Source organism: Grampus griseus (assembly GCF_964374135.1).
Source record: "Grampus griseus genome assembly, chromosome: 17".
Taxonomy (NCBI): Eukaryota; Metazoa; Chordata; class Mammalia; order Artiodactyla; family Delphinidae; genus Grampus; species Grampus griseus.
This window is the reverse complement of record NC_139011.1, coordinates 47666120-47738208: the sequence shown is the minus strand read 5'-3', so window position 1 is coordinate 47738208 and position 72089 is coordinate 47666120. Positions and strand designations below refer to the sequence as shown.

General features: G+C 40.5%; 1 protein-coding gene and 1 long non-coding RNA gene across 11 annotated transcripts; one reads left to right on the top strand and one right to left on the bottom strand.

Moving 5' to 3' along the window:
- Window positions 1-3404: 3404 nt before the first annotated feature.
- LOC309835305 lies at window positions 3405-6149 on the bottom strand. Its single transcript, XR_014297981.1, has 3 exons — window positions 6042-6149; window positions 4948-5043; window positions 3405-3768 (listed from the first exon to the last, which is right to left on the bottom strand). It is a non-coding gene; the product is annotated as an uncharacterized lncRNA (long non-coding RNA).
- Window positions 6150-23557: 17408 nt separating this feature from the next.
- On the top strand, window positions 23558-66924 carry LOC309835520 (uncharacterized protein). 10 transcript variants are annotated; one of them, XR_014298015.1, is made up of 7 exons: window positions 23558-23687; window positions 28189-28270; window positions 30238-30328; window positions 32755-32816; window positions 37376-37418; window positions 52381-52667; window positions 66682-66924. XR_014298015.1 is itself a non-coding variant. In XM_082675063.1 (7 exons), the coding sequence occupies exons 4-6, from the start codon at window positions 30247-30249 to the stop codon at window positions 52640-52642; spliced, it is 387 nt and encodes a 128-aa protein (XP_082531189.1). In that variant the 5' UTR covers window positions 23558-23687; window positions 24764-24872; window positions 28189-28270; window positions 30238-30246; the 3' UTR covers window positions 52643-52667; window positions 66682-66924. The 10 variants fall into 10 exon arrangements, 5 of the variants coding, with proteins under 5 accessions (XP_082531189.1, XP_082531190.1, XP_082531188.1 ...); XR_014298016.1 differs by having other exon boundaries at window positions 52334-52667; XM_082675063.1 differs by lacking the exon at window positions 32755-32816 and adding an exon at window positions 24764-24872.
- The last annotated feature ends 5165 nt before the right edge of the window (window positions 66925-72089 follow it).

Below are 72089 nucleotides of genomic sequence, written 5' to 3'. Positions count from 1 at the left end.
TCACTGATGATCATAGATGCACAAATCCTCAACAAAATACTAGCAAACACAATCCAACAGCACATTCAAAGGATCATACACCATGATCAAGTGGGGTTTATTCCAGGAATGCAAGGATTCTTCAATATACACAAATCTGTCAATGTGATAAACCATAATAACAAATTGAAGGAGATAAACCATATGATCATTTCAATACATGCAGAGAAAGCTTTTGACAAAATTCAACACCCATTTATGATAAAAACCCTGCATAAAGTAGGCATACAGGGAACTTTCCTCAACATAATAAAGGCCATATATGACAAACCCACAGCCAACATCATCCTCAATGGTGAAAAATTGAAACCGTTTCCACTAAGATCAGGAACAAGACAAGGTTGTGCACTGTCACCACTCTTCCTCAATATAGTTTTGGAAGTTTTAACCACAGCAATCAGAGAAGAAAAGGAAATAAAAGGAATCCAAATCGGAAAAGAAGAAGTAAAGCTGTCACTGTTTGCAGAGGACATGATCCTATACATAGAGAATCCTAAAGATGGTACCAGAAAACTACTAGAGCTAATCAATGAATCTGGTAAAGTGGCAGGATACAAAATTAATGCACAGAAATCTCTGGCATTCCTATATACTAATGATGAAAAATCTGAAAGTGAAATCAAGAAAACACTCCCATTTACCATTGCAACAAAAAGAATAAAATACCTAGGAATAAACCTACCTAAGGAGACAAAAGACCTGTATGCAGAAAATTATAAGACACTGATGAAAGAAATTAGAGATGATACAAATAGATGGAGAGACATACCATGTTCTTGGATTGGAAGAATCAACATTGTGAAAATGATTCTACTACCCAAAGCAATCTACTGATTCACTGCAATCCCTATCAAACTACCACTGGCATTTTTCACAGAACTAGAACAAAAAATTTCACAATTTGTATGGAAACACAAGAGACCCCGAATACCCAAAGCAATCTTGAGAACGAAAAACGAAGCTAGAGGAATCAGGTTCCCTGACTTCAGACTATACTACAAAGCTACAGTAATCAAGACAGTATAGTGCTGGCACAAAAACAGAAAGAGAGATCAATGGAACAGGATAGAAAGCCCAGAGATAAACCCACGCACATATGGTCACCTTATCTTTGATAAAGGAGGCAGGAATGTACAGTGGAGAAAGGACAGCCTCTTCAGTAAGTGGTGCTGGGAAAACTGGACAGGTGCATGTAGAAGTATGAGATTAGATCACTCCCTAACACCATATACAAAAATAAGCTCAAAATGGATTAAAGACCTACGTGTAAGCCCAGAAACTATGAAACTCTTAGAGGAAAACATAGGCAGAACACTCTATGACATAAATCACAGCAAGATCCTTTTTGACCCACCTCCTAGAGAAATGGAAATAAAAACAAAAATAAACAAATGGGACCTAATGAAACTTCAAAGCTTTTGCACAGCAAAGGAAACCATAAACAAGACCAAAAGACAACCCTCAGAATGGGAGAAAATACTTGCAAATGAAACAACTGACAAGGGATTAATTTCCAAAATTTACAAGCAGCTCATGCAGCTCAATAACAAAAAAAGAAAACAAGCCAATCCAAAAATGGGCAGAAGACCTAAATAGACATTTCTCCAAAGAAAATATACAGACTGCCAACAAACACATGAAAGAATGCTCAACATCATTAATCATTAGAGAAATGCAAATCAAAACTACAATGAGATATCATCTCACACCAGTCAGAATGGCCATCACCAAAAATCTAGAAACAATAAATGCTGGAGAGGGTGTGGAGAAAAGGGAACACTCTTGCACTGCTGGTGGGAATGTGAATTGGTTCAGCCACTATGGAGAACAGTATGGAGGTTCCTTAAAAAACTACAAATAGAACTACCATATGACCCAGCAATCCCACTACTGGGCATATACCCTGAGAAAACCAAAATTCAAAAAGAGTCATGTACCAAAATGTTCATTGCAGCTCTATTTACAATAGCCTGGAGATGGAAACAACCTAAGTGCCCATCATCGAAAGAATGGATAAAGAAGATGTGGCACATATATACAATGGAATATTACTCAGCCATAAAAAGAAATGAAATTGAGCTATTTGTAATGAGGTGGATAGACCTAGCGCCTGTCATACAGACTGAAGTAAGTCAGAAGAGAAAGACAAATACCGTATGCTAACACATATATATGGAATTTAAGAAAAAGAAATGTCATGAAGAACCTAGGGGTAAGACAGGAATAAAGACACAGACCTACTGGAGAACGGACTTGAGAATATGGGGAGGGGGAAGGGTGATTTGTGACAAAGCGGGAGAGAGGCATAGACATATATACACTAACAAACGTAAGGTAGATAGCTAGTGGGAAGCAGCCGCATAGCACAGGGATATCAGCTCGGTGCTTTGTGACTGCCTGGAGGGGTGGGATAGGGAGGGTGGGAGGGAGGGAGACGCAAGCGGGAAGAGATATGGGAACATATGTATGTGTGTAACTGATTCACTTTGTTATAAAACAGAAACTAACACACCTTTGTAAAGCAATTATACCCCAATAAAGATGTTACCAAAAAAAAAAAAAAAAAGAAAATATATAGGTGAAATGTAAAAGGGTTGGAATAGATATACCATAACAGTAAAAACAAAACAAAACAACAAGTGGCTAAGAAAATATCAGAAAAAAATTACATTTTAAGACGAAAATTTTTACTAGCGACAAAGACATTTTAAAATGATAAAATGATTATTCCATCTAGAATGCATAATAATTATAAACTTATATGCACCTAACAACAGGACTTCAAAATACAGTGAGGCAAAATCGGCACAACAGAAAAGAGAAACAGACAGTTCTACAATAATAGTTGGATACTTTAATACCCTTCTTTCAATAGCAGAACAGACAGAAAATCAACAAGAAAATAAAAACCTTGAACAGCATTATCAATCAAGTAGACCTAACAGCCATCTATAAAACATTCCACCCAACAGCATCAGAATATACATTCTTTTCAAATGCACATGGATATACTATATGCTAGGCCATAAAACAAATTTCAGTACATTTTAAAGGACATAAACAATACAGAGAGTGCTCTCAGATGACAACAGAATGCAATAAGAAATCGTTAACAGAAAGAAATTTGTTGATAATCACAAATGGAAATTAAAGAATATATTCCTAAATAATTCATGGGTCAAGTAAGAACTCATAAGGGGAATTAGAAATAATTTGAGATGAATTAAAGTGAAAGTATAACATATGAATACTTGATTGGTCCCACATACTCTTCTGAAAAGCAGAGGGGTTAGACAAAGAGATCTAAATTAATTAAAAAATCATTTATTATTCTGGGAATAAAAAGAACTGGGCTTAGTCTCAGTTTTGCCTTTATCTTTGTGTCTGTTGATTATCTTGGAATAGTCATTACATAGTCGAAATACAGTTGCCAGCTCAGGAATCAAATACTGTCATCTCTAGGGCTACCATAACAAGATACCACAAACTTGTTAGCTTAAAAGAACAGAAATTTATTTTATCACAGCTCTAGAGGCCAGAAGTTCAAACTCAAAGTGTTGAGAGGGCCATGTTCTTTCTGACACCTCAAGGGGAGGATCCTTCTTTGTCTTAACCAGATTCTGGTGGTGGCCATCAATCACTGGTGTTGGCAGTTGTTTGATTTGCAGCTGCATCACTCTGGTCTCTTTCACTGTTGTCACATGGAATTGTCTCTGTGTGTTTCTGTCTCTGGAAACAATTTGAATAGAAATTTCTATTTTTAAAAAACAAACTGTTGATTCTTATGCTCTATTTAGATACTTCCTATAACCCACACCCACCTCCATTTCCCCATATGTATTTGAGAAGGAAAGAGGAACTCCTCTGAGCTATCATATTGGAAAGAATCAATAATACAATGTTTTACTAGAGATGCCTCTTATCTAAAATATTTGAATTAAATATAAAATCTGGGGAAATTATCACCCAGTTTCCCTCCTCTAGAGGCATGTTCTAAATGATAGACAGCAGAATATTTTATACCCATGAGGTTTGCTGACATTATTGATTTGGTCCAGGATCTGTATTTTCTCTCTAAAGAAAACAGTATTCTCTCTTTACTTTCTTTAATATATAATGTTGGTGTCTTAAGTTTATTGTCAGAGAGGATGCTTATAGTTCAAACGGTTTGGTTGTATTTCACCAGTATTATTACAAGATAGTCAAACAATGGCTGGGCTCCAGGATAGACCTCGGTCCCTTTGTTCCACTGGGATACTGATCTGAAAGCCACTGTTTTCTTATATTCCAAAGACCAAATAAATAAAACAAATAAATAAACAAACAAACAAAAAACAAGTCAATGAAACTATTTTAAAACCAACTCTCTTTTCTTCCTCATCCATGTTAATTCTCTTCTACCTAAAATTGCTTCCTGGAAGTGATTTTTATGTTTCTTAGAGCTTCTTTATGTATATATATCCACACTAATGCATATAAAACTGTGCCTTGTAGATCTTATACTTTTTCCATTTGAATAACTATTTTCTCATGTCATATAGAGTTTATCCATTGTCCTAGATATGCATTTTTCCTGTGTATTTGAGCATCATAGGCAGATAAATTCTACTCTTGAAAATGTTAACTGGTGACTGAGACACAGAAAGCTATTATTCTTACCAGTTTTCAATAGTGAGTAGATTCTGTAGGGGTGGAATTTTAAGATGTAAGTATACTGTTTTTCTACACTCAAATTCCGTTCCCCTTATCATAGAAATTGACCAGTGAAGTGTGCTGCTGACTTTTCAGAATCCGTGTACATATAATCCATTAGGGTATTAGATATAACATTGGTCAGAAAAGCATACTGTGAAACGTTTCTTTTATTTAAACTCCCACTATTTTCACTACATGGTTTCAAGATTTTACTTCATTATTGTCCTCTGGTGGTGGGCTCTGTGAACTGCATATTTACGGGTCTGGAGCACATATCTTCCCGGAGGTATACAACTCCTCAGGTACCAGCTAAAGAGTAGATGATAAGAAGCATTCAGATTTATTAAAACTCATTAAGAATATCAGTAACCTGACTGTTGTTTCTAAAAATATAAAATATTTATCCTTCTGTTGTCAAACAACCGTATTTCATGAAAAGAAGTATAAATCCTTTTTTGCTTGCAATAGAAGAACTATAATTGAAGATATTCTTCATTTGGACCAAATACCTTCTCTGAAAATATAAGTTAAAATAGGAGTTGAAATTTCCAAAATATTCTTTAGGAAATAAAACTCCACATATAATTTCAAATTATAATTTAATTTTACCTTAAATTTAAATATCTATATTGAATTTAATTTAAGGAAGGAAGGAAGAAAGAAGAAAAGAAGGAAAGAAAGAAAGAAAGGACGGAGGGAGGGAGGGACGGTGGGAGGAAGGAAGGAAGGAAGGGAGGAGGGAAGGAAGAAAAAGGAAAGAAAGAAAGACGATAAAGTAAAATAAAGTTATTAAATTAAAAAATACTTATTATAAAAAAAATTAAGAAAAAAACGAAAGGATAGAACCTTTGGATAAATCGTGGAAGCAAAGCTATACAGACAAAATCTCATACAGAAGCATACACTTAGAAACTCACAAAAAGAGGAATAGGGGAAAAAATGATAAATCTTGCTCTCAAAGTCCACTTCCTCAATTTGGGATGATTCTATGTCTAAATGAGGGAAGGAAAGAAGGAAGGAAGGAAGGAAGGAAGGAAGGAAAGAAAGAAAGAAAGAAAGAAAGAAAGAAAGAAAGAAAGAAAGAAAGAAAGAAAGAAAGAAAGAAGGTAAAGTAATATAAAATAAAGTTATTAAAATAAAAATAATTATTAAGAAAAAATTTTTTTAAAAAAACAGACAGATAGAACTCTAGGACAAATGGTGGAAGCAAAGCTATACAGGCAAAATCTCACAGAGAAGCATATACATACACGCTCAGAAAAAGAGGTAAAGGGGAAAAAATGATAAATCTTGCTCTCAAAGTCCACCTCCTCAATTTGGGATGATTCGTTGTCTATTCATGTATTCCACAGATGCAGGGTACATCAAGTTGATTGTGGAGCTTTAATCCGCTGCTTCTGAGGCTGCTGGGAGAGATTTCCCTTTCTCTTCTTTGTTCTCACACCTCCCAGGGGCCCAGGTTTGGATTTGGCCCCGCCTCTGCGTGTAGGTCGCTGGAGGGCGTCTGTTTTTCACTCAGACAAGACGGGGTTAAAGAAGCCGCTGATTCGGGGGCTCTGGCTCACTCAGGCCGGGGGGAGGGAGGGGCACGGAGTGCGGGGCGAGCCTGCGGCGCCAGAGGCCGGCGTGACTTTGCACCAGCCTGACGCTCACCATGCGTTCTCCCGGGGAAGTTGTCCCTGGATCCCGGGAACCTGGCTGTGGCGGGCTGCACAGGCTCCCCGGAGGCGGGGTGTGGATAGTGACCTGTGCTCGCACACAGGCTTCTTGGTGGCGGCAGCAGCAGCTTTAGCGTCTCATGCCCGTCTCTGGGGTCCGCGCTTTTAGCCACGACTCGCGCCCGTCTCTGGAGCTCCTTTAAGCAGCGCTCTTAATCCCCTCTCCTCGCGCAGCAGGAAACAAAGAGGGAAGAAAAAGTCTCTTGCCTCTTCGGCAGCTCCAGATCTTTTCCCGGACTACACCCACCCCCCCCACCCCCCACCCCCGCTAGCCGTGGTGCACTAACCCCTTCAGGCTGTGTTCACGCCACCAACCCTAGTCCTCTCCCTGCGCTCCGACTAAAGCCCGATCCTCAGCTTGCAGCCCCGCCTGCCCCCGCGGCTGAGCAGACAAACCTCTCGGGCTGGTGAGTGCCTGTTGGCACCTGTCCTCAGGGGCTTAATTGCTCCACGGCATGTGGGATCTTCCCGGACCAGGGCTCGAACCCGTGTTCCCTGCACTGGCAGGAAGATTCTTAACCACTGCACCACCAGGGAAGTCCCTAAAGCAATTATTTTTTTAACTCTATGGCTTTAAATAATCCTTGGCTCTGAAATTCCCTGTACCCCTCCGCTACGTAACCACAGGCCCCTCTGCCCTAAATCCTTTTCTTACACTTTGTAGCTTTTTAAGCAACGCCCCTCTTTAGGAAGACATAATCTCTTCTCTGTAGAAAACATGAAAGACCTGAACAAATCAAGATTTCCCCATGGAGAATTCAGCTAGTCCTGTGCTTAGCTCCGAACAAGGAAATCCATGTCTACACCAAGCAGGCCATTACTCGGACTAATGCCTGACTTGAATAACAAGCAAATTATTGTGCTTTTAGTTGTACCCTGCTGGGTCACAAAGCACGTGTGAGAGAGGAATGTGCCCAGCTTCTCCAGGAGAAACAGGTCAGGCCTCTAATCCTCCTTTTCTGTCACCTTCCCCTCCCCCTTTCCAATCCTTTCTCTTCTCAGCAGAGCAGAGGGAAAAAAAAGAGACAGCTAAATTATGTTTAAAATGGAAGAGTCTAAAAGAAGAAAAACGGCGGTCAGTACTGACTTGGGAGAGGATGCATTATCTATCCACAGCCTCTGCAGTGTGGCCCATTTGAGGACAATCAGTGTTCCAACCGGCTTGCTGGAGGGCGATATCTGTGAGCCTAAACCAGGCTTTCTCAGCCTCAGCACGACTGCTGGGTGGGGTTGGATGCTTCTTTGTTGTGGGCCTGTCCTGTGATGGAAGGACTTTTAGCCTCGCGTAAGCTGTGACCATCCAAAGTGTCCCAAGACACTTTCAAATGTCTCCTGGGTGCAAAATTGCCCCTGGTTGAGAACCACGGCCCCAAGCCCTTCCATATCGGGATGTACTTGCTCTCTCTCCCATTCTCTCCCACCCCCATACACAAAACCCAAGAAAATCATGGTTCCTGTGTTAAAACTGGGGAGATCAACGTGCTCTTCATGTAGGTAGAATGAGCGGAAAGGAAAAAGACACTGACTTGTGTGTAGTCAGGGGACAGAGTGGGAACCCCCTCAACGCCAAGACTGAAAAGAGTCTTAGGATGTGGGTGTGTTTCTGGCTCCCTCTGGGAAGTGGCAATGCCCCTGGTTGAACAAGCCAACTTTGGAACGCCTCTACCCTGTGCACTTTGGAATCGGGCTTGCTGTGGGCGAGATGAGGAGTGATGGCGAGGCTGCAGAGATGAAGGCGTCTGTGAAGGTGCTGACTGTCTCCTCCCACACTACTTGGGACAGGGGAGAACTACCCAGCTTCGGAGAGATACCCATTGCTCAGACAATGACGATCCTGTCTTGGACCTAAACATCGGGATGAAAGAGGGCTACTGACAAGGCAGACGTTGTGCAAGCATGGGGTTGCACTTTCATTACAGACATTGAGGCAAACATTTCACTCCTGGTGATATAAGGCCTCCCCTATTTTTAGGAACTTACAAGAAGCGTTATTGCTTGTTCTTACCGGCCAGAAGGAAAGGCGGGAGAACGAGCACACTGCAGTGAGCCCCCATATCGACTAGATGGCGGTGTACATCTTCCTCAGAAGCCAGGCGGGCAGCGCTCCGGGCAGCTCGTTGGCCTAAGCAAGACAAGGGCCACTTTTCTTTCCGGAGACAGGCGTCCCCTCTCATTGTCGGCACAAACAGCCCCAAACAATTGCACTGACCACACAGCTCTAAGCCACGTTCCAGGGCACTGCCATCTGTTCAGGAGTGAATGCTGGGAAAATGAACCACGCTGCTAATTTGCTTGATTGGGGGGAAAATAAGATCTCAAGTGACAGTGGGTGTAATTTATTTTTCCAACAAGAATAGGGGCAAAGCCATTTCATCCACCCCCCCACAACTGCTACCATAAATGAAAGCAATCACCTAATTAGTCCTGAATTACTAACTGGCAGGGTAAAGATCTGCTGGAAGTCAAGCTGAAGTGGGGAGTCTGGAGAAAGGGATGTGATTTCTGCAGGGGAGGAGGGGAGGGGTAGGGCGGGGTGGGAGGGGCGGGGGGGGAGGGGAAGGCCTGAAGCCCATTGTGAGGTCCTGCGCCCCTGTGGTCTGGGGGCCGTGCTGGCCCTGACCCTGGGAGAAAAAGAGGCTCAGTGATGTCTTCAGGCCGTTCATTTTGTGCAGGAGAATGACTTTATAAAGTGAAGGAAAAAGAACCTGTTGGAGAAAACCTATCCGAGAGTTTCTCTGAAAATGCTACAGATGGAGATGAACTGGCTTGGGAAGGAGAGCACAGCCCTGTGGCGCCTGGCCACCCCGCTGCTGGTGGACCCCCCCCCCCAGGAAGGTTCTGTCACGGAAACGACAGGCAGATCTGAAACCAAGTTGGGCTTTACGTCATTAAGAAATCCCCCAAAGGAATGGAATAAAGGCCTCCTTTCACACTTTGGGTTTTGCATGTGTCCTGAGCAAGCGCCTCTTCCCCAGCTGAGACAGCGCGCTGTCCCCGCGACCCAGTGAGCGGCCCTCGTCCTGCGGGGAAAGCAAAACAGCAGCGGGGTGGGTGCGCACCCAGAGCTGCCCCTCTCGCAATTGATTTGTTCAGGGATGACTTCTTGCGTTCTAGTTAGATGTGACTTTAATCGAAGTGCTTTCCTAAGGCGATTTATCACAACTGTGAACAGTCAGTCTGCACAGCTGCTGCTCTTTTAGGGAAACGCACAGGCTCGGGAGGCGGAGGGGCCGGCGCGGGCTCCCCTCTTTCCCACGGACCGGCCCGCGTGCCCCTCGCCCACCAGAAATATGTGCGCCGCGTCCTCAGAGGCCGCCGCTTCTGTGCTCTGGCTCCTCTGCTGTTTCTGGCTGCTGAACAGCCATCTCCTCTCTCCTGGGAGGGGCAGCTGGTTTCCTTTTGGGGCGCTCCCCTTCTCCCCGTCTCAGCTCCTGCAGCGGAGACGAGGCTGCCCCTCTCTCCCTGCACGCTGTGGGCTGGGTGTGCAACCCGGCTCGGGCCACAGTCCCCCACCGTCCCCGCCGACCCCACTCGGTGTCCACCACAGCCGGCAAAGCCCACACGGGGCGCCCAGTTAAAGCTGAACCGCAGATGAAAACCACGACTTTTTAGGGTGTCTTCAACATTGCATGCAACATACTTCTACTAAAAAAATTACTGTTTATCTGAAGTTCAGCTTTAACGAGGCGGGGATCCTGTATTGTGTCTGGCAGCCTTCTTGGTTCTAAAGAAAATGTTTGTCCAGAGCAGGTCAAATTGGAATCAGCCTAGGACTTTTAACTGGAGCTTTGGGGAACAAATACTTAAAAGGTATCTGTTGGGACTGCTAGGCTGGTAGGATTCATGCTTGCAACTGCTGGGAGCCAGCTTTGCTATCATGTGGGGAGAGCTGCTTGAACTAGAAGCCAACACCACAGAGAGCAGACCTGTTTCATTTGAACAGGTGGATCCAGCTGTTCTTGAAGCTGGCCCGGTGGGTGGTAGAGGTCAGGGTGCTGATGGCCAGGAGGGATAATAATTTCCTACCCCTCAAATCTGGGAAGTGAAAACAGCAGGGCTGAATGTGCCCACGGGGCATGGCTTCTGTTCAACTGGAAGAGTGGTGAATGGCTATTGGGTGACCAAAACAGTCGGTCTACTATATTCTTACTTTGTTTGCTAATTGTTTTGCTGCATATAAACTCTTTGTTGCATTAGCTCTTGTTCATGACATCATGTCTGGAGACAGGGTCTGATAGACTTACATGTGGAATTGGAGACTTCAATTTCAAATCTGCCTCTGCCTGGTTGAGTGGCTTTAGGGTTCTCGTAACCTCTACAAAGTTGAGTTTCTGGGTCTGAAACCTAAGGACAGAGGTGATCGTAATCCATTTGGACTGCTATAGCAAAATACCAGAGCCTGGGTAGCTTATGAACAACAGAAATTTATTTATAGTTCTGGAGGTTGGAAGTCTAAGATCAGGGTGCGAGCAGATTCACAGTCCGGTGAGTATCCTCTTCCTGGGTCACAGTTGGCGTGTTTTGTCTGTAACCTCCCATGGCAGAAAGGTCGAGGGACCTCTGCGGGGTCTCTTTTATGAGGGCACTAATTTTGTTCATGAGGGCTCTACCCTCATGACCTTATCACCTCCCAAATGCCACACCTCCTGATACCATCACTTTGGGGGTTAGGATTTCAACATATGAATTTTGGGGGAGGCAAATGTTAAATCTATAGTAGAGGTACTTTCCCCATAGGATGGGGGAGAGGGAAAGTATGTAAGCACCTGTCATAGGGCCTGGTGTGGAGCAGGTGCCCCATACAGATGTTATTACAAAATATTGAGTATAGTTCCCTGTGCCATAGAGGAGATCCTTCTATCTATTCTATGCCTTCTTTGAATGACCGTAGCACTTGTTGTCTGTATCATTTTTATGTCTGTTGTTGCTTTGTGACTGAAAATGAAAAATTTCTATTCGTCCATGTCCTGGCCCTTACATAAAAATGTGTTCATTTATCTATTTCATATTTATTGACTACATCTTAGACACCGTGTTAACTGCTGGTTCTAGACGTTAGTAAAATATAGACCTTACTGCTCAAAGGGTCACAGTATTTGTGGGAAAGCAAAAAATGAACAACCTATGTCTCTAAGAGCTTTGTACTTCCCAAAGAGAACACACCTCGTAGGTACAATAAATCCATGTATCATACGTAAATGTATAAATAGTTAATGGGATTATACACCTGAGATAACTGCTTTTCGATTCTGAGGAAATGATGATTATATTTCACCAGGAGCTCAATACTACTCTGAGAATGAGGGCTTAACCCCCGACTTGACTCACTGCCTCGCTTTCCTATATAAAAAATACACAAGTCTGTACATACACTCTAGAAAAAGGCTTATCTGGCATGAATTTCAGATAGCAAGAAGAAAACTTCAAGAGGTTCAGAGAAGCATCCAGAAGCTCAGATGACTCTCTGGCACTAATACAACTTGCTTGACAGGAAAATAGAACTGTAAGTCTCACAAAATTAGATGATCTTTTAAGAATTTCAAAACCTCCTGCTATTAATTGGAAATCCTAGAAGAATAGCTTCTTTTAAAATGTACTGATAATATGCTTTACAGCTTAATATTCAGAAGCCTATGTTTTGGCTAAGTGAGCTTCAGGAAGGAAGGAAATTTGCGGTTTACCTCCACTTACTTTGGAACCGCTGGTTCCAAACATCTACTTCTATGCATAGTCATCTTATCATCTGTAAAATGGAGGCAACTCTAAGACAACAGAGTTACAGAGATGTCGCACAGCTCCATGTGTCATTGTCTTCATTTGTTTCAGAATACCAATAACATCTAAGCGCCTACTGAAAGAGTGCTATATTATTTGGGGTCATCTAGTGCAGCTCTGTCAAAGTAAAGAAAAGGGACCTAGAATGACTATAATTTTCCCAAGAGGACACAATTATTTTATGGTAAATCTGGGAGAAGAACCCTGATCTCTTGGATCCCATTCCATTGTTCTTTCATTGGGTTCTGAACAACCCAGAGAAATAAAACTCCTGTGTGCTGTGTCACTGGTACAGGACACGGCAAGATTGGAATTGGAGCACTACATATTAAGAGGTATCTGAGAAATTCTTCAAACTAATTGAGATATATACCAGGTACATAGAAAACACTATGTTTTATGAAGATGATTCTGTGCAATGAACAGAACTGGTAACACACACTGGAAGGTGAATTCTCATTTTCTGGCACCTTGAAAACGCCACCTCAACATACACGTTAAAATAAACATTTGAACTGGGTCATATTTAATTCTGCATGCTCTTGTAAGTCAGCAAAATATTCCATATATCATTTAAGTTGTCACTCACTTTTTAACTTGACTTTCAATTTCTAAAAGTCTTTCCAAACATAAAACAGAGGTGGGAAAATGGTATATGGGAAGCTGCAGAGATGAAATAAGCTTATTTCATTAGGCATAAAGATGAATATCCAAACAACTTCTTCATGGCTGAAAGTGTCCAAATCTACTGTCTTCATTTTGTAGTCAAGGCTTCCGGAAAAATATGCTAATGGATTCCTTATTACCCGAATGCCCCATATCAGTTTCAGTAGGTATCATTATATCTTATGGAAATTTTTCTCAGTGACAGTGAAAGACATCCTGGCTGAACATCCCCCTGCCCATGACACAGAGATGATGGTCTCAAGCTATCTTGAAGGCATTGGAGCCCACACTATCCGTTACTAATGTTAATGGAGGATAAAACTTCATATTCTGTTTGCTCTATATTTGTTCAATCACTTCTTCCCTTCATTAAACTGGATGGCCCATAATTGAGTCTGTAGTGTGTCTATCATTGGAAACTGAACAAAGTTTTGTTGGTTTTATTAATGTCATACGTTTCTAGGGAGGGTCTATTCAATAACTAAGTCTAGTTTCACAGTTACAAATAAATTATGATGTAACTTTGAATAAATTAAGCTCATCATAAAGGAAGGATACTGAGAGTTGCTACTACCCCTTCCTTGAGGGGCTCTCGTAAAGCGCTAAGTAAAGTAACAGAGGTGTATATGTATGCATATATTTTCAATGATATTTGTACAGACTTAAAAAGAACTCTACAGAATGCATTATAAAAACCTTAATGCTGTGTGTCCCTAGTTCCCAGCTCTCTCATTAGAACTACTTAAATGAACACAATCTTATCTGTTAGGATAGCTATCAGAGTACTCCAAATACTACTTCTTGCAGTACCCTGTCCCAACTATTTGCCATCCTCTTCCCATTAGTCCTCAAGTCAGAAGCCCCGAAGATCTGTTCATTAATTTATGAACACATTTCTTCATCCAGCCAAGAAAATTGATTGATCGCTTACCAAATTTCAGGCACCATTCTTCAGTATGATTTATAGGCATGTTCAGGAGACACAGCAGTGATTAACACAGATGAATATAGTCTCTCTTGAGCTGAGGGGGGAGACAAAAGTAAATAAGTAAATATAAAATCATAAGTATAGGGCTCCCCTGGTGGCGCAGTGGTTGAAAGTCCCCCTGCCGATGCAGGGGACACGGGTTCGTGCCCCAGTCCGGGAAGATGCCACATGCCGCAGAGCGGCTGGGCCTGTGAGCCATGGCCGCTGAGCCTGCGCGTCCGGAGCCTGTGCTCCGCATTGGGAGGGGCCACAACAGTGAGAGGCCCGCGTACCGCCAAAACAAAAAAAGCTATGAAAACAAAACCTATGGATGGAGACCTCCATGAAAGATGGAAGAGTATAATAATGGCCAGAGTACATTACTGTGGCAGAAGCAGCAGCCCTTAAGGAGGACAACTTTATAAATTACAAATTGGATTTAAATAGACAGGGAATTGAAAGTGGAGACATTATTTTCTGCAGAAGATGATGGACAGGGGAGAACAAAGAAAATAAAACTGAGATTGTTAGCAAAATACAATGCTAAACATATAAATTAGGACTGAGTCCTTAACTTTCATTTTTATTAATGAGTGGGTGAGTATAGATTACTGACTACACAGAACCAAGCCTGGAAACACATTTTATATTTATGATCTTTGTGCCTAAAACTAGATTCTCCTGCAATTTAATATGACACTAGGACAATGACTGGCCAAGTTTTAGATTAATCACTCTTACACAAAGATTTTTCATTCATATAATCTCAAACAAATACTGCGTCACCAATTAAGTTCCAGATCCTATGCACTCTGGCTGAAGATATAAATATCTTGCAAGCCCAGCATCACTTTCCTCTTTCTCTGGTAACAAATCACACTTTCTATTATGACAATGGCCCCAGTTATCGGCCCAGGAATAAACACTTGACTCAGGAAGAGCCAATTAAAGCCCTCCCTTAGAGTTGATCGAGAGCTTTAAGGTTAGAGTATTTCAATCTTATGAAATTTTTGTAAAACAAAATTATTTCAAAATCTACTAATTATTCTTTAAGTTCTAGAAACTGCATTCTGCGACTAAGAGGACAATTTATTTGCCGTCGTTTCTGCTCTGCCCACTTTATGTTTCTGTTATTGTGAGATAAAGGCAGTGGGGAATGGCAAACCAATTCTGATTCATTCAACACATGAGTGCTTCCTAGGTACAAAACACCATTCTGAACATTGTCCGAGGTAAAAAGATAAATAATACCTAGCCCCTTATAATACCTAGCCCCTTACCCTCAAGGATCTTCCAGCTTAGCAAGGGAAATAAAACATGCACACAGATGACTGCAACAAAAAGAAGATAATGATTGCTGCCAGATGTTTGGGGAGAATGAGTAGAGCAAAGAGAGAACACAGAATAAGGCAACATTCATCAGTCAGCCAAGAACTATTTGTTGAGCAATTGCAAGCTGTGACCTGGAAATGGAAGAGAAGAACATAGATCTTCACATGGGCAGGTGAAAAATCAAGTGTTATTACTTGTAACACAGCTCTTCAAATATATTTTTTGGCACCAAATGCCTACTAAATAGCCTTAAATTAAAAACTAAATAAGGATACAGTCTCTATCAAATATAGCCTCAGGTACTGATGCCTAAATACTAGGATCACAGTATTTGTGTTCCCAAGGATGCCTTTCTATTGCTTTGCTTCTTTCCCCCTTTCCAAATTAGCTAATGCTGCCTTAACAGGATATCTATTTCACTTGTTCCAGCCGTTTTGATCCAATGTATTGAATAGCAGAATAGGTGAGTTACAAGAGGATATTTTGACTTCAAACAACAGAAATAAAATACTATATAATTGAAAAAAAAGAGGCAATCTTTCAGGCACATGTGGATCCAGGAGTTCACATGTTCTAACCAGGTCCCTTTCTCTCTTCCCCACCCCTTCTTCTCTCTGCCTTTTCTCCTCTCTGGTATTTCTCATTATGGGATCCAAATATTTCCCTGTTTATGTGGGAGCTTCTGGCACAGCTGCGGGCTTATACGCTCGCAGCTCCAGGGCTGGCTGGAAGGGGCGGGCGCATCACAGCATAAGGTTGCACAAGGTGTGCACTTATATAGCAGGGCATCACATCTATGAGTGATGGATGATCACATTGTACACAGGGGTACCTTCTCATAGTTTTTACATCACTTTTCTTGAAGATGGCAGTAAAATGGTATGTTTTTACAAAATCAAATAGTGTAACATTGTCCAAAAGATATACATAAAGCATTTAGAGGAAGGAGGCTCCTTTTTCTTTTAACTCCGGCACGGATTGTCTATTGGACAGTGGTAACCCTATGTCATCAACCTCGTTACTCCAGCAGAAGTCCAGGGATTAGCCCTGCATAACACTTGTTAGCCTCTATTCCCTTCCTTGAACACTGTAGCCAGAAGGTTTTTTTCCTCCTCAAACCTTAAGTATTGAAACCTGGAGGAGGGGCATGTCTGAAAAGAAAATGATGGACTGGACTCTCCCTAGAAGGAAGGTAAATGGGTGGTAAACAAGAAAAAAAATAAAATCCTCTGTACCAGGAAATGTTTGAAGTGTTGTTTGGGTATCAAAAAACGGGTGCCCTACACATAAAGCAACAAAGGATATTGGTCTAAAAAGAACACCATGGCCAAAGGTGCATGACCTATTTCAACAGAGGATTTGAAAGCTAAAAGTTAACGTGTAAAACATTCAATTCAATGTCATCATTTTACAGATGGGCAAAGTAAAACTCAGGCACAGGAACAGAAGTGCCAAGGTCAGACAGGTGGTTGGTGGAAGAGACAACCAACTTCCCAACTTCTGACTTTTTAGGGGGGTGTGTGTGTGTTGTTTTGTTTATGTGCAAGGACATTTTTCTTTAGTACACTAACATTACAACAGAAAGTATAGTCTTGTTTTGGTTTTCTCTGCGCCCTCAATTCTGTATAAGACAGTTTCGCTGCACTCCAACAGAAAGGCTCAGCAAGAGTAGAGACCACCATAAGCAGTACACGTGGGCACCAAGGGCAGATACATTGCCCTTCCTTGTGTAGGAACTAGGGCCACTTGTTGCTTTAATGGGCCAAGTTTGGGCTGGACCTGCAGGAGGGGACACCTTTGAAAAACAGCTTCCTAACTGCACTACAACCTGCTCTGGCATCCTGATTCCACTCCCCAAACCCCCCAAATCTTCAGCCAGAAAAAAAAAAGAAGAATGGATCACTGGATCATTGGATCGATGGGGAGATTTCTGTCTGCTCCTCCTACTGCCACCTCTTTCTTGCTATTTCCTGCCCGCGGAAACCTGACATCAGCCCAAAAGCATCTCTGGAAATGGGCAGGAGGGAGCCTTACACCTGTCAGCGCCAGAGAAGAAAGTGCGCTCTGCAGAGTTCTCAGTTGTTCCATCTCTTGCGATGAAAGGAAGAAAAGGAGCGAATCCGCCACAGATTTACTGGAGACCAGGGTTACTTCATCCGGCTCCGGCCACAGTAACCCCTGAAGACCAAAGATGCATTTCCATTCCCAGCATTTCTTGTTGGCGTCTTTCCCTACAGGCTAGCCCAGTGCCTGGCCCCGGAGAAGTCTCTGCCTAAAGGTTCTTTAGGTCATCAATCAGCCTCCTGTGTGTATGTGTGTTTTTCTTAGGAAAAACTGGCACAGACGAATTAGCAGTACAGACTGGGGTCTCCCTACTACCCTTCATGCTTGGCGGCATCACCTTCGACTACCTCGCATTCTCCCGGCGCTGACAGTCCCGGCTCCGGACCTCAGGCTTGGAAGCAGTCAGCCCCAGCTAGAACCGCCCTGTCCGGGGCTGATGCCACCCTGTGCCTAGAATGTGCGTGTGGGTGCAGGCGGGCGAGCGAGCGGCTTCTACAGTGAGACCGAAGCAGGAGCTCAGCCTTCGCCTGCGACCTGCAATCCCCAGATTCCCTGGCGACCTCGAAACTCCGAAGGTACTCGGAGGTACTCCCCCCCCCCCACAGCCGCCCACCCATTCCTTCCCCCCTTACCTCAGCACGCAGCCCCTCCCTGCGTGATGATGCAAAACCGTGGGGAGGGTGGGCGCTGGGAAGGGTGGGGAGAGCCTGAGAGCGAGCGAGGGTGGGAGGGAGTGGGCGGAGGAGGAGAGGGAGCCGAACGCGCATTTAAAGCGATAGCCATCCTCGCTCTCTCCCCAGTGCTGGGCTGTTGGAGAGCTCGAGCTGCAAGCCACCGAGCGCGAGCTCGAGCGCGGCGCACTGGCCGGGGAACCCAAGAGCGCACGGCGCCCCAAGCTGGCAGGCGCCGCGGGACCCCCCACCCTCGCCGGCTGCCCTTCCCCGGGCGCCCCTACCCTCCTCGCCCGCAGGAGACCCTGGGCTTCCCCGGAGGAGCTCACCCCAAGGGGCCAGGACTCCGGCGAGCCCGCCACCGTCCCCTCGAGTGCCGCCGCCACCACCGCAGCCGCGGGAGCAGTATGGTCCAGTTGGGGAAGCTGCTCCGCGCCCTGACTTTGATGAAGTTTCCCTGCTGCGTGCTGGAGGTGCTTCTGTGCGCGCTGGCGGCGGCGGCGCGCGGCCAGGAGATGTACGCCCCGCACTCCATTCGGATCGAGGGGGACGTCACCCTCGGGGGGCTGTTCCCGGTGCACGCGAAGGGTCCCAGCGGAGTGCCCTGCGGCGACATCAAGAGGGAGAACGGGATCCACAGGCTGGAAGCGATGCTCTACGCCCTGGACCAGATCAACAGCGATCCCAACCTGCTGCCCAAAGTGACGCTGGGAGCGCGGATCCTGGACACTTGTTCGAGGGACACTTATGCGCTCGAACAGTCGCTCACTTTCGTCCAGGCGCTCATCCAGAAGGACACCTCCGAAGTGCGCTGCACCAACGGCGAGCCTCCGGTTTTCGTCAAGCCCGAGAAAGTAGTTGGAGTGATTGGGGCTTCGGGGAGTTCGGTCTCCATCATGGTAGCCAACATCCTGAGGCTTTTCCAGGTAGGGGGGGCGCTCCCTCCGGGGCAGAGCGCGCCGTAGCTCCCCGCGCTCTTTATCCTGAAGGCTGGCTTGGACTCCAGGGGTGCGGGGTCTGGTCAGCCTTCGCTCATTTCCACCCTGGAGATCCTGCCGAATCCCTCCCACCTCACCCGAGGAGGTACTTGCCCTGCTTGATTCATTTCCCTTCCATCTCTCCCCTGTCCGCGCTCCACTCCATCCGGCTTGACATTCTGGATTTATGGCCCCATTGACAAGAAACAGTCTCCGAAAAACAAGGCGATGATTTAAATGGGTTTGCATTCGAGTGAAATACGGTTCCAAAACAGGCTTGTAAAAGTGCCGGGCTCCTGTGAGAGCCACTTTGGCGCAAAGAATATGAAAGATGAGAAGACGCCTAGAAACGAGGCATTTCTCAACTCCCCAGCTTCCCTGCCCCAAGCCGCCCGACAAGCTGCAGCTGCCTTGGAAAATTTCGAGAAGAGCTTAGGGAGGCAGTTCTTAAACCGAAGGCTAGGTCTTCACCTACATTTGGACGTGAATTGCCCATTTCGCTCGGGTTGGATTTCCCGACCTGTCACCTATCTCTGCGAGGGCATGGGGCGGAAGGCGTGGGGACTGTCCTCAAGCGGGGAGAAGCCACCCGCAGACGTGCCCCCAGGTGATTTGCTCTGGGCAGTTGTTTGCACCGTCTAAACTGCCTTTGCGATCCGGCCACTGGCAGGAGCCGGGCGATCAGCTTTCTACTCCTGCCAGCTCAGAGCCCGGAGGTGAGCTCATGCTAACTGCGAGACACAGTCGCTTTTTCTGCACCCACCCTGTGCCCATCCTTTCCCACGACCTCCCTAACGCAGCCCCCAACCCCAGTCCTGGGTTTTGAGGACGATTCTCAGAGCCAGACAAGAAAGCGCCTGGAGGGAGGCAGTAGGGTGCGCTGAGCAAGGCCGGGCGGTCCTCTAGCTCCGGGTGCAGGCGGGCAACGGCGGAAGATGCGAGGACGGCGGATCGGGCCCGCTGAGCGGTGGGCGGTGCTGCAGTGCTCTCTCACGGCCTGCTCCCGCAGCCTCGGCCCCACGGCTCCTGTGCCGCCCTGGGTATAGATGGATGGCTTCTGGATGAAGAAATTGAGTTTCAGGGTCTGCGTGACTATGGGTTCTCTTGTTTCTCTGTCTTTCTTCCTGTGTGTCTCTCTCCTTGTGTCTCTTTCTCCCTGCTTTTTTTTTTTCTCTCTCTCTGTTTTTATGTTCTCCCTTTCAATTTCTGCCTCTCTTTTCCTTCTCTACCCCTATCTCCAGGTTTTTTGTTCATCTCTGTCTTGAAGTGATCCTTTCCTAATGCACAGCTCTCTCCCTGCCTGGTAGGACCCAAGCTCAGTTAGTCCCTTCTCCAGATGTTCTGGCTGACCCTTATGCTCCCCGTAGCTAAAAAGTCGGCTCCCTCTCAAGTGCCTTTCCTGAAGCATGTTGGGTTTCTGGAGGGGACTCCTTGTGAGATTCAAGCTGTCACTACATCAGCACCCAGGGGTATGAAGTTTGTGTTTGTGCCAGAAGGAGGGGTGCCTGTCTAAAGCTGCAGCCTGGTATGGCCCCTCTGAGCCTCTGAGCATCCCTAGCACCTGTTGAGTATGCCACCTCTAGATGTTTGCAAGGCCAAAAGTGCTTCTGGGCAGCCTTCACTTTGAGGTAATGCTTTCAGGAAGAGCCTGGGTTGTCGGAAGCAAAACCCAGAAGCACTTCCTTTACCTCTGAGCTTAAACTAGAGAACCTGAGGAGGCAGCGCTGCAGGGAGGATGAGGCCAGAGGTCACCTGAGAACCACAGGGGCAACTCACAGTATTTTTACTGGAGCTCTGGGGGTTGAAGGCACATTTGCTATTTGACATTTTTAAAATTATTTTGGCGCCTTCACTTGGAGCTTGGGAGCTTGCAGATGGGCCTGCCTGTCGAAAAAAGAGTGAAATCTTAAAGTCAAGAGAGAGCTTGCAGACTAGGTGAAGGATTGTGTTTGCTGAAAAAGATTCCAGGGGGAGCTGATTCCTTCTCTGGTGTGTGGATCTGAGGCACTTGCAAGAAAAGAGAACGCTTGCTTTATGCTTGGTTCCCCGTTCCCTGGGCTGGGAAGGAAAGGAACTGAATGCCAGCATTAGCAGTGTGCGTTGGGACCAAAACCATTCAGAGAAAACACTGTCATTTTCCTCTAATTTGCAAATTGCAACTATTCATGTTGGATTGAACAGCTGAGGGAAAAGAGCCCCCAGTTTTCACCTGCATTTATTGAGAAGAGGCTGGTAGTAGGAGGGATGCACCAACTTGTAGCTTGTGCTGCAAGCTGGATATAAGCTTGGTGTGAGCATCCTGGTTAACCACTGCCCATGTTCAAATATACATGTCCATGTACAAATATACATGTCCATGTACAAATATACATACAAACAATCTCTTCCAGTAGCCTTATTTTTGCGTGTGATCTTAGAAGCTCCTGGCATGTAAGTCCAGCCCCCAGTTTCCCAGCCTCTGTAAACCTGCAAAATGAATAGAGAGAATAATGGAACACAGACCCCTTGTTCAAAGACACAGTCACTTTAGGGAAAGAGGAAAAGAACGGGTAGGTGAATCCTCTCTGGGATTGCAGGGTTCAGCTCAATGAAGACTGTCCTGTATAAAAGAAACTCCTCTAAATGGTTGAATTCTTAGCTCTCCAGAGATTTGAGTTTTCTTTTCCCCAGTCCCTGTGGGTTGCTGTGGGGAATGTGCCAAACCTATCATTTGAGATAAAAATTTATGGTGAGGTAAGCTTCTAGGCTGGAGGAAGGAAGACTTAGTGACTGAAATGGGGGATGCTAAGCACTGGGGGGCAGGAAGGAACAAGGAGCTAGTAATGGATGTAACAAATGCTGCAGCTGCCAGCAAAGCCTGGATTGAAGTTCCTTCCTGAAAATGAGGACCCGGGCAAGAATGACCACTCAGATGTAAACAGTGTCTCTGACTGGGAATTCTCATCTGCCTGCCGGTGGGCCAGAGCTGAGCAAGTCCTTTCTCTCCTCTGTATGCACACTGAATTGGTTAGTAAGTGACATGTCAGAGGACAGGAATCATATTCAGTGGATCTTTCAAATCCAGGAGTTTGAGGCTAATGAAATTAGTGTGTGGCCAGGGCTCTGCCAACTAGAATTAAGTCACTGCAGCCACCCTGCAATGCATTTTCAGCCTGAAGGGAGCATCAGGGAGGAATTTCGGGAGATTTGTTTCTGAGCCTGTACAAAATAATACTCTCCTAATGCTAAGAAAGATTAAATGTAAATTAATATTGACTACGAGTAACATATTTAAAAAATAATCGCCGAGTGGGGGATGGCTTAAAGTGGAGAGATTATATAATATGGTGTGCAAAGAATAAATCTCCTCTGACCACTGTTTCATGGGCTATAAGTAAGATCTATTACAATGGAAAGTAATGGGAACGTTTTTATTCAAGACTTCTCTGCTATTGACTTGAGAGCAAGCACTCTGAGAGTATAAATTACTCTTGCTATGTGCTGACTCTGAATGAACAATATTTCATGTGCAGTGACATGGTCTAAGCTATAGACTTGGAATTGAATGGCATCTGTTTCAATTGTTTTGTTCTCTCAAGAGCAACTAGATAGAAAAAAGTGGTCAATTTGACCCTTGTGGGAGCGTGTTGCAAATCTAAACCTGTGTCCCTCATACCATAAATGAAATACATTTGTAAGTGTTTTCCTTCTGTTCATTGATGCTTGAGTATAATCTCAAACTGGCAGCAACATTTTATACATAAGTACTTGGTTTTCTTCCTTTCTTCTTTCTCTTTCTCCTCTCTCTCTCTCTCTCTCTCTCTCTCTCTCTCTCTCTCTCTCTCTTTCTCCATCTTATGTAATTGGATAGAACTGGGCACCTAGGATGATGTGGTGTTACTATAGTGGGATTTTTTTTTAAAAAAAAACAACTCTAAGTTACCCTTTTAAAAATTTCATAAATACAGGTGTCAGTGCCATTTGGAATAGTCTCTATAACAATTTCTGTCTCCACATTAACTGTGTTTCAGCAAATTTACCTAACAGATGGTGAGTGGGCAATTTTTAAAGGGGCATTTTTTAAAAGAGCGGAGAGGGAAGGAATAGAGACAGGCACATACTATATTTGAAGTTACCTCCACGTGTATTTTATGTATGTATACCCATACAATTAAGAAGTCTTTGGATGTTTTATCTTCAAGAATAATTCAGATAATGGATTACTTGAATATCATAAACATTTAGGGTTTAACAGATTTGTTACATATACACGTTGTATCATGGATTTAAAAGACCATAGCAAGCGGGCAGCGGCGGGCGGAGCGACCGAGGGGCGGCGCGGGCTGGGCGGTGGGTGCGGGGGTCCGTGCTTCCTCGCGGTAGAGGGCTGGGGTTCGCCGGGGACGCCGGGTTGTTCCGCGTTGCCAGGTTACCGAGCGCATTCCCCGCGCCCGCTCTTCCGCCCGGGCCGCCCTCGGCGCCGCCTGAGCCGCGGTGCGGGCTGCGCGGGGCGCCGGTTCCGCGGAAGCCTGGGTCGGGCGCTGCGTGCGGGACTCTCGTCGCTCGTGGACGGGGCGCGAGCGCGCGGGGGACGTAGGGCGCCGACCTGGGCCTCCCCGGCGCTCCGGCTCCGCTCAGGGCGCCCGCTCAGGGGCCTCCGGCGCGAGGCCCCCTTCGTGGTCAAGATGGCGGCGCCCAGGCGGGCCGCGCCGAGGTGAGCTGGAGCCGGGCCCGGAGAGGGGCGAGTCGGCCACTCCCAGGACTTGGACCCCGGGCTGGTCTCCCGTCTCCCGGGGAGCGGTGGGTGAGTGGGCGCGGCCGCGCGTTGGTCCCTCTCGTAGGGTGGTCAGCTCTTCGTGCGTCCGCAGACTTCTGTCGTCTGATAGTCAGATCTGGGGTGGCCCAGGTTGGAGGCGAGGGTGCTTGATTGGGGAAACCTGAGGGGTTTAAGGACTCTATTGCGATCGTTTCAGACCCCAGCAAGAAGCTGAGCAAGTTTCCTCCTGACTCTCTTCCCGGCTAAGTTTTCTCCTTTCTCTGAAGGCGCCAGCTTTCCTGAATCACCTTGTTCCCCGGGGGGATACAGTTGGTGGTTCTGACCGTGGAACGTAGGACCCGGCGCGGGGAAGCCTGAGCTGGTTCTAGTTACTTTGTTTGCAAAGCACTTGTCTTGTCTTTGGAATCTTTGTGTATGTAACCAACGTTGGGAAGAGCCAGCGTTTTCTCCTCCAAAACACTGCGAGGGGTAACTTTATACGTAAGAAACAAGTGGGCGTTCACATCCATCTCTTTTCCAACCACTGAGTTTTGGTTGTGTTTCTTTTCTTTAAGTTTGTCTCGTTCTGAAGTGATAACAAAAAAACACACAAAACAAAAAAAAGACCATAGCCAATTACACAAAGTATACTCTAGTCTCAGTCCTGCCATTAATTAGCTTAAGTCATTTAATTTTTCTAGGCCTCATTTTTCTCATGTGATGTTTTTTCTTTGAAAAAGTATAGTTTCTGGAAGTCTCTAATCTCTGTGTCATAGTTCAGCTTGGAGAAAACCTGTTCTTATCCAAACTCCATGACATTGTATTTCCAGCTCCAACTTTGGACTTTGAGTGAGTTGGGGGCAACTTTTTAAGGATATTTTCACACGGCTTTTTTAGTTAATATCAGTCTAGCTGACTTGTCATACTTAGACTTTCTCCCATATTCTTTTACCAGTGTGTTCCTTAGTCATATATATAAAGACTGTTGTGGGAAAAATGACCTCCTGGGTCAGCTTACTGCATGGTCATCGACACAGGGCAGGGAGTAAGATTCTGTGGATTTTACAGAAGCAGATACAGGTTTCATTATCCATGTCCTCTCCCCTTTCATCTTACAAAAACAGCAGGCTTTTCTTGGAGAACTGCCAGATAATGCCATCCTGCCTCCTCACGAGCCCCGGGGATGAGTCGCCCAGGGACTGAACTCCAGTAAAGCAGGTGATTGGCTCACGGGTAGGCATCTGACCTCGGCTAAGTCTATCAGACTCCTCCCCAGGACTTTTGTCTCAGAGCAAAATGGAAGAATTGTCTTTTCTCTCTGGAATTTCTAAGCTGGGGAGATATGACTCTGGGACTCCCAGTGACCATCCAGCACAAGAAGAGACTTTCTGTAAAATAAAGTCTTGCAGAGGTAAGCAGGGCTGAGCGATGGAGAGAGAGCTGGAACCCTGCTGATACTCTGGAACTTCCAGATCCAACTGTATGTGAATATGGCTGCATCCCTGAATTTCTAGTACTTGTTTGTTGAGGTTGTTGTTGTTGTTTGGTTTTTGTTTTTAAATTTCCTTTGACTATTTTGAATTTGTTTTCAGCCATGTGCATTTGAAAGCATCATAGCTAAAAGAGCTAATTTCCTACATTAATGTCAGGTTTGCTTCCTTAAGTGAAAAATAATATCCGCTATTTTCTTTAAATAAAATCCTTCTAGCTCAGGTTTGAGATATTCAAAACTCTGCCTCCTACCCCCCTCTTTTCCAACATTTACTATATCACCTTGAAGAACTTGTGACCACATCTTTCCCATCTAGACGCAGTTGAGAGAGAGAGCAAAGACTTCCGATATAAACTGCAACCTATACGCCTCCTACCTGGAAGCTTTAGAACATACTTGATTCTTGTCATTAAAGCAAATCTTTTGTTGTTGTCTCCAGGGCACAGAAGCATTTTCATGGCATAATGGAGTACAAAGTACATTAAGCCTACCTCTATTTCTCATCCTCTTACTTTAAATAGGCAGAAAAGAACAATCTCAAACACATTTTCCCAACAGATAAAATACATATACGATTATGTTTAGAAGACGTTTATGCAACATATAGTTAGACTGATGAATTAATGGACCTTTCGCCAATTGGCACAGTAAATATATATGTTCAATGTGCTCAATTAAAAAGAAGACAATAACATATTTTTACAGGTTAATTATCTGAGAAGAGTATTGTGCCAGCACACTTGATACTACAGTATTTCATGTTTGACAGGTAATCTTCTTTCAATTATATTTACTGCTAAATGTTTCTTGGATCAAGCTATTAAATTATAAGGTCAAAAGTAAAATGATATGAAATTACAATGATAAAGGGACACATATCCCACTTTATGAGAATAGAAGTTCTAATTTCTTTTCAGTACTACTAGTAGTGACCACAGTACTAATTTGAGCCCTTACTATGAGCCACTGTGCCCATATACATTTAGTTCTTACAGTAGTTCTGCAAAGGGCATATAATAATCCACAGTGTAAAGCTGAAGAAAGTGATTCTCATAGCTGAAAGTCACATAGCTGGTGAGTGGCAAAGTCTAGATTCAAACTTAGAGTCGTCTGACAATGCCCAGGTTGTTGACCACTATGTACACTGCTCAATTGTTGCACCAATAAAGAAGTGCTTGAAATAATTATAGATTTGCCTACCCTGAAACTGCAGTGATTTAAAGACATCAAAGTTGCCAGTTGCTTAACCACATCTACTTACAGAAAGAAATTACATTTTATTTCATTTCTAAAACAAGATTAATTCTGCAGGCCCATCGAAACTTGAGCACACAAATCCTACCTCCAGATGAAAGATGCTTGTTTTCCATTATTCAACAGATGGCCCTGTACAGAGGCAATAAATATATAGTAGAATTTTCATTCAAATAAATGAGAAGAGAGGTTTCTTCTTGTCCTGATTCAGTGCCCATCATTATGGATTATGATGGCTCTTCCCAAACTTTACTTCATTCACTCCACTCTTTCTACAAAACTCCAGTAATGGAATCCATCATTCAGATATATGTGCAAAGCGAAAGGACTGTATTAATACAGTTGCTGAAAGTCAAGTTGATAGAGCACAGGAAATACATCCTAATAAATGCAACATTAACGTTTGTGTGGGCCTTGGAGTGAGGGGTAGAAGAATTTTCAGTTTAATGGAATATTTTGCCTCTTGCTGTGAAAGTGTGGCTTAATAGTCTTGTAATTGGTCATTTACAGAATCCTCCATCTCTGGGTTTCATGCTTTCTTTACTCTGCAGCTGTTGATTCCTTCTCTTGTTCTGGATGGCAGATAGCAACGAAGCCACTTCAAAGGGCTCAGCCTGCCTTTCTGTGTTATTGTTTAGATGAAGATATTTCCATTTATTAAAGCACACTATTTAAACATTTTTATCATGTTTCAAACTTGACTGTGTCCTGAAGGTATGAGCACAGGCAGACATAATGGGGGATGTTTTCCAGGAGAGAACATACCCTTATCAAAGGAATTATCAGAATTTTCATGTATGGATTGAGAATCAAATTCTGGAGTTAGACCTGAATTTAAATTCATACTCGCAACTTATTACCAGTCTCATCTTGATCAAACGGTTACCACACTTCTCATCAATTTCCTTATCTTTGAAAGCGGAATAAGAGAAGTATGCCTGGTGGAGTTACACATAAAGCTCATCTGATAGAATATTCATAAGGATTTTGCACAAAATATACATGGAAATATTTTAGCACCGAGTTTAGCATGCGATTCGTCTTCAATACATTTAAGAGCTATTATTTTATTATTATTATGCTATCATTAAATATCACTATTACTTAAATGTCATTATTGCTAAAATTGCTGTAAAACTACCACAATAACCCATGATGAATTCCCCTCTTCTGTTTCCTTTGTTTAAATGGAAAATATATATATAAATCTAGACAGAGAACACTTTAGTGATCCTATTCAGTGGAGTGAGAATTTCCATGGCACTGATTAAAACAAATCCTGAATTGCATGGACTTAAGATAGCAGAGAGGGGCTTCCCTGGTGGCGCAGTGGTTGAGAGTTCGTGACCCGATCCGGGAAGATCCCACATGCTGCGGAGCGGCTGGGCCTGTGAGCCATGGCTGCTGAGCCTGCGTGTCCGGAGCCTGTGCTCCGCAACGGGAGAGGCTGCAACAGTGAGAAGCCCGCGTACCGCAAAGAAGAAAAAAAAAAAAAAAAAGATAGCAGAGAGGCTAAGAGATTTGAAGTTAGACATCCCCAAGTGTGAATTCTACTGTGACCCTCTTCTAGCTCTAGAACCTTGAGGAAGTTACTTAAACTTTCTGAGCTTTACTACTAGTTTCCTCATCTGTATCTTTTTCACGACTATTTATCAAGCATCTTCCTGTTCTCTATGCTTGGACGTATCAATGAATAAATTAGACAAGAGCCTTTGCCTGCGTGCTCCTTCTTGCATGCTTTCTCCCTCCTTACACTCTCGTGTGGAAACGGATGTTATAAATAAACTCTATGCTTTGTCACAGGTTGATGGGCGCTACGGGATAAGGAAAAGGATGTGACGCTCACTGAAGAGGCTTGGGTTGGGAGTGCTGGAGGAGTGTACAGGTAGGTTCTGATTTTAAATAGGGTAGTCAGGGTGGATTTTATAAGTTGACATTTGAGCAAAGACTTGAAGTGAGGGAGTTGTCAGAATGTATGATGGGGAGACCACTCCCTGGGAGCAAGAATAACCAGTCCCAAAACTGTAAGGCAGAAATATGCCGGGCAGCTTGGAGGAATATCAAGGAGGCCACCCTGGCTGACTTAGTCAGTGGGGAGGAAGAGACAGCAGGAGGGCTGGAGGTCGGATATGTGATGGGATGGATTGGGTAAGTCCTGGGAGGCCATCACATGCATTGTGTCTTTTACTCTAAATGTAGGCAGCTAGGGGCAGGATTTTAGCCGAGGTATGGCATGAACTGTCTCTTGTTTGAAAAGCATAACTCTATCTGTGGTCTTGAGGATGTGGGGAGAGAGTGGAGTCAGGGAGAATCTCGGGAGGCGACTACAGGATCCTCGAGGTCTATGTTGGTGGCCTGCACCAGGCTGCTAGCGGCTGGTAATTCTCAGAAGTGGCACATTGGGAAGGAAGGTTGTGACAGCATTTCGTGGTAGATTGAATGCAAGAATGGAAAGGAAGAGGGGGTCAAGGGTGAATTCGAGATTTAGGGCCTGGGGAACTGGAAGGGTGTGGTTACTGTCACCTAAGATGGAAAAAGTTTGGGGTAGAGCATGTTTGGGGGATTAAAGACCAGTTTTGGAGGTATAAGATTTGAGATGTTTTCGTGACATCCAAGTAGAGATGCTGAGTACACAGTTGGATACACAAGTCTGCAGTTCTGAAGAAAGGTCTAAACTAGAGATACACTTTAATACAATGGAGATATTAAGAATAATTACATGGAAGTGCTATTTTAAAGGTGAAATGAAGTAATGCAATTAGCACTCTGTCTTCTCAAAACATTTAATAACTGTTAGCTAAAATAATTACCTGAAATGAAAAAATACCTATAGTTTGTTTTGCTGTTTGCAGTAAAAGTGAATAAAATGTCACAATTATTTTAATAGTATTTGTGACACAGTAGTTTTAGTTAAGACACCATGACTATAAACATTTACACTAAACCTTTCAGTCTCCTGCTTTTCACTCTGATAGGGTACTTGGAACCATATTTTGTAAGGTTTAAGTTAGTTGTCATAGGGTACCTCTTTAATTAGAAGTAATTCTGAACTGCCTAGTTCCATGCAGTTTTATATACATATATGTATAATTATTATTTTATGATTTATCAAACTCTGTTGAAAATTTGCATCACTGATATACATTAGAATTTAAGCATTTACCCAGGTACTCAAGGAAAAAAATGTACTTGTCTTGTAATTTCCATAGGGGTACTTGCTTTCACATCTTCCCTTCACTTTGCAATTGAAAACATGGCAGGGGAAATATTATCTTACTGGTCTTTGAGTTCCCCTTAGCTATCTGCAAGTCCTTAAACAGCCTTTGTGGCTTAACCAAAATTCTCTTCCATCTACATTCCACTAACAGATATTGGTCTAAGCATGTACTTATACTAAAAAAAGCATGACCACGTTGTCTCTACACATCTATAATTTTATGTTAACACTATCATTATGTAAGCTATACTTGAATTGTAATTATAACAGATTTTATGTCAACACACATCCATTTCTAGTGTTCATCTGGTGTTCAAGGAGAGAGCAGCATGTCGTAAATTTTATCAAAATAGAACATCTGAAGAATAGAACAGAGGGTAATTGTGTAATTCTGTATTCACTCTAATTAAGTTCAGTGGAGTTGGCATAATAGAATTAAGATGAAAAAAAAAAAGACATCGAGGTACCATGGCTCCCTCTCCTAACACACCCTTTTCGTATCCGAGAGCAGAGACTCAGCACCTTTCTGTACAGAAATGGAGACAGGAAGAGGCCAGAGGATGAATGACAGGCACGAATGAGGTGGAACTTTGAAGAGCAACATGGAAATGAAATACTTCTTTTGTATTTGTTAGGTGGGGAAAATGTACCAGCGTGTATGCCTACTGGGACCACGTTTTCCAGAACAGTTAAGCCCAGTGTCAACTGTGCTGTCCCACCTTCCTCGTAAGTAGGAACATACTGTTACTTGAATCTTTGCTTCCTGTTTCTTGATAGCTGGTTGAGAAGATTATCACAGGAAGTGCATCTTGTTAGCAAATACACTGTTTTGAAATGATTGACACTCACTGAAGAGTGGCAACTCCAAGCTTGCTCTCTCTTGATCTTGGACTATTTAAGTCTGGAGTGCAGGAGTGGGTTATGGGGAAAGACCATTGGAATTCTTATGTCTTCAGCATAATGGTTATAGCATAATGGTTAGGAGTGTAGGTGCTGGTTCAAATCTCTGCTTTCCACTTGCTAACCATATGAGCTTGGGCAATTTACCTGATTACCTGAACCTCAATACTCCTGCCTATAAAATGATGTTAATAATATTTCATCCCCATAGACTTGTTTTCAATGTTAAAATGAAGTCACTTACACCAAGCACTTAATACAATGCCTAGAGCATAGTAAAGTCTATTATTATTACTATTACTACTACTACTACTACTATTATTATTATTACTGTCACGATGCCAGGTGCTATTTTTCCTATGCCTTATTCCATTATCTTCTGCCCTGTCCCCCCATTTCTGTCTTGTTTCTGTACAAGGGTAGGTTTGTCACAGAGCATTTTCTTTCCCTAGTGTCTGACTCTTAGTCATCACAGTGACTGGTCCACGACCCGGCATTCATTGCTGCTCATTGAAGCAACCCATTTTGAGAAGGGGAGTTGGGTATTGATGCCAAGTTGGGCCAAGGAGAGAGAATTTTCTCTCTTCTGCACTCAGAGAGCTAAGTGAAATATTCAGGCCTCGGAAGGAGAATCAGGCAAAGGGCAACATGCTTAATTTCATACCTTAGTGATTAAGAACAAGTCAGACAGGCTGGATTTGAACTGATTTCCGTCATGTACTGATAAAGGGATCTTAGGTGCTTTTGTAACCCCTCTGAGGCTCAGTCAACATCTGAAAGAGACGAATAACATTATCAGGACCTAGCATATAGCCTTGTTGTAATAAGTGAGTAAATCCTTTTAAAACGTTCAGCACGTTGTTTGGCATATAAACACTTAATAAAATTTAGCTTCTTTGACTACTACCGCTGCTAATATTATTAAGTAGCTGAGCAGATCCGAGGCCTATTTTTTTCTTAGATTGCACATAATCATTTGGACAGCCAGCTCACATTGATCAACCGTTGCTTATATATAAACCCCCATGAACCCAAAGGTGCTTTAACTCTCTCCCAGTCAGAGCCTGTTCTGGGGGCAGAAGCAACACCGGCACTACCCCTGTCATCTTTGCCTTTATTGTCACTACACTCGCCTGCCGTACTGAGCACTTTCTGTTTGCCAGGCACCAAATTTAGCCCTGCGTATGCACTGTATCATATAGTTCTCACACTCAGGTGGGAGACATTATCATCGTCCCCAATTTTCAGATAAAGACGCCGAGGTGTTGGAAACGTAACAAACTTGACCCACAGCAAGAGATGGAGCCGGAGTATTCAAACCCTTCTCTCTGACCTCAAGAACCCTTAAATATTAGCATACTACTACATCCTGGTAAGAAAATCTGCTTCCAGCCACTCTGGTGAGAGTAGAAATGATTCTCAGTCCCCACATTCCTCTATTGCCCATGCCACCGTAGCCTCAGGACTAGGGGGGAAAGGAAGTGATCTCTTCAAAGAGCAGCCAAAGGGAACCTACTCCCTTCTGCCTTTTCGTAATCAACTAACCAATATTTTATTTCCTTCTTAAGAGTCCCCACGTGTTCCTTTTGGTACTTAGCTTGGCCTTTTAGAATTCTGACATTCTGTACATGACTCATCCACTGTATTTCATGTTAATTTATTGAGGTCAAGTATAGGGTCTTACTCATCCTGAAGTCCAGTTATCCCCTGTCACATCTAACTCTGTTCTTTTCTTCTTGTAGGACATCTGCAGATATTTATTTGAATTTTGTTGAATTGTTCTCATCAGTAGTACATTAAAAGTTATACAGAAAGTGCTTTCTTATAAGGAAAACCATCTAAATAGATTTCTAGCTCTTTACTTTTTATAGCACTATTGTAGAGATTATAGATCTCCAGGTAATATTTTTTAGATTGAGTTCTTCACATCATCTTATTTTTACATATAATGATAAATCTGAATTTTCTCTATCAAAGCTCTGAGACTTCACTGGCTTGTAACTTAGCTTGTTGATTATGTGTGGTTGACTTTTCCATTTACAATGATATTTGATCCTGGTAAGGATGGGGCTGGGTGGGAAGGTACCTCTTAGGGCCATCAATTGGTTTTGTAGAGAACTAACATAAAGATCTAAAGTCTCATCATATTTCTGCAGAACTCATGAATCATTTTATTATAATTCCATTCATTCAGGGAGTATAAAACCATTTTCAAATTGTTATTCCTAATTTGTTCATCTTCTCTTCCTTAGTCTTAGTGAGAAGAGAGCAGGCTGAATGGAAGAAAGTCATTATGACCACTGGGGCCACTAAGGTAGGCATCAGTCCCAGAGTTTTGTTTTCATCTCTCCGCTATGAATATTGGCTAATGTCTTGAGTGCTTACTTGGGGCAAATTACTTAGCCGACCATGGCAAATGGATTGTGTCATTTCATCCCCTGATAGTCATACAATTAATGTATGTATTATTATGATATCCCATAATGCATATATGGAACAGAGCCTCAGAAGTAGTTATTTGCTCACCAAAATATGGTAGATGTGGAATTTGGACTCAGGTCTGATAGACTCCTAAATCACTCCTAGTGATTTTTACCACTAAATTAAAGTTGTATACCTCTGGAGAGTAGATAGTTTCTAAAATTTCCTCAGCTCTAACATTTTATAATTAAATTTTTGTCTGATGGCAAGCTTAACAGTTAAGATGGGTAGGAAGGAATGCCAGCCTGTTGAATGGAATTTCCCTGAAATGAGCCAGTTCACTCATTCATTCACTCAGCATGTATTGAATGTTTGCTCTGTGCAAAGGCATTTTAGGCATCACAGTGGAGTGAGCGCCCCTTCCATAGACTCTCCTGCAGCACTCAGAGAAGTCTTGGACTGGTTTGCCTGTTATGGAATGGGGCTTGGTGATAGAAGCCTGGTTTGTCCTCCACTGATAAAACTAAGACATACTCATATGAGTTCAGAGGCATCTTGAAGCCGTGGGATAGTAACACACATGAATCTTACCATTTTTGCCTGGGATTAATGATATAAAGGCTTTGGATTTGGGTATGGAAATTGGGTGCAATTATGGGTGTGTTGGTTCTACATATATATGGACATCACGTGTCATCAGCCTGCAGCTACCTGCCATTCCTCACTACTCCTTCTTTTCACAAACCAAACAAGTACCTTCTTATCTCTCCTGTGGATAAGCTCTTGACAGTGGCACTAGGGCCTCCCTCAATAAGTACATCATTGGCTAAACCAGTGGTTTCTCAGATATGCTCATTGAACAACCCTTAAGGTGGATTGACATTCCACTGCCTAGAATAGAATATGGTGTTCTTTAGAAATCGGGGGGAAAAAATAGGCCACCAGATGTACTTTCTTTAATTTAAATTGTTTATATATATGAACAATTGTTATGTATGTGTATGTATACTTGTTCATATATATGAATGATTTAAAATTGAAGAGATAGATATATACACACACATATATATATATGTATATTTAAATTTTGGCTTCTGTTCGCAAGTAGTAAATTAAATTATTAGCAGATCCATACTGCAGAGAAATAACCAATCAGATTTCATTCAATAGCTTGCTTTTTTGTAGATTTATGGTTGTGATTTTATATCTGCAGGTATGTTTGCTGAAGAAAATATTTCTGCCACTTTACACAAAATTAAATTCATTTAATACCAATGCGGCATGTCTCAAATGTCTTAATACAGTTTTAATCTTGAATCGCATCAGAAGTATGAAATTAGAAACATACCCCAAAATCATTTGAAGATATAATTACTTTCATTTCCCTTATACTTTTGAGACTTTTGAAAAACAAGTATTTAGTTGTACTTATCTGTTTCTGTCTCTCTAAGGATAGCAAACACTGAAACACAATTCTTTTTAAAAGTCAGTATTGAAAATATATTGTCCAAGATGATCAAAACTAAGGAAGTGGCAAAGAAATTCAAAAATTTAAACTTTCAAAGGGTGCTTTTTTTGTGAATGTGTAGTACTTGTTCTTCTGAAGGAATTAATCTTTTTAAAAATTTAATTAACTTATTTTTTATTGAAGTATACTTGGTTTACAGCGTTGTGTTAATTACTGCTGTACAGCAAAGTGACTCTGTTATACATATGTATATACATTCTTTTTCATACTCTTTTCCATTATGGTTTATCACAGGATATTGAATATAGTTCCCTGTGCTATATAGTAGGACCTTGTTGTTTAGCCAATCTATATATACCAGTTTGCATCTGCTAATCCCAAACTCCCAGTTCATCCCTCTCCCACCTGCTTCCCCCTTGGCAGCCACCAGTCTATTCTCTATGTCTCTGAGTCTGTTTCTGTTTCATAGATAGGTTCATTTGTGTCATATTTTAGATTCCACATATAAGTGGTATCATGGTATTTGTCTTTCTCTTTCTGACATACTTTGCTTAGTATGATAATCTCTAGTTGCATCCATGTTGCTGCTGCAAATGGCATTATTTCATTCTTCTTTCTATGGCTGAGTGGTATTTCATTGTATATATGTACCACATCGTCTTTATCCATTCATCTGTTGATGGACATTTAGGTTGTTTCCATGTCTTGGCTATTGTGAATATTGCTGCTGTGAAGATCAGGGTGAATGTGTCTTTTTGAATTATAGTTTGGTCTGGATATACGCCCAGGAGTGGGATTGCTGGATCATGTGGTAGGTCTATTTTTAGTTTTCTGAGGAACCTCCATAGTGTTTTCCACAGTGGCTGCACCAACTTACATTCCCACCAACAGTGTTGTAGGAGGGTTCCCTTTTCTCCACACCCTCTCCAGCATATGTTATTTGTAGACTTTTTAATGATGGCCATTCTGACTGGTGTGAGGTGGTACCTCGTGGTAGTTTTGATTTGCATTTCTTTAATAATTGGCAGTGTTGAGCATCTTTTCATGTGCCTATTGGCCATCTGTATTTCTTCTTTGGAGAAATGTCTCTTTAAGTCTTCTGCCTATTTTTTTGATTGGGTTGTTTGCTTTTATTGTCATCAAGTTGTATGAGCTGTTTGTATATTTTGGAAATTAAGCCCTTGCTGGTCGCATCATTTGCAAATATTTTCTCCCATTCTGTAGGTTGTCTTTTCATTTTGTTTATGGTTTCCTTTGCTGTGCAAAAGCTTGTAAGTTTGATTCGGTCCCCTTTGTTTATTTTCGTTTTTATTTCTATTGTCTTGGGAGACTGACCTAAGAAAACATTGGTATGATTTATGTCAGAGACTATTTTGCCTGTGTTCTCTTCTAGAAGTTTTATGGTGTCATGTCTTATGTTTAAGTCTTTAAGACATTTTGAGTTTATTTTCGTGTATGGTGAAAGGATGTGTTCTAACTTCACTGGTTTATATAAGGCTGTCCAACTTTACCAACACCACTTGCGGAAGAGACTGTCTCTTTCCCATTATATATTCTTGCCTCCTTTGTCAAAGATTAATTGTCAAAGGTTAACTGAGGTGTGTGGGTTTATTTCTGGGCTCTGTATTCTGTTCCATTGATCCATATGTCTGTTTTTGTGCCAATACCACACTGTTTTGATTACTGTGACTTTGGAGTACTGTCTGAGTCTGGGGTGGCTATGCCTCCAACGTTGTTCTTTTTCTTCAGGATTGCTTTGGCAATTCTGGGTCTTTTATGGTTCTGTATGAATTTTAGGATTATTTGTTCTAATTGCGTGAAAAATGTCATGGATAATTTGATAGGGATCGCATTAAATCTGTAGATTGCTTTGGGTAGTATGAGCATTTTAACAATATTAATTCCTCCAACCCAAGAACATGAGATGTCTTTCCATTTCTTTGAATCATCTTCACTTTCCTTTATTAATGTCTTACAGTTCTCCGTGTATAAGTCTTTTGCCTTCTTGGTGAGGTTTATTCCTAAGTATTTTATTTTTGGGGTTGTGATTTTAAAAGGCATTGTTTTTTTACATTCCCTTTCCGATATTTCATTGTTGGTATAAAGAAATGCAACCAATTTCTGTATGTTAATCTTGTATTCTGCTACCTTGCTGAATTCGTTTATCAGTTGTAGTAGTTTTCATGTAGAGTCTTTAGGGTTTTCTCTATATAGTATCATATCATCTGCATCTAATGACAATTTTACCTCTTCCTGAAGGAATTAATCTTGAAGTTCTACCAAGACTTTTGGAATACCTGTTTTAATGAGCCACTACTTCCTGCCTGAGATTGCACTATGCACCAGAGATTCTAGAATTAGCATAATAAAACTAATAATGCAAACAACAGCAACAAATCTTCACAAACCTCCCTGGCAAGGAAGTAAAGTCCACTGGAAAAACAGACAAGTGAAACACACATTCAAAATGGCAGTGATTCTCAAACATTTATGTGCTGAAAAATCATGACAAGCATGATAACCAGGGCAATTACTAGACCCCTTCTCCAGCTGGTCAGGTGTAAGGTCCTGTAACTCTATTTTTGGTGAATGCCTCCAGGAGAGTGTGAGACAGATGTTCTCAGTTGTCGTCAACCTTTAGTGTGCATCAGATTTGCCTGAGAATATTGTTAAAACACAGATTGCTGGGCTCCAGTGCCAGAGTTCTAACCAGTTCCCAGGTGTGGCTGATATTGCTGGCCCAGGGACCACATTTTGAGAACCACCTTTCAAAACTCTGCAGTATGCGGTTGTGTGTGTTGTGAATGAGACGGGCCCAGAGAACCTAAGAAGGGCAAAGGGACTCTGCCCTAAATTAGCCAAAGGTAACAATAGCAGCTAGAATTGATTGACCCAAGAAAAAATTATAAGAACTTTACCTGCATTTGCTCATTTAATCCTTTCAGTAAGGTACATAGGTGCTACTTAGTGTTCCTCTTTTACAGGGGTGTCCAGAGAAGGTAACTACTTTGCCCACGTCCTAAACTGGTAAGTAACAGATTAAGAATTCAAGTCTCGGAAGTCTGATTGCAGAGCCCACACCTCTACCCTTTCTGCATGTAGAGAGGAGTAAAGGGTTGTCAGTGAAGCCTTCCTGGGGGCCCTGGCCTCTGAGTGTAGATAGAAGGATGAGTGGACATAAAGATCATTATTTGTGTGTGGTGGGGGTAGGGGAGGAAGTATGAGGGCTTCCAGAAGAGCCCGCCCTCCCCATACATCTGCTATAAGCAAGTCTGATGATCAGGAGTCGGGAACATGAGTATGACTATGGGATACTGAGAAGGGTTCTAGAACCCTGAGGTTAGAGTTCTGGATCAGTTAGTAGGTAACAGAAAGTGAATGAGTGATTTACCTTACTTTCCACGGGTAGCAGGAAGTTTGGAGATAGTCCCTCTAGCGTTAGTCCAGCTGCTGAAGGGCATCACCAGGGAACTGGGTTGCTTCGCTCTTCCAGCTTCCACATCTCTAGCATGTCCACATAGCTTCAAAGTGACCCCAGAATCTCCAATAGTGTTCCAACAATTTGGGCAGGAAGAAAGAAAAGGAAAAAGAAATTAAGTAAGAAAAAAAAGGCAGTGTCTAACTCAGAGAGCAAATTTTTTACCACAGATGGTCAGCAGACTTGCACTTAGATCTCATCAGCTCGGATTTTAAACTGGCCACCTTAGCCTTAAGGATAATGGGGTCTCCTAAACCAGGGCTCTGGTAGTAAGGAATAAGGAGAGAGTGGTACTGATTAGCAGTGCCTGCTGTCCCAAACAAATATTATCCCCAAACTATTTTTTTTATCCTATATTTTACTTTAAAGAATGGAGGGGAAACATTATGTATCTGTAAATAGCCTTTTAGAAAGGGTACAATTATATAGTTATACAACCCCCTGGAGGGCTCCTTTCTTCTAAAATCTCTTTAAAAACTGTTCAAGGTTAAGGACATTTTTATCTTAATTTAGTCACTTGCAGTCGATTATCTTGGAATGACATCCTCTCTCTGCAGATGTTCTGTCAGGCTTTAGAAAATTCTAGAAGTGGACAGAGAAGTGTTACGGTACATGTATTTGCAATATGCACGTCTTTGAAATGAAATCCATTTAGGGACCAAAAGGCATTTCATGTCTTTGCTATACATTTTCACATATTTGCCTTTCCAGAATTCCTTTGAGCAAATCTGTTAGATGTAACCCATCCGTTTCTCCCATCTGAATTCTTTATTACTAAACATTCTTCAATATGCTCTCACTCCCCTCTCTCAAAGGCGTTTCTCTGGGTCCTCACCCTTCTCATCTCATACGCGAATGCGTATCTTAAACTGAAGCAACAGTCTGCTATGACTTCTCCATAACTTGAAGAACCCGTCTTTGTGGGAAGAAAAGTAGACTTACTAACTTAAAAGGTAAAATGCGCGCAATGTTTCTGAGAATTAAAAACTAAGATAAAAACATAAGCAAGGGAAAAAACTTACAGTGGATCCTTTTCAAAGACTTTATTTTACAGAGAAGGCAACTGAGGTTTAAAGAAAAAATGCGTTAGTTAAACACTAAATAATAAACCTTAAACCTCAGTGGAGCAACACATGGACAGTTCATTTCTCACTCACTCAGGAGTGTAGTATGGACTTTGGTGGTCTGCGGGTCAGTTTTCTGCTCAGTTATTCAGGGACCAACCACCTTTATCAAGTGGCTCTACGTTCGTCCTAAAAAGGAAAGGAGAGAGGAAGCTGCAAGCTACAATTATCAACTCGTTATCCTTCAGACATAAACTCTTCAGGTCACCTCTGGTCACATTCTTTGGGATAGAACCATACCCAGATGCAAGCGGAGATGGAGAATGTTGTTCCTATCTTGGTCCTAGTGATGCCTCTACAGGCTGGAGGAGCTAATTAAAGTGTAGTCAACAGCTCATTGTTTCTGCCACAATGAGTGATTAGCCTAAGGCTGTGGATTAATTATGTGTGTGTCACATATACATATAATACACACAAACATATATGTGTGTGTGTATATATACATTTTTTAGCATGAGTAGACACATGGGGCTTCTGCCGTATCAAAAGAGTACAAACTGCCTCTTGTTGCTTTTTCTTAATTGAAGTTGACTACTACTATCTATTTCCCTTCATTTTGCTACCTCCCCCCCCGCCTTTCAGTATTATATGAAAATTCTGAAAGAAATAATTTCAAAGTTTCCAGTGCTTTTCAAGGTAATAGAATACTCAGACCTTAACAATTTTCCTGTGTGAAACTTTTGCCAGACTAAAATGTTAACTTATGAAAAGTAAATTTAGATTGATACAAAAGAGAAAATAAGCTGATTTTTTTTTTTTTTACACAAATACCCTGAGCCAGGGTGGAAAATACATGGAAAACTGGAGGAATTTAGATCCTTTTGTTGTAAATTTAAATAATTTTAATTGTAAAAATAATACAGGCTCATTGCAGAAACTCCAAAATTGAAAGGATTTAAAGAAAAAAGGAAAAATAACTCAAAATCCCATTTCTGATAAATCATCTCTGTAACATTTTTGAGGGTATCTTTTGAAACTTTTTTGTGACGGGGTGCATATAAATACAATGCAAGTATAAAATACCTTTAATTATTATATCAAACTACAAAACAGTTCTATAACATTTTTATTTAGTAATATAAGTATGATTACTCATCACCTAATAAAAATCTGCAGCATCATTTTTAATGGTTGAACAGCATTCTATTATTTATTTAACCAGTCCCTACTGTTCAACATTTAGATTATTCCTGTTTTGCTTTGCTAAACAATGAGACAAGCATCCTTGTTCATATGTCTTTGAGCATTTGTTTATTTCCTTAGAATGGACTTCTAGAACTTGAATGGCTGGTTGTCAGTTCTGGTACATACTGACATATTGTCTTCCAGAAGGTTACCGTGCTTTTTATTTCTACCAAGAATTTAACATCCAATGTGGTTTCTTACACACACTCATCAGTACCAGTATTATCAATATCAATACCAGTATTATCAAGTTTTTTAAAACTTTGTCATTCTAGTCAGTAAAATATGATACCTGAATTATTTTATTTGTATTTCTTTAATAATAGCAAGGTTGAACATATTTTCATACCCTTATTGGCTGTTAATACTTTTTAGTTTGTGACTTTATGGCATCCATTTTTCATCGATGTATAACAACCTTTTATATATCAATGTGTTTATTTTGTTGTTTGTTGTAAATGCAATTTTTTTCTCTTCATTTATTAATTTTTATTTTGTGTGTGTTGAACTTCTCTAATACTGTCAAGTCTATTCAAAAACCCTTTAATGAACACAACAAATGTGGAAAATCAGTCATTCTCCTGCATTTTGTAATCAATGTATTTCCTTTTGGGCAGTATGGAAATGTAAGTTCTTATTTCATTTTATGGTTGGAAAGAATCTATTCCCTCGGAAAGGGATTATAGTCTCCATGATGCAGTAATGGGAGATTTTATAGGGTAGGCAGGGTCTACAGAAGAAAAAACCCTAAATCACACTCCATTGGTGGTTGCCTTATTTATAAAAATGGCATTTGAGGTTGTGTGACTGCCATCAGGTAAGCAAAATTAATTTTTAGCATGAAGTACTCCTATCAGCAAGAACAGCCTAGGATAGGCTAGCAGTAAGAAGTGAGGGGTTATGGGATTGGGGCATAGCCTCTGTTTCCTCCAATGCAGCTGGAAATTTAAACTCTGGGGCTCCTGCTTGATCCAATCAGCCCAGCTAGTATGTGTTGCCAGGTAGGGTGAATAGACTCAGAAGTACAAGAGCTCATCCTTGGTCCCCTCTGGAAATGAGCAGAGAATACTGTGTCAAGCAGAGGTGATCAGTCCATGGTCTGGAGACTTGGATCTCCTCACAGAGTCCTTAAAGTCAGGGTGAGACAAAATGCCAATACAAATTATATTGATGACAGTATCAATGAGGTGACATTGAGTCCTTTGACCCAACGTGTGTCTGCAGTGTGCCATCCATTAGTAAATGGGCAAAGCCATTTGACAGATCTATCTGATACAATGAATGAATCTGACACTCATAGTTTGAAAAACTGAAACTGTATCCATTTGTCAAGAACAGTGGCTACTTGTTCTGCTTTATTCCCCCTGGTAGAACTAGGTAACATTGCAGGCAGGCAGTAAGACGTTCCGGCATTTCACCCTGGAGTAGCCCCAAAACTGAAGAAGCTGTCTTATCAGTAGTTAGCTCCTTGTCACCAAGAATATTAAAGTAGATTTGTATGATTAGCAAATTAAAGAGACTGTAGTGCCTACCACTACTGTATTCACTAAGGCACCGAAGTTATTCTAAAGAAATCCTAATAATACATTAGGACCGTTTTGAATATTTTTATTTGATTAGCCATAATCTTCTAGTTATAACATCCATCACCATTTTGGCCTTCTTTTCTTACAGCCTAGCCCTGTGGTCTTGGGCTAATCACTAACCTGCTTAGATACAATTTTCTTCTCTATGAAATAGAAACAATATTATATGCTTTGAAGGACTGCAGGAAGATGAGCTGTAATGTTTATCAAGTGCCTAGTAAGTAGCCTGGCCCATAATAAATACTTGGCTAATTGTAGATGTTAGTTTCATTTTTAGTTTTATTTCCAAACATTGCTCTTTACTTTTGGAACTCTAAAATTTGTTTTGAGAGTGGAGGACTTGTTGTTTGGATTCCTCCAACACTCTCTGTATATTCTGTACTTCTATCCCTACATCATTTATATTAATGGAATAAATGATCTTTGGTCTGGTGATTCCAAGGTGACGAGGAGCTAAGTGGAGGTTCAGTATACACCTGGAAGTATGGATTTTCATGCCCAGTGCAAATGTGGGAAAGGCATTATTCCCACATTATAAAGGGGGTAAAGACCTCCAACTTGAGGAGACTCTGGGTTGAGAGATGAGAGATTTACAGGTACCGTGTGTATCGTACAGGGTACCACAGGGGCTTTTATGTTCTGTAGCAAGAATTTGCACCTTATACCCTTGTAGTTAGAAGTAAAGCATACCACATAACTAATATCTAGTAAGCATTAGAGTTAGAATAAATACCATTTATTTAACGTTTCCTTTGTGTTAAGCATTTTACAGTTACAACATATGGATGGATACTATATTGTAATGGTTAAGAGTGTAGTTTTTTGAGCTGGATAATCCTGGATTGGAGTCTCATCTTTATTACCTCTTTTTTTTCTGTTTTATTGAGGTATAATTGACAAAACTGTAAGATAGTCAAAGAGTATATCATGATGATCCTTCCCATCACGTTAATTAATACATCTAACAGCTCATGACACCTTTTTCCTTTTTTTCTTTTTTTGGCGAGAACACTTAAGTTCTATTCTCTCAGAAAATGTTAGTTATACAATACAGTATTATTGACTGTAGTAACTGTGTTATACAGTAGATCCTCAGACCTTATTCATCCTGCAGCTGAAAGTTTGTGCCCTTTTACCAGTCTTCCCCTCTTTTCCCCACCCACACCCCAGCCCCTGGCAACCAGTTTTCTACTCTGTTTCTATGAGTGTGGCTTTTTTTCTTTTTAGATTCCATATATAAATGATATCATTCGTATTTATCCTGTCTGGCTTATTTCATCAGCATAATGCACTCCTGTTTCATCTATATTGTCACAAATGAAAGGATCTCCTTCATTTTTTAAGGCTGAATTATATTCCATTACCTCTTAAATGAGTGACTTTTGGTACATTGTTTACACTTTCTAAGCCTCAGGGTTTCTTTTCTTCTGTAAAAAAAAAAATATATATATATATATACTAACAGGTTATTTTCTGATATGTGGAATGTTTGTTGAATCAACAACTAATTAGTTGAGATCATAAATGTGACACTTAGCACTGTATTAACATTTATTAATACTCTCCCTGTTAATTTCTACAATAAATTGTATAATAAGTAACAATAATAATAGTACTACTAGTAGTTTTAGAAAATGCATAGGATGTGCCAGGCATCATATACTGTGCTACCCTCCTTCATGTGTACCACAAGTTACATGTGGACATCATCTTCCACGTTGTTTCCTTTAAAGAAAATTGAAGCTCAGCAAGATTGAGTAGCTTGCTCCAGATGTGAACAAGTGATTCAGGTCTGAATCACTCCACATATAGGTTCTTAATGACTCCATGCCTTTAATTCCACATCTGCATTTGTTTGTTGTTGTTTTTAACTTTCCAAGCATCTGATCTGAAATTCCTTTCTCTGGGGAATTTTCCACTTTGTGGGTCTTGGTGAGAAACAGAGCCTTCCTCTCGTTATACAAGCTGAACATGTCAGATACACTGTTTACTCACATGCTCAGTCTCCCTTACAGATGGAAAACAGTCGGGCGACCTCGGGTTGGCCAACTGCACCCCTCTCTTGGATTTTGAATTACAAATAAATGATGTAAAGAAGCAAGGCCAGCAGTGCTGGGTCAACCTCCTGTTTCCTGTTCCTGCTTGGTAGCAAGGCCAGCTAGGACTTATAACATCACTTTGGCCTGATCCTATAATTGCAATAGCATAGCCTTGGCTTTCGGTTGTTTCGTCTGCTTCTAGTTACTGAGGCCTAACCATAAACTTCCAAAAGTTTCCTTTTCTGCTCAAATTAGCCGTATCTGGTTCCTGATGATTACAAATAAGACCTTTCCTGATATACAATGGTGACCTACTTATCCAGGCAGATGTAACATCGTCCTGGCAGGGACAGAGGGCAGGCAAGTTCCTTGAACAGCTGAACAAGAAGAAAAAGACCTAAGAAGGAAGAATTGAAGCCAGTTCTGCTTGTGTTATAATTCTACCCGCAGCTGCCTCTGTTTCACAGAGCACATGCTAAGGACTATGTCCCTTCCCCTGTAACAGACGAGCAAAGTAGACCCAGGCCTTCCAACCCAGAGACCAGCTGAGCTGTACCGTGGGCAATCTAGGATGTGAAAGACTTCACTCAATGTCTTTGTCACTTGACACATTGTTCCTCTCTTTGGGAAGTAGCTTCTTTGTGTGACAAGAATGTGCTAAACCAACAGTTAAGTGGAAGATGCCAAAATTAGCTACAGAAAAAAAGGCGTAAAGACTTGTATTTTCTGTTATTTGAAGGTGTTAAGACCCCACATAGAATATGAGTCCTTTAAAGGAGAGTTGTGAATGGCCCAGGGAATGTTGAATTTCCATGTGGCAATATGTTCGTGATCGGTCATGATGATGATGATGGTAGCATCAGTAGCATTTATCAGTGTTTCCTGGGTGAGAGGCACTTTATCCTAATGACCTTTTATCCCCATGACGACCCTATGATGTAGGAAATACTGTTTCAGCATCTTCAGGGTTTTTTTTTTTTTTTTTTTTTTATAATCAGGAATTTACCCTAGATCACAGTTGGGTGGTAGAACGACCAGAACTGGACACTAGCCTTTCCTGAATTCCCAGAGTGTGATCTTAGCTGTTGTATTGCCTGATGCAGAGCCATGTAAATGTTGCCAAAGCAATGAAACGTGTACCTATTTCTAAGAGATTCTAACTCAGAAGCTCTGGGGTTAAGTGCAGAGCAGTTGAGTGTGATTGTCTTTACAGACAGTAGATAACTTAAGAGAAGTTGTTTAAAAGTATATTTGCATATTGCACTACACTGTCATATCTGTGATTGGTTAGCTATTGTGTAACTAACACAAATCCCAATCCCATCTCTAATCTCATTCATCTCTTGTATGATATTTGACCTAATTGAGGCAGATTTTTTTTTGTTCTTCCCCACAAACACACATCGAACATCCAAAACATGCTTACCATTTGTGAGCATATTCTCTTAGTTATTTAGGAGTTGAGTAAGAGTGAGAGAGAAGGGCTTCCCTGGTGGCGCAGTGGTTGAGTGTTCTGCCTGCCGATGCAGGGGACGCGGGTTCGTGCCCCGGTCCGGGAAGATCCCACATGCCGCGGAGCGGTTGGGCCCGTGAGCCATGGCCGCTGAGCCTGCGCGTCCGGAGCCTGTGCTCCGCAACGGAAGAGGCCACAACAGTGAGAGGCCCGCGTACCAAAAAAAAGAAAAAAAAAAAAAGAGTGAGAGAGAAAAAGACACAAAAATATGAAATACGGTCATCATGTTTTTAATAACCTTTATGTTGTTAATCCCTCTTAGCATTTACTGCCATTCACTCATTTGTATTATTTGGGGTATAGCAGTTTATTCACACAGCATTTTTACATATGGCTTATCATTTGTATTCTATTTTAATAACACTAATAATTATAGACTATTGACAAACTCATCAGACCCTACATATTCATTTCAAAATCATGAAAATAAGGTGGAAAATGAGGTGTGAAGTGGAAAATCTATGTGTACGTTTTCATTGGTGGAATGAGGAGCTACCTGAATATATCACTCCTTTAGCTTTTCCTTCAAATGGTGCACTTTTGCCTCCATGCATAGGAGTCCCTTCCATTAGGTAAACAGTAGTCTTGAGGGCAAACCTCAGAAGTAGAAACGGGAGAACTTTTCAGTTATGGTAAAATCAAACATATTTTTCTTCAGTAGTGAAAAAAAAAATTCTTCATGAGAAGTTCAACCACCGTGAGTTCCATGGTGGAAAACTTTCCACTTATAGATGCAACTTCCCCCAGAATTCTGAGAAATGTCGGTAGTAGAGAGGGGTGTTGCATACACCTGTTTCATTTCCCTCTGACTTTTCCGTCTCCTTTCTCTATTGACATTAAAATCTATAGTGAAAGCACATAGTAAGCAGTCTAGGACAATTGATATGACATTTGATCTAAATCTCCAAAGTCTATTTTAGATGGGGATGCTATGAGAGTCACAGGAGGGGAAAAATCTAGAATTATTCTTATGTGATCAAATGTACTAAAATAACAAAAGCAAATCTTATTTCTAGCTAATAAAATAGCATTCCTTATATGATGTCATATTATGGCAGAAAAGAAATATATGCGTCTATTTTCTTCTATATTAAAACTGCTAAGGAGTGGGGACCAATGAACTAAATCAATTGTTTTGGGTTCAAGTTGTAGTTTTTAGTAGCCATCCTTCTTAGCAAGTTTTCCGAAGCAAATGTAGTTCGTTTACTATCACCACTAAATGTGCCATTGTGTAGATTTGTGGAAAAAAGTATTATCAAATATATATACTTTAAAATGATTTGTGTAAATTTATCTATTCATATTATTATTCTCCCCAAGTAAATCAAAATATACTATATACTATGTTTTTCTTCTATAGCTTAAAAGGGGAATGTATGTTGAAACTTATTCAAATATTTATTAGGTGTCTACTAAGTGCCAGGCACTCTACTAGGCAGTAGAGATGTTGTATTAGAGGTGGAAAATGTCCTTGACCTCCAGAACTGATACTCTTGTAAGAGAAATACTGGGTCAAACTAAGTCAACAGTTTCTTTGCTACAGAGCTTTTCACGAGTCTTGTGAATTATGAGTCTCTGATAAGGAGATGTAGTGGACAACAGATCCCAAATTTATTTGAAATCTTTTCCTTCATGGACTGTCTCATAGGATTTATGATCCACTGAACACACCTTGAGAGACACTAGTATTCTGCAGTGGTTAGTTAATTGTTTTCTATTAAACAACTATATACTGAATCCATGATATTATTATCTGGATTTTTTGGAGGATACAATGATGTACATGGCCACTGTGATGATAAGGGGGTCCAGTTTAGTTAAGAAGAGAAACCACAGGAGCTGTAACTTAATGTAACAAAGAAATACACACACATATACATATATTTATATGTAAATTACTATTTATATAGTATACAATGTCTTGTGAAGAAGATAAGAGTTGTTTGTAACTTGGGATCTCACAGGAGGTTTCACAGAGAAGGTAGACCCTGAGCTGGGCAGAATTTCAGTAAGTTAATTTGGTTCTGACCGTACGATAAAATCAGGTATTTGCACTGGTCAATCTGACCTTGATGGAACAGCATTCCATTTGCAGGGAATGGTGTGATCAAACATGCAGTGGTGGAGATTGCCAGATTGTAATATTCCAGTACCTGGAAAGTGTTGGAACACGTGCTTTCTCCACGGTCTAGAAAAGTGAATCTCGAGTGAAATGCAAGTATAATGGAGGCCAGTGCTCTTTGCTTTGTACACTGCTTTGATTCTACAACATGCAACAATGTAGTGATCTGTTTCAGATTGTCATTATTCGAGAGGGTTCTTAGTAACAGGAGTGGAAAAGGAAGACCTCTCTTCCTGTGTTTCTGCCCTATGCTCTTAAGCCAGAAAAGGTACCAACATCACTGACCTGACCTTGTCTCAGGTATCTATCAGGATCTACTAGAATCATTCTAGTGAAAGGTAACTAGACGTCCAAAGGACTTAAAAGATACACTATAACTTTTGTATACTTAATATACCTGGTGAAACAAAAATGTCACCTGAGTGGTCCCCTTCCCTAGAAATACCAGTATGTTTTTCCAGTGCATGGCAGAACTTTGCAGGTAAAACTGGGATAAAGGTGAAGAACAGTCTTAAAATTCTAGTCCTTGAACAGCACCTAACACACAACAGGTTTTCAATAATCTTAGCAACAGTATTCACAAATAACGACCATCGGCGTAACTGCTCTTTTGTGCCAAAATACATTACCATATTACTTTTTTTCCTTCAGCTTTACAACTTGGGTTCTATTATTGTTTCCATTTTACAGATTAGGAAAGTGAGGCTCAGAGATGCTAAGTCACTTGGGCAAGGTCACAGAACTTGTAGGAGATAAACCTGCAGCCTTACTGTTGGATCCTACAAAGCAGACCATAATTTAAGTCCTTCAAAATATACCTCAGAACATTTGAGTAAATTAATGAATAAATCCTCCTAGTCAGACTGACCAGATCATTATATTAGGTTCAGCTGTAAGTGGAGGAAAGTCATAATCATAGTTGGACAGTTAATACAGTAATTTACTTGCTTTGAATTTTCTAAATGATGTTTAGCTGGTAGTTTCATGATGATAACCATCGAATAAAAACAGGCATATTTTGGTGTTTGGAATAAGATCTCATATTGAGTAAAATACATATTGATTCCTAGACCTATATGATGTGAGTAACAGATGACATTGAGATGCCATCTAGAAGTACTCTTGTGCAGTTCATCATGTCAACCCAGCTAATAATTTTAGAATGTTCAGAGTGAATAATATATGCAGCCATAAAGCATATTTATAATCAATGCAAATAATGTTTTTCCTATGCTAAACCCAGAGTTAAGTTATAACACGCATCGTAAGATTAATGGGCCATTTTTTCTTCATCACTTTGCTAAATTACTTAGTCTGGAAACCATTCAGAAGGTTGCGAATTGGAGCTGAGCAGTAGTAGTGAGACTGTGCCTCTGATGATGAAACTATTTCCACCCCGACCCCTACTGCTCCCTTCTTGGGAAAGAAGGCAACATTTCTCCTAGAAAAAGTCACAGGTTTATAAGCTGGCTTGTATAATACGTTTGGAGGAATATTGTGTCTTTTAAGCAGAGCCTATCTCAGCATATAAAATAATTTTTACCTACCATTTAATGAAATTAACACTTACTTTGAGGCTAGGTCTTTTGCCATTTGACTCCTGGATCACGTCTATGGATATATTTTTTTCTTGAGACGAAGTGTGAACCCAATATAGTATCCATCATTCAGTCTATCTAGCTGATGTACATCCTCTGAAGCACAAGCTCCCTGAGGCCAGGCACTTTATCTGCTCTATCAGTGTAGCCCTGATGCCTAGTGTCTAGCTTTTGGAGATTCTTAATAAACATTTGTACTGAATAAGGTATGTATATGGTGAGCAAAAGTTGGCTTCCCATTTTACAGTCAAGAGTATCCCACTCATGTTCTGTGAACACTGGATAGCAGAATCTTACTATGTTATTTTTCTGTTCCCTTTGCAAGTTTCCTGAAAGGGCATTCCTGTCCTTAGAATGTCCATCTCCTCCCATCTTCCTGGAGAATAACTCTTCTTTCTTAAATACTTAGTCCCATTATTGACTCTTTAAGATTGAATTTATTACCTCCTTACAAACAGAAAAATGCAGTGCTGTTTTTTTTTTTGGACATTTATCACCAGAAAATTTTTCTAACACCTGAAATTCTGGACCTAAAATGCCTGGACTAGTGGTTCTCAAAGTCTGGTATCCAGACCAGCACATCAGCTGCACGTAGGAATTTTTAGAAATGAAAGTCTTGGGCCCTGCTCCAGACCTACAGACTCAGACACTCTGGGGGTGGGGCCCACTACCTGTTTCAGCAAGCTCTCTTGGTGATGCTGATGCATACTCAAGTTTGAGAGCCACTGCTTAGACCTAGAACTTAAGGTTTAGGCTTTGGACAGATCTGAGTCCTAAACACTACTGAGACACTGGAGTGACCATGAGCAAGTTACTTCTGGGAACCTCTTAGCATCTGTGTGCCTTGCTTAGCTAATAGTGATTTTAATTAATTAGAATAATGCACACGGTGTACTCAAGAGAGTAACCAAAGCATACTTTATGTTCCATAAATTCTAGCTGTTTACCATTATCATCAATCAGAGCTTACTGACACATCCTGAAGACATTCTTCTAATAAGTGTAATAATGTGGTTTGTAAAATTAACAGCTTAGAAGAGCATATTACAAAGTTCATCAGACAGGGTCTCAGCAGGAAATCAGGGGTACATCAATAAGGATAAATTGAGCCCAATGTAGAGAATCAAGAGATAGTGTAGTGCCCTGGGTTCAGTAAAAGTGTGGCTACTTTATAGGAGATGAAAGAGAAAGGAAGCCTTGCTGGAGAGAGAGTCCTCCCCAAAGATGCTGTGACGCCCCCCAGAGAAGCACTATATGTTAGTTGGGGGATGCAGCCAACTCCCAGCAATTTGGCAAGAATTAATACCCTAACTTCACTCCCCTCCTTCGTTCCCTACAATCTTCTATTGGTACTCTTCATTGGTGAGCCAAACGGAAGCCAGAGCAAGGACACTTACTAAGATAGGCCATGCAAGCCATCCATATAGAGTTGGGTGGAGAAAGGATGTGGAAGGGCAAATAGGACATATTTCCCGTAGGTGGTGAGCGAGCTGTAAAATCACTCGCCCTTCTAACATCATTGCCATTGCAGGAGCACGGAGGAGCAAGTGGTTAGTTCTGACTTGGCAGATCCAGGAGACTGCAGGACAGAACTGGTATATGAGTTGGGCTTTAAAGGTAGATTTGAATCTTAATGGAGAGTATGGAGAAAGAAATGGTGAAGAACCAAGGGAAAGGGAGATTCATTGCAAATGGAGAAAAGAAAAGTGGCATAAAGATAAGAAAAGTCAAGACTTATGGAAGAGATAGCAAATACTCTGCGTGTGACTGGAGCAGAGAATGGGTAGACGAAGGCTGGAAGTTAAGATGAAGTCATCCTTGAATAACATTAAAGTTTCCTCCTTTAACCTCAATTTCCACCTTCTACTCCCTTCATTAACATTGGAAAATTAAAAGTGAATTTGACTGGGTTGGTGACAATGGCAGTATGAAGCAAAGAGAGGAGAATAAGAGTAAAAAAATTAGTAGTACCTTGGTGAAGCTGGGTAAATGATGGGTGGTGGTGTCACGTCAAAGCATGGGCAAGTGATTGTGACAAATACAGGCTTATTTCTTGACTATATGACTTCAGTTAAGGTACTTAAGCCCTCTAGGCTGCAGTCTCCCAACCTGTAAAACGGGGATAAAACCTCGCTTCCTCCAAGGTTTCTGTGAGGATCTAATGAGAAATGGAAGTAAGAGTTGAGTCCAGTAATCAGTTTTTAATACATATAAACTAATGTGAGGATAAGGGTAAGAATACTTGCTATCATTTATTGAATACTTATTATGTGTCCAATATTGTGCTAGTCTATTTACATATCTTTTCTCACTTAGCTTTCTTTTCTCTTATCTGCCTTTCTATAGGCAAGAGATAACTGATGGCTCAGTTATGAGAAACGCAGTTGTGAGGAAAATGTCAGAGGGAAAATGTACCAGAAAGTTAATTCCTAATGGATCTGTCAGCCTTAAACAGAGCATGTCTGTGCTAAAATGTGTAAAATATCTGTGCTAAAACTACTCAATTGGACAAGTTTTGATAAAGTATTAACTTAATGAATAGGCATAAACAGCTTGGAGCTTTTTGGAGGGTATGTGGTAATATTAATATTGGTGTGATGACTTTTGAAAGTTCTATGGCGTATAGAAGTCAAAAAGAAGACCCGGAAAGGGGGAAAACTCTCTCTGAAAGTTATTGGGGAAGTCTGGCTAGTAAGACTCCAAAAGGGAGAATCAGTAAGAGGCCAGGTTATTCATAGGCCTTCTAAGAATGTGTCCATGAGAAATATTTACAATGATTGGATGCCGGAATAAAGGAGAACACTGGCTCCACAAATGGTAACTTATTTTACACAAACAGGCTAATGATAAAAATAATGAAAATCTGATGGATTTTTGAGAGTTTCATTGACCAAACTGAGACAAAAGTGCATAACAGCTAGATGCTCATAGTTTTAATCAGTTCCCTTTGGAGTCAAGCAAAGATAGCACCTGAAATGGTAAGGGACGTTTATGCAAGGTCACAAAGATTTTTGGTGGTGCATTTGGGATATAAACCCATTTCCGTAAGAATTCTTTCAGAAGTCAAATGTTTTCTTGTCAAAAATAGCATGAACTTACTTCCAGGAAAAGTTCCTAAGAAAAAATAATTTGAGTAATGAAGAACACTGATGTAAGAGTTAATTTAAGAACCCAGAAATAGAGGTAAAGAGTAAAGCAATTATGGGTTAAGAGTCTGCATAGGCAGAAGGAGCGGAGCGGCTGCTGCTCAATGGCGGAAAAGCCGCCGGTGTTCTGACCAATTCGTCCCCCTAGCAGTTGCGGGGGAGTTTCCTGCCGGCGCGGCTGGAGTCTCTGTTTCTCAGGGTTCGGTGGCTGGAAGATACTCCAGAGAGACGAGGCTGCGGCGGAGGAGGTGGCGGCGGCCGAATCGGCAACGGCGCTAGGGTGGAGAGAAGGCGGCGGCGGCGTGCGGGGCCCAACGGTGTAAACAGCCCCGGAGGCGGCGGAGGCGGTGGCCAAGACCCCGAGGGGGAAGCGGCGGCTGAGCCAGGGTCGCGCCTCCGTTGGAAGCCTGGGCTGAGTGCAGCAGAGGGGTTCTGCGGCGGGCGCGAGCGGACGCCCTAGACCTCGCCTCCCTCCCTCGCCCCAGGTAAGGCCGCTGGGCGCCCCGCCGCAGGGGGAACGGCTCGCGAAGCCCCGGACCGTTTTCGGGGTGCCACCGAGCTGCGGCCGGGACCTCTCCCCGCTTAATCCTCGCCTCTTTCCCTCGGCCGCGGAGCCCAGAGGAGCGGGACGCCGGGCCTGGCTCCTGGCTAGGCCCCTTCCCCAGCCGCCGCCTCCGCGCTCGGCCGAGGCTGGGAGAGGCTCGGGGCAGGAAATTTTAGTTTGCTCCAAAGCCTGGAAGTAAACTGCTTGTCCCTGTTCTCTGCGAGCATCTCTTTCACCTGAAAGCACTGGGGCTACTCCAGGCCGTAACTCGTCCCTTCCTGGTGCATGCCTGTTTGAAAACACTACCTTTCCCATTTGTTTCCTCATTAGCTTCTGCCTTCCTCTGCGCTCCATTTCACTTCCTCGTTAAATCTTCTTTCTCGCTCTTCTGTCTACGCCTCTCACCACCTCCTTCCTCCTTAGCGACTTTATTTAAATCGTTTCTCTTTTTCTTCTCAGGAGACTCCGGTCTTCTCTTCCCTGTCTTCCCCAGCAGTCCTTTTCGGATGTCATTCTTTTTACTAGTGAAGTTCTTAAATGAAACTGCTACCGTCAGTATCCCAAATCTACCAGAGGCCCATTAAGAATAGACTCACCAGCTTTAAGTGGCAGATCAGTTTCTGATTTCACCGAGCCTAGCATCCTTTTTAAAAAATTGTATTATTAAATGTAGAGTGTGGAAATAGCCCTGAAGTTATTTTTAAAATGAAGGGCTCAATGAGTGTTGGAAATAGTTATTTCATTTTTCAAGTTGCATGACCTCTAATGTCAGATTGAGCAGATCTAGAACATTTTTGCCCATCCTGTTTGGCAGAATGCTTATGCGTTTTGATAGCGGCTCACATTCATCACTATTCAAGTTGGCCTAAAAACAGTTTGAACACTTTAGAAAAAAGACATTATGAGAACAACTAGGAAGCTGTTTTGATGAAGTCACTGTTAAATACCTTTTAAAATAGGCTCCACATGTGTAATGTATCAAAATAAAGTTGGCGGGAGTCTTGTAAAAAGGATTATTTAGGAATTTGAGTAGTCTTAAGAGTTATGTAGCTATTTTGGGAAAAACATTCTTTTTCTGTTAACAAACGTTTACAACTCCTGTGATGTGAGAATTACCGAGGTTTACTGTGGGATTAACACAGGAACTCATTTTATTTGAGCTACTACATGGATGTAGAAGTGGTAAATTGTTCAGGTTAGCGTAAATCAGTATGTAGAAGAAAAAAAAAAAAAGTCTGCATAAATTCCCCTGGAAGGGGGATATGGTCAGAGATGGCAATTTGAAAACAGTGAGTCACCAAAAGTAAAAGTAAATTACAAGCTGTTTTGGGGGTCTTCAAGAGAGATTTTATAGATTGAACAACAACAGCAGCAAGGATAAAATATAACGCTGTCATGTAGACTGCAGCCTGAAAAGAAAGCATTGCAGAAAAGCCACATCATCCTGAATTTATATTTCCGTGCATTTGAACAGATTGGAGAGCAGTAAAGTTGTTTTAAGAGCGAGTGATTTAAGTCAGCCAGCTTGTGAATAATACGAGATATTTTTGCATTTACATTAACTTATGTCCATAAATAACAAACTTTAACAATGAACAAAATCCATAATCCTGATAATGCTAAGGAAACTGGAAAGATACCTTTACCTTGAAAAGACAGGATAAAGAAGACAGCATAGAAATTTAGGGAGATTGCAGTTTTGGAAAAATCATATTAACATTTATTAGCTGCTACAGCTTTGAAATGTGATGATTTAAAGAAAGAAGTAGACTGTTGATTTCTAAAAGGTAATGTGTTGGCTGAAAGAGAAGAGAATCTTGTTGAGACCTAAAGTGTTCTTTTAAGGTTATATTTCAATGTCATTTCAAAAAATAAACACATTTCCCATAACAAAACAGTGAGGTTAATGGAATAATGCAGGTGAAAGCTTTTTGGCCCGAAGGAGTTCCATCCTTTGGAACAAAGTTTTATTGTTGAACACACCATGACCCAGGCCTGTGAGTGCCAGCACAGTGGCTGTTTTTACAAGATCTGGTACAATATTCACAGTAGTTCTGGCCTTAGCACTAGGCAAGGATCATTCTTTTTGTATCTTCCTGATTGCTTCCTCTACAGAAATGGGATAATCCCTCCTAAACTGGAAAGTAGTTTCTTCCCTCAATAAAACTAGTTTCTTCTCCAGGTTGAGCTTTTCCAACTCTTAGAGGTCTAAAATGAATGATATGAAACATACTGTATTTGCATCTATTTTTATTTAAGAGTTATCTAAGGAGATTTATCTAATTAAATAGGAATTTCCTAAGAGATGCCAAAATAAACAATCAAGTTTTCTTTAAAGATCATATATATTATATAACAAGATCCACCTAAGAGTTAAAATATAAGTAGGTATATAATTTAACTATTTGAAGATAATTTTTCTTCTTACCACTGAAGCAATAAGCAGGTAGTCGTACAATTTGGGGAAAACAATATTTCTGGCTTTTGTTTGTTTTATTTTAATTTGTGATACTCATGAGATCTTTTGTGAAGCCTTTGGGTATATAGTAAAATTCATGGGTTTTTAACTTTGTATTGACTCGTATTTTTGTAGGTTTTAAATTTTTCTTCTGGCTTTAATTTATACTATCTCCTTTTACTTTTTCATTTAGAAATAATGTATTTTTCTCAGGATTGCAATCTCAGTGCAGTCCTCTACTTTTCTATTTGTTGGACATTCTCTTAGACGTCTACATTTTTGTCTAGTTAGTACCTTTCTAGTTTTTTATACAATTGATAAGAACTCTTTAATCTTATGAATTCTTTATATTTACTCTTTGGAGACAAGACTTATAGGGATTTCCTTGGGCTTAAACTAGAAAGAAAAATGAATTTGCATATGAAATGTTGAAGGCTTTGTTACAAAGTGGGTTAACATTATATGTATGTTTGAAATAAACTACTTCAACCAGAGCACCTAGCTGTTAACCTCCAGATTAATATCTATCATAAAATATGTGCATGCTTCCAACACATGGCATTGCCTCCTATTACTGCATGTCCAGGAGAAATGGTTTTGTCTTGTAGCAAAAGGCATTAGCTCTTTGCACTTTTTTTTTTTTTTTTCATGACAGCTATCCAAAAATCAAGCTGAACCCTTGTATATGAGGACAGAAAAGGACAATTTTTAGACAGGTCTAATATCCAGTTGTACCTTTCAGTCACTTAGAGAGAAGGCTTAGACCCCTGAAGCCCAAAGTCACAGGTTTTTTAGGATTAGGGTGGTATATACCTCCAGTTTATAGAAAAAAAATGCGTTGTAGAAAATCCAAGTTAAATTAGGACTAAAATCCAAGTTAAATCTAGAACTAAAGTTTTACTGCCCCCAATACTTGTAAACTCTAGGTTACTGCTCTGTTGTCCATTTCATCAGTTGCAGAATATTCAAGTTAGTCTTTCAATGCTAACAAGAACATAAAAATGCATTATGTCTAAAAGCAGAACATGATTGCCAAGCCAGATCTGCGCATTACCTGAGAGTTTGGGGGGCCACCCAAGCGGCATCTACTTGTTTGCTACTGACCTTCAGATAGACTTGCTCAAGAATTGTTACAATGTAATAACATACACGCTTATGTACTCTTGAGTTTATTGAAAACACACAGCAAATGTGCACACACACACACATACACACCAGCACACCAGCACGCACCTACTCTAGAGCCTAGAATTTTAAGAGTCAGAACTTTTTATTTGCTTCTGGATTAAGATGGACCCTGTATTTCCTCAGCATGCTAATTAGAAACTCTATAAACAATTCAAAACCAGCTTCTTAAAATTCTGTTTTACAAAAATTGATGTTAAATATTGTCCTCAGAGAGTTCTACTCTGACTTTTCAAATTGTTTTTTTCTCCCTTCATGGGATAAACAGTTAGGGTTTCTTTTTGTTTTTTTTTTTTATCTCTCATGTAAAAAATTCTATCTTAAAAGCTGATTTATTATTTCTTCCTTAGCATGGATGACATGGGAACAAAGATGATATTTCATCAGTCTTGTTTTTATTTAAGTTGAAAGGTTATATATTTCTACTTTCTACTGCAATAATGCTAAATATTTTTATAGTGCTTGTAAATCTTATGACATTATTTTTTTAGTTTGTATTTAAGGCATTTACTCAAAAGGGACCATATGCCTCAGTTCATGTCACTCTATCATCGGTGTGTATGGTCACTCTATTTTCTATACTTTAAAGATTGGTTTTGGCCCCGACGTTCCTCTGCCAGATTTATTTCCTTTATTTTCCCCTATATAGCACCATTTGGGCCATTTAATATGTAATTTCCCAACTCACCTTTCATAGTTATTTTAAACATATGTATATATTTGAAATACCGAATTGTTTTGTATTTTCTAATTTTTGCAAAAGTAGTATCGACTAAAAATCACATCCTATTCTTTTATTTTTTCTACACAAAATTATTGTTTTAAAATTTGTCTGTGTTGCTCCATAGAAATTATTGCTTCTGGCCACTGTCTAATATTCCACCATATGTTAATACCATATTTTGCTTATCCATTACCCTGGTGATACATACTTAGGCTATTTTCAACACTTTATGTCCACCATAGGCATTAATACACTCTTTCCACATGTCCCCTTGAGTAACAGTGCAGAGTAACAGTGCAGCTGTGGAATGGCTGAGGTAGAAGTCATATATATGCCTTATTTCACAGATTCCTCCCCAGAATAGCTGTACCATTTTCCCCTCACCAGCAATACTTGGAATTTCTCTCTTGCCATATTCTTTGTCACCACACGCTGTTAATCTGCATTTTTAAAAATTAATTAATTTATTTTTGGCTGCATTGGGTCTTCGTTGCTACACTCAGGCTCTCTCTAGTTGCAGCGAGCGGGGTCTACTCTTCGTTGCGGTGCGCAGGCTTCTCATTGCAGTGGCTTCTCTTGTTGCGGAGCACAGGCTCTAGGCGCGCGGGCTCAGTAGCTGTGGCTCCCAGGCTCTAGAGCGCAGGCTCAGTAGCTGTGGTGCGCAGGCGTAGTTGCTCCACAGCATAATTTGCATTTTAACTTCTGGAAATTTGGCATGTGTGGATTCATATGAAGTAAGGTGTTTTAATTCTGCATTGCTCTGATTGTAGAAAAGTTAGGTCTTCATATACTTTCTTGCTATTCATGTTTTCCATTCTATGAATTGCCTATCATGACCTTCGCTCATTTTTCTATTGAGTATTTTGTGTCTTTAGAGATGTAGAAGTTTTTGTATTCAGATGTTGAGTCCTTTGTTGGGTTTTAGATAATGTATATGTCTTCTACCCATCAACTGTTTTTCAGTCTGACTTTGGTATCCTTTATTGTACATAAAATTCTAATTTTTTATTAAAGTATAATTGATTTACAATATTATGTTAATTTCAGGTGTACAACATGGTGATTCAATATTTTTATAGATTATGCTCCATTGAAAGTTATTATAAAATATTGGCTATATTCCCCATGCCCTACAATATATCCTTGTATCTCATTTATTTTATACATAGTTGTCTGCACTTCCTAATTCCCAGTCTGTATCTTGCCCCTCTCGCTTCCCTCTCCCCACTGGTAACCACTAAATTGTTTTCTATATCTGTGAATCTCTTTCTGTTTTGTTGTATTCATTCGTCTTATTTTTTAGATTCTATTTATAAGTGATATCATTACAGTATTTGTCTTTGTCTGACTTATTTCACTAAGCATAGTACCCTCCAGGGCCATCTATGTTGTTGTAAATGGCACAATTTAATCATTTTTTATGGCTGAGCAGTGTTCCATTGTGTACATATGGCACGTATTCTTTGTTCATTCATCTGTTGATGGACACTTACGTTGCTTCCATATCTTGGCTATTGTAAACAATGCTCTTATAAACACTGGATGTGGGTGCATGCATCTTTTCAAATCAGTGTTTCTGTTTTCTTCAGATATATACCCAGGAGTGGAATTACTGGATTATATGGTTGTTCTGTTTTGTTTTTGTTTTTATTAACATCTTTATTGGAGTATAGTTGCTTTACAATGGTGTGTTAGTATCTGCTTTATAACAAAGTGAGTCAGCTATACATATACATATGTCCCCATATTTTCTTCCTCTTATGTCTCCCTTCCACTCTCCCTATCCCACCCCTCTAGTGGCTACATCAGTTAACATTCCCACCAACAGTGTACCAGGGTTCCCTTTTCTCCACATCCTCGCCAAGGCTTGTTAGTTTTGTTCTTTTTTATGATAGCCATTCTGACATGTGTGAGGTGATCTCTCATTGTGGTTTTGATTTGCATTTCCCTGATGGCTAGTGATGTTGAGCATCTTTTCATGTGCCTGTTGGCCATCTGTATGTTTTCTTTGGAAAAATGTCAAGTCAGCTCTTCTGCCTATTTTTTTAAATCAGATTTTTTATATTAATAAATTTATAATTTTAATATAGTTAAACTCATCACTTTTGCTTCATACAATGTATGCTTCTTTATTTTTCAAAGATCTATTTCATCTCTTACCGTGAAATCACAAATATATTACCTTGCAATTTCTTTTATTCTCTCTAGATTTTATTTTTCACATTTAAATATTAAAACTATTGTATTTTAGTTTTGTACATTAGGTGGAATTATATAACATAATGGTTAATAGAATGATTTCTGTGGGGTTTAAGTTCCAGCTCCACCATGTACTTCTTAGGCTAGTCATTTTATCTCTCATACCTGTTTTTCCACCTGTAAAATGAGGATAATAGTTTATGCCTTGTGGATTTTTTTGTGAAGATTAGGTGAGCTATATAGGACTGGGTACAACATAAGTGATATCACTAGGTTAAGATCCAGTCTCATCTCTCTTTTGAAAATGAGACTGTTTCCCCAAAAGCTGTAATTCAACTTCCTCCATTGGACTATGATTCCATCTCTTTCATGTGCCAACTTTCTATCTGTATATAGCTCTATTTCTAGGCCACCTGTTTGATTTGTTTTCTTATTTGCTGTTTCTTCCAAGGGCATCACACAGTTCTTATCTATCATGACTTCCCAATATATCTTAATGTGTAGGGCACATTCTCCATTTTGAGCTTATTTTTCAAAACTACCTTAGCTGTATGGAGAACTTTATTCTTCCAGATACATTTTATTTTACTTTATTTTATTTTATTTTTTTTATAGGAGATAGAGCAATCTGCTCTTTTTTTTTTCTTTTTTCTTTTTTTTTTGGCTGCATTGGGTCTTCATTGCTGCGTGTGAGCTTTGTCTAGTTGCAGCGAGGGGTGGGGCAGGAGGCTACTCTTTGTTGTGGTGCACAGGCTTGTCATTGCAGTGTCTTCCCTTGTTGCAGAGCACAGGCTCCAGGCTCATGGGCTTCAGTAGTTGTGGCTCGTGGGCTCTAGAGTGCAGGCTCAGCAGTTGTGGTGCACCAGCTTAGTTGCTCCGTGGCATGTGGGATCTTCCTGGACCAGGGATTGAACCCATGTTCCCTCCATTGGCAGGCGGATTCTCAACCACTGCGTCACCAGGGAAGTCCCCCAGATACATTTTAGAATCACTTTTTTATGCTGTCCCTCAAAAAAAAAAAAAAAAAAAAGAGCTTGGCCTTTTATTACAGTTGCATTTAATTTTATAGATTAATATAAGGACATTTATATTATTATAGTAAGTCATCTCATCCATACCTGTGATATAAATTTCTTTTACTCATGTGTCCTCTAATAAAGTTTTCATTATGAAGATTTTCTGCATAATTTATTAGGTGAAACCCCATACTCTCTATAGGTTTTGTTACTGTGGTAAATTCATCTTGTATTGTATCTAGATATTGATGCTATGGAGGAACACAATTGATTTTGGTGTATTAATTTTTTTCCAGCCCCTATGTTGAGCTCTTTTCTTAGATTTAATAGTTTATTGATTTTCCTGTGTTTCCAATTAAATACATAATCAAAACAATCTCTAAATATGACATTTTTATCTATATTCTTCTAAACCTTCTCTCTTTCTATTTCTCTCAATACACAGCTCCAAAAAGGTCGGTTCCAATAGACCAGTAATGTTAGAAATCTTCATCTCAATTCTCTCCTTAAAGGAAATGCTAATTTTTTAAAAAAAATTAGTACTATAATAATTTTTGTTAGTGTATACATGTGCCATGTATTTTTGGTATATAGCCTTTATCAAGGAAAGATAGTTATTATTTGGATCTAGTTTTATAAAATTTACCCTACCCAATAGATTTTGAACCTCATGGGATGCTTTTTATCTCTTCTATCTAAAAAGAATGATGATATGATTTTCTCCTTTTATTTAACTAATACAGTGAATCACATGAATTGATTGGCTGATACTGAACCAACCTTGCATTCTCAAGGATAAACCCACTTGACCAAATCGTATTATAGTATAGATTATCTTTTGCTGTATTACAAACCACCTCAAAACTGAGTGGCTTAGGGAGATCAGCTTGGTGCTTTGTGACCACCTAGAGGGGTGGGATAGGGAGGTTGGGAGGGAGGGAGACACAAGAGGGAAGAGATATGGGAACATATGTATATGTATATAACTGATTCACTTTGTTATAAAGCAGAAACTAACAAACGATTGTAAAGAAATTATACTCCAATAAAGATATAAAAACAAAAAAACAACAAAAAACTTAGTGGCTTAAAATAGCAATTACTTGGCCATTTGGGACTGGATTCATCTGGGTAGTGTTTTACTTTTGGTTTTATCTGGGCTCCTTCATGCAGTTTTAGTCAACTGATGGATCAGCTGAGTGAGAGCTGGTCTGAGACAGCCTCACTCACAGGTTCGGTGGTTGGTTTGGACAGTGGGAGCACCTGGTCCACTTGTCTTCAGAACCTAGTGGGCTAGTCCTCGGCAACTGAGCCGTCAAGCTCTTTTGCTATTGTCTCATCATGTGGGTTGAGTATGCCAAAGCCCAGTCCTGCTGAAGTGGTGACTCAGGAATGAGGGTGTCAGAAGGGGATTGTACCATAATTTTTGAAACATCCTATCACAATGTTTTTAATATACCTTAAAACTCTGTGGAATAATATTGTATTTAGGTTTTTGACTTATATTTTTAATAAGAAAAATTTGATTGTAATGTTTTTTTATATTGCCCCTGTTTGGTATAATATTCTTCTTGCACCTCTAGCCCCATTATTCTAGCTTGGGGTACTTAAAATGTATTGAAGGGGATAGAAATGAGTATTGCATCTTAAATAAAAGTCTTGGACAAGTGGTTCCCACTTATCACTGAGGTTGTTCAAAAGGCTGCACTCTCACGGTGGACTATTGAACCCTTATGTACACCAAGCATTACATCTCACTTATACAATATTTATATCACAGCGCCTATGTATAGCACAATACCCATTGCTAATTCAGATTGTGTTTTAAGATATGAGACAAAATTTAAGACTTTTATTATAGTCATAAACATCTAGCAAACCAACCAGAAAATAAAAGCTAATTTTCAGTTGGTTGGCCGAGAACAAAAAAGCAAAGATTACCTAGTGCAAAACCATATCTCTGCTAACTACTGTTGGATTTAGAGCACACACCTGCTAAAAAATATCTTCTTATCAAAGATTTGAGGTTGGACCTGAAAAAATTATATCAGAAGTGAAAATAATCATGTGGTCTGACCAGCGTGGATCACACAAAGTAAGTGTATACTATATATAAAGTAGATAGACTACGAGGTCCTACTGTATAGCACAGGCAACTATATTCAATACCTTGTAATAACCTATAATGGAAAAGGATCTGAAGAAGAAATACATATATCGGAATCACTTGGCTGTACACCTGAAACACAACATTGTCAATCAACTATACTTCAAGTAAAACAAAACAAAACAAAAAACTAAGTGAAAAGGGAAGTATAGTTTTATAAATTCACCTCTGATATCCAATGGACCAACTGAAAGACAACAGAAACTACAACTATCTGCTCCACTCTGCCCATCCTCATCCTGTAAAATACATTCACACTCTTTTGTGACCCTACTTATTTGCCCATTAAATAATCAATCACAGAACTGTCGAAATTAAATACAGAGTGAAATTAAAATACTGGAGTCACTTGGAGGGTTTAAGCAGCTCCACCAGAAAATACTGGGCATGGATTTAAAAGAGGCTGCGTGGGACTTGCTCTTATCCAACTTCTTTCTCAAGAAGTATCTGAAATAAGCCTAAATTCTGAGTTAATCAGACTGGCCTGCTTTCTCAGGTGGACTGGAATTCTGTTCTTTCCCCTCAACTCCCTGATGTCAGTGGTAATTTCCTGAGAGGAGGTGGACTTCTCTGCCTACTGCAGAAGCTCAGTTCCCCCCGGGTCCGCTCCCTGTCTGAATCCCACACTTGAGGCCAGATGCCAGCCTTCCCAGAACATTTGTGGCCTCCTTTCAGTTTTTGACCTGCTCAGATTGCGTCCCTCTAGACTCTTTCTGGAAACCTTATCTTCAACCCCTTTCCCTGACCTCGATGGTTACCTGCCTACTTTAGGCCTCAGGTGCTTTAGCTATAAAATGATATAGTTGCCCTTAATTCTAAAGTCTTCTTTCTAAAGCGCTACAATGTGGTGGCTTCTTGAAAATGTTTCTCTTTGCTGGTTTTAATTTTGTAGAGAATTAAAACCCCAGCCACTCTAAAAGACAGTAAGTTACATTGGATAAGGAAAGTGTGCTTTTGTAGTTAGATTAACAGGGATGGAAGACGACTTAGTATGTTTTAAGATACTCATGATCCATTCTCGTGAGAGTCGGGGAAGAAGGGGAAGAGAGTTAATAAAATACCAAACAATTGTGACAAATTAAGTTCACCAAGAGGTAGGTGATTAGTTACTACTTGAATAAGCCACACAAATCCAATTCAAGTTTTCCTTTAGTTTTCTAAGAAGGATCCCAGTGAACTGAGTCCCATGTTCAGTGACTCCACGTTCAATGGCTTAGTCTTTAAAAACTGTTATGTTGCTGGAAGCAGAAATATTGCCCATCAGTCCTAATTGATGTTTAGCTATCATGCACATTTGAAATAAATTTATTACATTGCCTGATCTCAGTGTAATATATTCTAAAGGGGCAAAGAGCACACGAAAAGTTATGGAGTCTCCATCTTCTACACTAAAGTGTGCAATAAATTACATATTATTTGGCCGTGAAATTCACAAGCCATAGAAACCACACCATTAGCAATGTATACAGTGGTAAACAGCAGGTAATGAGAATGATATAAAACCAAACAGACTGTGTATGTTGGCACTGCTGCCAATAAAGCAATTATTAAATGCATTCATATGCATCTACGCTAGGTAAGCTCTTTAGGGCAATTGCTATGAGTTCTACATACCTGTCAGGATATTATATATAGCCCAGTTTCTATGCCCTTTATTCAAAGACGCTGAGAAAGGGTTACTCTGGGTAAATTCAGACCTTTTCTCAATATAGAATTTGGTCAACATGCATTCTGAACAGCAAAATTTCACAGTATTTTCCTACACTAATTGCCACCTCAGCAAATGCAGGATTAAGTATAATGGATTATAAGAAGTTAGAAAGGAAAGATGGAAGAAAAGAAGGAAGGTAGAAAAATGGTGGATATGGAGTACGTAGAGTGGACCTAAAACTAACCTGAGGTTTCCCTGAATTATTAGCATATGCTACAGAAACTTAAATGAAAAAATAAAAAAACCCAGCAAGGGAAACTCAAAGATTCTTTGCTTTTTCACTTTACTGCATATACACGTCCATCTTAAACAATCTATATGCTTATATCCAACAAGAGAGCATTGTTTTGCAAGGCTATTTGGGTTCTATCAGCATGTAAAGGTCAGACAACTCAACTTTAGCAGAGTCAGCTTTCAGGTGAATAATTGTTTCTTTCAGGTTGCGAGCATTTGAATTCTCCAGAAATGTTTCCCAAAACATGAAAATTAAAAGAGTCCTAGGACAGCGTCCTTGAAGTTTTATAGTATCAAGGTTTTTGGAGGAGGAGTATCCTTGCCCATTATCAACACAATGATTCCAAGCAGATCAATTTATGCTGAGAATATTATATAACAGAACCCACTTCACCTCCATTATACTGACAATGATCTTCCTTACTTCAACCTTGTGCTTCTTATAAAGTTGAAAATACTGAGCCAAGAACAGACAGTGACAATGCCAGAGACTCAGCTGTACCTATAGGTGCCTTCAGACAACATCAGCCACCCAGGCTAAAGTCCTGGTTTAAAACATCCCAACATGAATGAATCTCAAAAATCATATGCTGAGCAAGTGAAGCCAGATCAGAAGGGCACCTACTGTATTATTCAACTTACATGAAATTCTAAACTGGGCAAAAGTCATCTCTAAAGATAAAAAACAGATCTGTGGTTGCCTTGGGGTGGGAGATGGGGATACTTTTGCAAAAGCCTGGGAGGAAACTTTCTAGGGTTTTAGAATTGTTATCTATCTTTATGGGGGTGGTAGTTATACAAATGTATACATTAATTAAAAGTCACTGAGCCGTTGACTAAAAATGTCTGCATTTTATGTATGTAAATGATACCTTAATAAGGTTGATTACAAAATGAACCAAAACCAAAACAAAGCAGAAGAAAAACCTCTCAAGACCTTAAAGAAAATACACTGTTTTCTTCCAGGGTACCAGATTGGAAATGAGGCATCGGTCTGTTCTACCCTCAGATTATCCCTAGGATTATCTAGTCTATTTTAAAGCACTAGAGTTCTCTATAAGGAAAACTCACCCCATGTTTAATTTCTTTGATTTCTTCTGTGCCTCTTCTCCCAACACAGTGAAGCCATTCACGGAAGAAAAACCAGCTTTTTCCAACTTTGCATCACCATATAGTCTTTGCAAAGCTATTATTTATAGAATAAAATTTGGTGACACTTTGTAAAAATCTAGCTTTTTGAGGCTTACAAATCTTAACAGTTAACCTATTGCGTCCACTGGAATTTGGAAAAAAAATTATTTTGAAAATGAATAGCTGAGAATTGACATTTTTGCTTTTTGTGATTTTCTCCTCCCCTAAGAGAGAAGTGAGTAGGAATGAGAAACACATACATAAAGAAAAAAAATTGTCTTGTTGCCTTTGCATGGTTATAATTTATAGGAGGCCCTTTTCAACAATAATCTATTATCAGAATCAATAAAATATAATCTCCATGAAGGCCAGGCCAGGATATTTGTCTCTTTTTCAGCAGATTGCAATACAAACCACATTCATGGATATGCTTCTTGATGATCTTTGTAATACTGGAACAGTTGACCATTTCCTCATGCCTCTTCACCTTAACTTCAACCTGGTTTTTCACTGATGACCTCACATTTCCTTCTCTATCACTTGGTTGTGGGCCTCTTTTCCAACTCCAACTCCAACTCACATCTCACTCTGGCACCAAAGGAAGACTCACACCTTCCTGCTTTTTAGTGATACCTCAAGGTCATTTCCATATTGTGATCACCCTGAAGAATAGCCAGACAATTGTTATTTCAGAGCCATCTGACAGTTTGTAGCTCTAAAAATTAACTAAGGACCGCATTTGTCAAAAATATCCTAGTTTAAGATTTTGGTAATACAGCAACAGTAATCCCGAAGTCACTTATGACAATCAGTGTGGGAAGCATCCTCCTTCAGGAAGATCCTTTGCCATACAATACTCTTTCCCTGTCAGGTAATAAGGAAGCACGGCCGAGGAAAGTAACCTTTTGTGGAAAGAAATACTTGGCTTCGAGAAGGCTTGCAGTTCATATCTTTTTGTTGAATTAGATTCCCCATTAATTACTTTATCCACAAAGAGGTAATTATCAGAATTATGTAAGCAATTAAGGAGATGCTACTCCACATTCTTTCAGCTTGTTGACCTTTCTCACTTTATTTCATGTGGCCATCTGAAACATCAGTGATTTACATGCCTTTCTTTTTTTTAACAGATTTCTGTGTGTGTGTGTCCCCATGATGAAAACATCATTAAAGTAAAATATCATGAATACACTCTTAAGAAGCAGAGTCTACTGAAAGTCCTGGAAAATATGAAAGCACTAATATTCATGGACAGCTCTACACTCTGAAAGTTACTCCAAATGTTGTTGATCTCTCTTTTGTCTAGGAGTTTTTCAAATTTTCTACCATGATCATTTGTTAGTTTTATAATTACATAATAAAGGCATTACGTCATACAATCTTTTGTTATCCATTGCAGTTTTAAAACTATTCCTTTCCTTGTCCTCAGCAGATATGTCACAGATTATTAGTACACAAGCAAAGACTTTCAACGTAACAGTACTTTATAGTGAGAAGAACTATACTGAGCTATCTCTATCCTAAGACAATGCACTAGGAAAGCACTAGGAATTCTTAAGCACTAGGAATACAGAGACGATCAAGGGGCAAGTTCCTTGCCTTCGAGTATACATGATCATTATAGCAAATGCTTAAATAGCACTTAGTATATAACTCCCCACAGCAGTCTTATTATCCTCCTTTTTAATAGGTGAGCAGAGGAAGCCACAGGGAAGTCATAGGGTAAAGCCAGAATTTGAACCTAGGTAGACTAGTACACTCTCCACGGCTTTAACTACTACATTAAAATATATATATATATATATATATATATGTTATACATATATATATAAAAAAAAAAACTCCAAGTATTCCAAAGTTACAAAACACTTATCTACCAAAACTCAAAAAGGAGCACACAAACTTGCACAGAAAATAAACATGTAAAAGTTCATAAATAAACCACAATATAACCTGCTCCACATAATATACTGACTGCAGTGTCCTGGGCCTCTCCCATCCTTAGGTAGCTGGAAATTACAACAAAATAATACTTTTCACCCTTGGAAGCCACACCATCTCTCATACCAACCAACCAATTACTTCCTTAGAGGGAATAGGAAATTAACCTGAATATCATAAAAAAAATACATATATAGCATTACTGATGTAGAATCTTTGTTTAAAGACAATAATTTCAATAGCAGAGGGAACGTTACCATTGCAGGCTTCCGATAACCTCTATATTTCTCAGATTTCATGCTAAATCATAAAATGCCATATTGTGTCTGAAGCTATTTTTTCAATAGTCCATTTTCTTAAATGGACTAGCAATGCCGTAAATACTGAGGAACATTTTGGCTCCCAAATCCTAAAGCCATTCTGATTATGCCTGGGTGATCATGGGGACGTCATCGGAACTACCAGAGGACTGGCTGAAATACCAGTGTTCTGGCCAGCTTACAAATCAGAAATTATACAGAATCCAATTTTATTTTTTTGTTAAGTAATTCCTATGAGGCTTTTGGGATGTCAATGTAAAGTCCTTTCATGTGTAATCTTTATCCATTAGATAGGGAACAATGCCAATCCCCGTCATAAATACTTTCACAACCTGACACTGAAAATCCACTGTAGGGCATAGGACCTGCAAATAGGATGTGAATCACACACATCCACTCATTCAGACAATCTACAAATGTTCATTTTTAAGTCTACTATATGCCAATAATGTACCGGCCTCTCAGATGCTAAACCATGCTAAATGCTGAAACAGACATACTCAGTTCGGGCCCTCCTGGAACTTATTACCTACAGAAGTGCCTTCGTTGTAAATGGTCAGGTCTCAGCCAATGCTATTATCATCAGCAGGTGACCAAAGGATAGAGCTTGCTTTCTAAACAAGCTCCACACTCTTTGCTTTCAACATTTTTGTTTTCCTTCAAGGCACATAATCCAGTGGTCAGTTTCTCCCAGTTAGTGAGGTTTGGGGAAAAGGTACCCAGTGAACAATTCCTTGTGGCCTCACTCTTTCCTCACACTCTCCTCTGTGCTTTTGAGCTAAAGAGACCTGGATTAAAGTCACTTGCTCTAACCCTATTATTTTAAAATACTGGCTGCTCCTGCTTTGAGGATTTCCACTGGACCAACACAGCAGCAAAGCAGCACTGAATCAGAAGCAGGTAAATTTCAAAATGACAGCTCTAAACATATCCACTCTCCTTTTGTTCTCCTCCTATCCCTTTGCTCTGAACACCTCTGCCCTGAGGCTTTGCCTTTACCCTTCTCTGATTACTGCTCCAAAAGGGTTTCCAAGAGCGGGGAGTATTTATGGTTTCATTTGCTCCCAAGTCCTTGGTGGAAACGGATGCTTGCTTCCTGATTCTTACTAATTCCACACTCACATCATCAACACAAAAATCATCATTAAAAAAAAAATTTCCTCAGCTTCATATTTCTTCTGGGCCAACACTGAAAGAATATTTTCAAAGAAACACTATCCTCTCTCCTTTGCTCTTCTGAGTTTCACGTTCTTACCTCCAGTCTCATTTTCAACCCTTATTACAGGATGCATCACAAAAACAGAAGAAAGTTCTTTGTGCTGTCCTGTACCAGCTAATTATTCTAATTTGTTCTGTCTCTACCAAACAGAAAGCGAAATCAACACAAAGGCTGATTATGCGACCTCTTCCAAGGGAATGGTCTGAGAGTTGTCTATTTACTAATGAAGCTCAGTGTGTATTAAGGGTTGACTGAAGCAATCATCAGGAATTTTCATCCCTTAAATTAGTCTTTTCTACCAGATGCACATCTTTCATTTCGGATAATATAACTTTTAAGTTCAGGATACAACTGGACAAAAGAAAAGAAAAAAAGGTAACCAACACAACATTTGCAGTAATAACACAGTAACAGCTATCATCCTTCCCTGAGGAATTCAGCCTACTTTATGGACACAATTTAGTACAAACTCATAAGAAAGCTAACAAAGCCCCAAACCACTTCACAAGAGCGTAGAGAGGTAAAGGTCAGAAATTATTACTGCCAGACCCAGCAGACAATGGCACCTACCGGAAAGAGCACAGGACAGGAAAACCTGGGAGCCTGTGTTCCAGTTTCGGTTATTCCTGTAAGCATTAGTACGATCTGAGTGAACTCAGCCTGCCCTGCTTTTTCCGTTTATAAAAACCTACATCATCCTCTCAGTAGAATGAAATGCCACATCTGAAAAGTTGCAGATCTCTTTAGGAAAGAAAAAAGCTCATGCTTTCCAACCAAAATGGAATAATTCAGTCAATGGAGACTTAATAAAAATCTGCCATAAAGCAATTGTTTACTTGAAATCTATCTTTTGTGGTATATTTATTGGGGTAAGGAGTGTAAGCAAATCATAATTAGAGTTACCGATTATTCCAGAAATCAAGGTCATTGAGTTCAGATTCCAACTTTGACCCTGACCCAGGCTTACAGAGATGTAAGATGTCCCAATACCTCATATCCAGCATACATGGGAGAAACAAGGTATGCAGACAGATCCTCTTATAAATATCCCATATGTCGTGGTTTTAATACAGGGTCTCAGATTCATTGCCATTCTTCACATCCAGATGTGGGCATTTTCCCTTGAATTTAGGCAGGCTTTCCATGGCTTCAAACAATAGAGCAGGGGTCAGTAAATTATGGCTGGTGGGCCAAGTCTAGGCCTCTACCAGCTTTTATAAATGAAGCTTTATTGGAACACAGCCATGTTCCTTAGTATATGTATTGTTTGTGTCTGTTTTCACATCACAGCAGCAGAGCTAAGTAGTTGCAAAAGAGACTGTATGGCTTGTAAAGCCTAAAATATTGACTGTCTGACACTTTATGGAAAAAGGTCTCCAACGCCTGCAATAGTATATAATGAAAGTGATGCTATGTAACATCTAAGACTAGGTCATAAAAGGTCATGCAGCTTTTGCATGATTCTCGTGGAATGCTTCAACCCTGGACACTCATTCTCTTGGAATACTCTATCTTGAATCCTAACTACCAGGTTATGAGAAGTCCAAGCCACCTGGGCAGCCATCTATAGGCACTCCAGTCAACAGTCCTTGTTGGGCCCAGTCTTCAAGGGCCAGACATGTGAATTAAAATTATCTAGATGATTCCAGCCCCAGCCATCTGAATCCTCATGAGCTGAGGTTCCAGACATCAGTCATGGAGTAGAGACAAGCCATCTCCTCTGTGTACTGTTTGAATTGCTGACCCACAGAATCTGGGCACATATTAAAATTTGTGTTTATTTCACCACTAAGTTTGGACTTCTTTATTATGTAGCAATAGATAACTATAGCACTGTGTCTGTACACAGGATATCTACATTTCACAGAGCGCAGATTTTTAGATGTGAATGTTGACTGCTCAATTTCTAAGAAGAACGTATACACACACATAGGTACAAAATGTTTATGTATATGTAAATATTAGACCTATATAATAAACTAATCTATATTATCCATAAAATGAGGGGGCCTTGATAATGGTTAACATTATTTTTCGGTATTTATTGTGTTCCAAGAACTGATAAATTCTTGCATTGTATGAATTTTCTCTTTCACCCTCATAGCAACTCCCTGAGAGAAGTAATGGTATCTCTATTTTATAGATGAGAAAACTGAGGCAAAAACAGATAACATGCTCAAGAGTACTCAACAAGTAAATTTTAGAGTCAAGATTTGAACCCAGGTTCTCAAGTTTTAGATCCCTTACTCATACTCACCAAGCTATATACTGAGGAAGGGGATGAAAGCTGACGCCATTACCTCATGCTCAAGAAGTTAGACAGAAACTTAGCAGGTATGGTTGAAAGAAGACAGGACTTGGAGTCATAAGTCCAGAGCCTGAGTTATGAGATGAATTCTCCTCTCATCTAGATATAGGTTTGTTTTTAGAAAATGAAGAAGATCACTGCATATTTTGATTGTTAATTTCTGTACTTAATGATTACCAAAGAATGGAATTTTACCAGGGAGCTATTTTGCAATGACATAAATTATTGATTCAAACTCAAACCTTTATTATAAATTATTGATTCAAAATCAAATCTTTATTAAGTCTCCCTTGCATCAGAAGTTTTTCCCACTCTTCATTTCTTTGAAACCCTTTCCTGTCTACTCTTGGCCAAAGCTTGAAGCCTAATTTAACACTTGGAAATAAAATAATGAAATAGTCATAACACAGCAATTCCAATGCCTACTGAAATGGAAGCACTAAATAATTTTTCAGATAATTTAGGAAATTAAAAATATTTACATCATAGATGCAAAGACAGAAGTTACTTGTGTAATAAATGGTGAGACAAAAAGTTTCTGGTCAAGTAGATTTGTTTAAATATGATCACTAATCTGAGTTCTTCCCCTGTGCTAAAACCCAGTGACAGGTTGCATACAGCTTCTAAAGGGATAGTTCAGTGCATTGGGTCAAATTCATGCCATAAAATGTGGTATTAGTACTAGAAGACAGAGTGACTGTCTTCTTTGGGACATAGATGAAGACCCCAAGATAGACAATATCAAGGACA

Excerpts from the sequence above, each read along its gene's own strand:
- LOC309835520 (XM_082675064.1), top strand. The coding sequence starts at position 30,247 with ATGTACCAGCGTGTATGCCTACTGGGACCACGTTTTCCAGAACAGTTA. Across the intron at positions 30,329-37,375 it reads TGTGCTGTCCCACCTTCCTC|GGGTGTCCAGAGAAGGTAAC; the intron begins GTAAGTAGGAAC and ends CCTCTTTTACAG. Across the intron at positions 37,419-52,380 it reads TTTGCCCACGTCCTAAACTG|GGTTCGGTGGCTGGAAGATA; the intron begins GTAAGTAACAGA and ends TCTGTTTCTCAG.